The sequence below is a fragment of the Sapajus apella genome, unplaced genomic scaffold, assembly GCF_009761245.1.
Source record: "Sapajus apella isolate SASKATOON/1434 unplaced genomic scaffold, GSC_monkey_1.0 scaffold4, whole genome shotgun sequence".
Classification (NCBI taxonomy): Eukaryota; Metazoa; Chordata; class Mammalia; order Primates; family Cebidae; genus Sapajus; species Sapajus apella.
In genome coordinates, this window is record NW_022436944.1 from 53654075 (window position 1) to 53718583 (window position 64509).

A 64509-nucleotide genomic window follows, 5' to 3' on the forward strand; every position below is an offset into this window, starting at 1 on the left:
GTGAGTCACACAAAGTTTTTGGCTTTCCAGTGCATATAAAAGTTATGTTTATACTATACTGTAGTCTACTGAGTGTAATAGCATTGTGTCTAAAAAGCAATGTAAATATCTTAATTAAAAAATACTTTATTGCTAAAAATGCTAATGATCATCTGAGCCTTCAGTAAGTCATGATCATCCTGATGGTAGAGGGGTCTTGCCTCTATGTTGGTAGGTGCTGACTGATCAGGGTACTGCTTGCTGAAGGTTGGGGAGGCTGTGTTAGTTTCTTAAAATAGAATAGCAATGAAGTTTGCTCCATAGATTGACTCTTTCACAAAATATTTTTCTGTAGCAGGCAATGCTGTTTGATAGCATTTTATCCACAGTAGAACTTTCAAAATTGCAGTCAATCTTCTCAAAGCCCTTTGCTACATTAAATAAGTTTATGTAATATTCTAAATGCTTTGTCATAATTTCAATAATGTTCATAGCATCTTCACCAGGAGTAGATTCTATCTCAAGAAACTATTTTCTTTGTTCATCCATAAGAAGCAAAGCTCATCCATTCAAGTTTTATCATGAGATTGCAGCAATTCAGTCATATCCTTAGAGTCTAATTCTGATTCTAGCTCTCTTGCTAATTCAAACACAACTACAGTGACTTCTTCCGTGAAGTCTTGAACCCCTTAAAGTCATCCATGAAAGCTGAAATTAACTTCTTCCTGACCCCTGTTAATGTTATTTTGACCTCTTCTTATTAATCAAGAATGTTCTTAATGGCATCTAAATCCTTTCCAGAAGGTTTTCAATTTACTTTCATCAGGGGAATCACTATGGCAGTGATAGCCTCACGAGGTTTATTTCTTAAGTGATAAGACTTGAAATTTGAAATTACTCTTCGATTTGTGGACTGCAGAAGAGATGTTGTGTTAGCAGGCATGAAAGCAATATTAATCTTCCCATATATCTCCATCAGAGCTCTAGGGTGAGCAGGTTCATTGTCAATGAGCAGTAATATTTTGAAGGATGCCTTTTTTTTTCCTTTTCCTAAGCAGTAAGTCTCAACAGTGGGCTTAAAATCTTCAGTAAACCCTGCTATAAACAAATGTGTTGTCATCCAGGCTTTGCTGTTCCATTCGTAGAGCACAGAAAGAGTAGGTTTGGCATAGCTCTTAAGGGCCCTAGGATTTTCAGAATGGTAAGTGAACATTGGCTCCAATTTAAAGTCACCAGCTTCATTAACCCCTGACAAGAGGGTCAGCCTAAGCTTTGAAAGTTGGAAGCCAGGCATTGACATGTCCTCTCTAGCTATTAAAATACTAGATGGCATCTTCTTCCAACAGAAAACGGTTTCATCTACTTTGGAAATCTGTTGTTCAGCGTTGTACCTGTATGAATTATCTTGGCTAGATCTTCTGGTCCACTCGCTGCACACATCAGCACTTGCTGCTTCACCTTGAACTTTTATGTTGTGGAGATGGCTTCTTTCCTTAAGCCACATGAACCAACCTCTTCTAGCTTCAAACGTTTCTTCTGCAGTTTCCTCTCCTCTCATCTCTCAGCCTTCATGAACTGAAGAGAGTTAGAGTCATGCTGTGGATTAGGATTTGGCTTAAAGGAATGTTGTGGCTGATTTGACCTAGCCAGACTACTAAAACTTTCCATCAACAATAAATCTGTCTTACTTCTTATTATTCATGTATACACTGAAGTAACAATTTTAATTTTCTTCAAGAACTTTTTCTTTCCATTCACAACTTGGCTGTTTGGTATAGAAGCCCTTCAATGTCACGATAAGGTTATTAATTGGCCTAATTTCAGTATTGTTGCATCTCAGTGACCCAACTTCTTTATATGGCTTAGTCAAGCCGGTTTTGGCCAATTCCCAAATTAAATTTACTATTCGATACAGAATTATATGATTCATTTTCTATTTTAAGCCAAGCGTGCTTACTTCCTCAACCTCATACTTTTGTGCATCCCTTGGTGATGCATGCAATTTCTGCAAGGGGGAATCCCCTCACACAAGGCTGACATATGCTGTTATTTCTGCTACCCAAGATTATGTAATTCAAATAGATCTTAAGGGAATGCACCCTAGACATATTTAGACAAAGAGTAAAACAGGATGGAGTGAAGAGTGAGCTCAAATTCATGAAAAAACAAATCAAGAGATATGTCATCCTTGTTTAGAGGTTGCAGGCTCATGGAAGCGGTGACATTTTCCAGGGAGGGTAGAATTGTGTGAAAGGGAGAAGACAGGAAGGGATTAAGAATTTTCATGTATGTTCCAGGCACCGTACAGATGCCATTTTATTTAATCCTTATAACAAACTGTATGAGGCAGTAGATTTACACACAAGGATGGCAAGGCTTGGAGTGGGCAAGTGACTTGTCCAATGTCTCACGCAGTTTTTTTTAAATTGTACTTTAGGTTCTGGGGTACATGTGCAGATCATGCAGGATTGTTGCATAGGTACACACATGGCGATGTGGTTTGCTGCCTCTATCTCCTCATCACCTACATTTGGCATTTCTCCCCATGTTATCCCTCCTTCACTTCCCCACCCCCACTTCGCTGTCCCTCCCTTGGCCCCCCTCAACAGACCCCAGTGTGTGATGCTTCCCTCACTGTGTCCATGTGTTTTCATTGTTCAACATCTACCTATGAGTGAGAACATGCAGTGTTTGATTTTCTGTTCTTGTGTCAGTTTGCTGAGAATGATAGTTTCCAAATTCATCCATGTCCCTACAAAGGACACGAACTCATCATTTTTTTATGGCTGTATAGTATTCCATGGTGTATATGTGCCACATTTTCCTTGTCCAGTCTATCGTTGATGGGCATTTGGTTTGGTTCCAGGTCTTTGCTATTGTAAACAGTGCTGCTATGAACATACATGTTCGTGTGTCTTTATAATAGAATGATTTATAATCCTTTGGGTATATATTCAGTAATGGGATTGCTGGGTCAAATGGAATTCCTATTTCTAGGTCATTGAGAAAGTGTCACACTGTCTTCCACAATGGTTGAACTAGTTTACACTCCCACCAACACTGTAAAAGTGTTCCTATTTCTTCACATCCTCTCCAGCATCTGTTGTCTCCAGATTTTTTAATGATCGCCATTCTAACTGGCATGAGATGATATCTCAATGTGGTTTTGATTTGCATTTCTCTAATAACCAGTGATGACAAGCATTTTTTTCATATATTTGTTGGCCTCACATATGTCTTCTTTTGACAAATGTTCATATCCTTCACCCACTTTTGAATGGATTTGTTTGTGTTTTTCTTGTAAATCTGTTTTAGTTCTTTATAGATTCTAGATATTAGCCCTTTGTCAGATGGGTAGATTGCAAAATTTTTTTCCCATTCTGTTGGTTGCTTGTTCACTCTAATGATTATTTCTTTTGCTGTACAGAAGCTCTAGAGTTTACTTAGATCCCATTTGTCTATTTTGGCTTTTGTTGTCAATGCTTCTAGTGTTTTAGTCATGAAGTCCTTGCCTATGCCTATGTCCTGAATGGTTTTGCCTAGGTTTTCTTCTAGGGTTTTTATGGTGTTAGGTCTTATGTTTAAGTCTTTAATTAATCTGAAGTTAATTTTAGTGTAAGGTGTCAGGAAGGGGTCCAGTTTCTGCTTTCTGCACATGGCTAGCCAGTTTTCCCAATACCATTTATTAAACAGGGAATCCTTTCCCCATTGCTTGTTTTTGTCAGGTTTGTCAAAGATCAGATGGTTGTAGATGTGTGGCATTGCCTTCAAGGCCTCTGTTCTGTTCCATTGGTCTATATTTCTGTTTTGGTACCAGTACCATGCTGTTTTGATTACTGTAGCCTTGTAATATAGTTTTAAATCAGGTAGCATGATGCCTCCAGCTTTGTTCTTTTTGCTTAGGATTGTCTTGGCTATGCAGGCTCTCTTTTGGTTCCATATGAACTTTAAGGTGCTTTTTTCCAGTTCTGTGAAGAAGGTCATTGGTAGCTTGATGGGGATAGCATTGAATCTATAAATTACTTTGGGAAGTATGGCCATTTTCACAATATTGATTCTTCCTAACCAAGAACATGGAATGTTTTTCCATCTGTTTGTGTCCTTTCTTATTTTCTTGAGCAGTGGTTTGTAGTTCTCCTTGAAGAGGTCCTTTGCATCCTTTGTTAGTTGTATTCCTAGGTATTTTATTCTCTTTGTAGCAATTGTGAATGGGAGTTCACTCATGATTTGGCTCTCTGTTAGTCTGTTATTGGTGTATAGAAATGCTTGTGATTTCTGCACATTGATTTTGTATCCTGAGACTTTGCTGAAGTTGCTTATCAGTTGAAGATTTTGGGCTGAGATGATAGGGTCTTCTAAATATACAATCATGTCATCTGCAAATAGAGACAATTTGACTTCCTCTTTTCCTAATTGAATATCCATTATTTTTTTTTCTTGCCTAATTGCTCTGTCTAGAACTTCCAATACTATATTGAATAGGATTGGTAAGAGAGGGCATCCTTGTCTAGTGCCAGATTTCAAAGGGAATACTTCCAGTTTTTGCCCATTCAGTATGATATTTGCTGTAGCTTTGTCATAAATAGCTTTTACTGTTTTATGTTCCTTCGATACCTAGTTTATTGAGAGTTTTTAGCATAAAGGGCTGTTGAGTTTTGTCGAAGGCCTCCTCTGCATCAATTGAGATAATCATGTGGTTTTTGTCTTTGGTTCTGTTTATGTGGTGAATTACGTTTATAAACTTGCGTATGTTGAACCAGCCTTGCATCCCCAGATGAAGCCTACTTGATCGTGATGGATAAGCTTTTTGATGTGCTGTTGCAATCAGTTTGCCAGTATTTTATTGAAGATTTTTGCATCTATGTTCATTGTGGATATTGGCTTGGAGTTTTCTTTTTTTGTTGAGCCTCTGCCAGGTTTTGGTATCAGGATGATGTTGGTCTCATAAAATGATTTGGGAAGGATTTCCTCTTTTTGTATTGTTTGGAATAATTTTAGAAGGAATGGTACCAGCTCCTCTTTGTACATCTGGTAGAATTCAGCTATAAACCCATCTGAACCTCGACTTTTTTTGGTTGTTAGGCTATTAATTGTTGCCTCCACTTCAGCCCTTGTTATTGGTCTATTCAAGGTTTCAACTTCTTCCTGGTTTAGGCTTGTGAGGGTGCAAGTGTCCAGGAATTTATCCATTTCTTCCAGGTTTACTGGTTTATGTGCATAGAGTTATTTGTAGTAGTCTCTGATTGTAATTTGTATTTCTGTGGAATCAGTGGTGATATCCCCTTTTTCATTTTTTATTGCATTTATTTGATTCTTCTCCTATTTCTTTTTTATTAATCTGGCTAGCGGTCTACTTTGTTGATCTTTTCAAAAAACCAGCTTCTGGATTTATTTTTTGAAGGGTTTTTTTTTGTGTCTCTATCTCCTTCAGTTCTGCTCTGATCTTAGTTATTTCTTGTCTTCTGCTAACTTTTGAGTTTTTTTTTTTTTTTAATCTTGCTCTTCTAGCTTTTTCAATGTTGATGATAGGGTGTCGATTTTAGATCTTTCCTTGCTTCTCATGTGGGCATTTATCGCTATAAATTTCCCTCTAGACACTGCTTTAAATGTGTCCCAGAGATTCTGGTACATTGTGTCTTCATTTTCATTGGTTTCAAAGAACATCTTTATTTCTGCCTTCATTTCGTTGTTTATCCAGTCGACATTTGGTAGCAGGTTGTTCAGTTTCCATGAAGTTGTGCGGTTTTGAGTTTGTTTCTTAATTCTGAGCTCTAATTTGATTGCCCTGTGATCTGAGAGACTGTTTGTTATGATTTCCATTCTTTTGCATTTGCTGAGGAGTGATTTACTTGCGATTATGCGGTCAATTTTAGAGTAGGTGCAATGCGGTGTTGAGAAGAATGTATATTCTGTCTCACATGGTTATTAAGCAGCAGAGCCAAGATCTTAACCAAATCTGACTCCAAAGCCCACACTTTTCCTAGAATACCATCAGGAGAAGAATGAAGGATTTAGAAGAAATTTCCAGAGGATTCCTGTTCCTGGAGGGCATTAGGAGACATAGCTATATATCTAAATCAACAGCTCTACATGATTTTTTTTGTTGTTCTTATAAAGTGAGGAATGCCTCTTGATGTATTTCACAAAATTTATTTTTAAAAGCAAAATACTTAAAGAAATTGTAAATGTCAACAAACAATGAGTCGGTTTACACAGTAATTTTAAACCAAGAGTGAGAAAGATAGTGAAGAATGTCCCAAACCCACAGCAAGTCAAATTTATTCTTATAAATTACTAATAGGTAAAAAACAATATTGACTAACCGAATCCGTCAAATCTGAGTTTGAATTCTGATTGCTCCTGACAAGTTGAGTGGCCTCAGACAAGTCTTTGAACCTTTCTGAGGCTGTTTCCTCATCTGTAAAACAAGAATAATATCACCTGCTTTGCAGAGTTGACACTTGTTTAGGGACAACGGCTAAGCTGTCCACAGATGCTGATTCCTTCCTTTCTCAAAAGCAAGCCTTCTTCAAATGCTGGTGAAAATGTGAAGACTCATTTGGTTGATCATCAAAAGAGGGCAGAAGATAAACCAGCTGTGCTTCCTGGGAAGTTTCCTTTAGGGGATGATTTCTGCGCTCTTATCTGACACCTACTGTTTTCCCTGCTTTCCCCTTTCCTAACCCTCTTTTGATCATTACCACTTCCATAGAAAGTGGAGCAGAAAAATTGGAGAGACAAGTCAATACATTGATGTTGCTCTATTTTAGCCATAAGGGAAGGTTGGGTGGACAGTGTTTTATGTGGTGAACATTTTGGACTGTGTGGGTTTCCCTTTTGGATTTTCTTCCTCATCTTCATCAGAAGATGCTGACACCTGTGCCCCAGTAGGTTGGGGGATGGAATGGGCTCCACCAGACAGACGGTTGACTGAGAAGTGGGGAGGATTCAGCACCACAGCCCAGGTATGCACCTCCTCACATAAGGCTGGTGAAGTTTCTTGGGCCCCTTTGGAGGTCTGGCCTGTGGGTTCCTGGCACTCAGCCTGCAAGGCAGGGCCTGGTCCTATATAGAGTCTAGCTCAGGTTTGGACTCAGAAAGAGGAAGAACACCAGAAGTAAGGGAGGGGAATGTCTGGGTTATATGCTAAATGCCCTTTCTAGGGGCTTCCTGCCCCATTCTGTACCCCAGCCTCCTTGTCTATTCCTGGTTCCTTAACAGTCACACTTTCTTCTTCCTGAAATCCTTTTCCCGCTTTCTTGCCAGCCTAACTCTTACTCATTCTTCACAACTCATCCTGGGCATTATCAGCTCTAAGATGCCTTCGATACCTCCCCCTGGACACTCTGTCTAGGTTAGGCACCTTGTTCTGAGGCTCCGTGGTGCCAGACCTCATGATTTTCCTGGTTTTCATCACACTAAATTCTGAGGGTCTGTCGATACATTAAAGAAAGGATTGTAGCTTGTCGATCGTAATCCCCTCTCTTTCTCTGTGTTTCTGAACCTGACCCTTGCTCGTCACCTCTGCTATCGTCATCCCACTGAGCTCTCCCCCATCTGTATCCTAGACTGTGTAGTGGACTCTTAAATTGTCCTCTGTCCTGTGCCTCATATCTGTTCTCCCGAACCAAGCACCAGAGTGTCTTTCCGAAATATAGACTTTACTGTGTCACTCCTCTACTTAGGTTTTCACAGGCTCCCTCATGCCTGTAAGGGGCTGCAGTAGCCTGAGTCTCAGGTTGGGTTGTACCAAAAGCAGACCCTAAGACAAAGAACCAAGTGCAAGTAGCTTATTTGGGAGATGAAGGAAACTTGAGAGGGGGTGGGTACGTGAGATGGGGAAGGAAAGGCAGCCAACACAGGGTGTGCTGGGGACACACCACCACCGGGGGCAGCAGGAGCTCGTTTCTGAAGAGTGCCTCTGAGACACAGTTTAGAATGTGCCTCAGTGGTGTTACCCAAAGGGTAACCCAGGTTTCCCTCATAAAAACTCCCGTTGGTCATTGCGTGAGTGTGTTCTCAGGAGTGTTAATTACCTGTCACTCTGATCTTCCCTGCAGGGAGCCTGAGCAGCTCCAGTGGCCAGAGAATGCCTTCAGGCAGTGAGTGGCAGATGCATTTGGGAAGAATAGTGAGTGCTGAGAGAAAAATGGGAGGGGTGCTGGCAGCATCCCCTACATCCTGGCTCATAAGACCCGGCAGGACCCAAGTATTTGCCGGCCGTCCAGCCCCTTCCCCCTTCACTCTGACCAGCCTTCGTGCTCTAGTGCCCTCCACGGCCTGCGGGTCTCTGCATACCTCAAGCTCTTTTTTTTTGTTTTTCTTCCATGCTCTTGCTCACAATATGCCTTCCACCTCAGATGCCCCTCTCTCACTTCTCCAGCTAGTTAACATGTACCCATTCTTCAACATTGAGCACACCTTCTCCAAGAAGCCTTTCTTGACTGACTTATGCCCCCTTCCCCAGCCAGATTTGGATGTCCTCAGTGTAAACTCTTTCACAGGTCTGCTCCCCTCACCAGACCATGGGGCCTGTAGCACATATATTCCATCTGATTCTTCTTTGAGTCCCTAGTGATGAGCGTGTGGCCTGGCACCTTAGTAAACAAGCAATGAGCTGAACCACACATCTGTGGTTCATTGTTTTGCACATGATTTGGACTCAATATTTGCATCTTGAATTGACCTAATCTTCGCCCCAGCTCCCCCTTTGCATTGGCAGAGGCAGCGGAAAGAGGACAGAGTTGACTACTCTTCTTTTCCAGAGCACAGAAACACTTTGCTCTTCTTCTACCCAGAAAAATTGAAGTGGGAAGTGGTGACCAAGGAGAGGCATAGAGGTTGTAGGAGACGAAAGACATCAGGGATGCACACACACACACACACACACACACACACACACGCGCACACACACACGTAAACAGATTTACAAACACAAAGAGAAAAGAGAGACAAACAGAATGAGGGAGGATGGACCCAGGAGCAAGAAAAAGATGGATGGACAAAGGGATGAAGCAAAGAGTAAGGAAAAATGAAGAGATGCAAAAAGGGAATAATAGGAGGCAGAAACAGGGAAAAGAGAAAATAAGGCCAAATACATGTGTGAATTGGGAAAGATGTGAATAAAAACCCCTGGAACAAGGTTTTCCATCTGTCAGGGCAGCAGAGATAGAGATGGGAGTTGCCTGTGTGGACTCTTTGTCTCATCGCCCATTGCTGGACCAAAGGAAGGGGTGTTTATAGGGGCAGTGCAGGGTGAGGAGGATGAGGGGGCTGCTGCTGTCTGTCCTGAGCCAGAAAAATGGGGCGCACATTTGTTGCTGTTGTCTAGTGAAGCCTCCTCTGGTGGTGAGTGGTGTCTGGTATTTGCTGGGCCCTCCCTTTGTCCTCTTTTAGAGGGTCAAATCTGCAAGGAATGGGGCAGAGTGATATAACTGCTCCCAGGTACGTGCCTTTGGCCGTGTGCTGTTGGATTTGCATTAGCTCATGAAAGAATAATGAACTACATCAATTTTTTAAGCTGCCTAATGCTCCTCTCGGCTCAGCTGTCTAAAAGTCTGTAGAGCAGGCAGCATGGCTCCTCGGAAGAAGGCCAGGAGACATGACCGAGAGTCAGGGCTGCTGCTGCGACTGCTAGCACCCTAGATTGTTCCTTGGTGGGTGCCGCATGGTGGGAGGGGAGAGAAATGACCCGACTCTCATTTGGGTCAGAGGGCAGGAGCTGAGAGAACAGCATTTTAGCATGAATTGCCTTCTTTCTGAGCTCCTAGGTAGACTGAATTCAGTAACTTGGGAAGAATTTCTAAAAAGTCAAGTTATTTGATTAAATCCTTTCCCATAGATATTTTCTTCCCTATGTATGTTTGCTAACTGTGCCAGTTATAAAGTTATTATCTCTCAGCTCCAAACCCAGCATCCTGAACTCTGTTCCGTGATGCTGGGGCTGGCCTCTGCAAATCACATTTCTGCCTTGCCCACTGGTTCCTTGTTAAGCTTTGCCAGTAGGGGGCAGAAGAGGGTGAAGGAATTTGCTTCCTGTTTCCTTACTGTTCTGTGCCCTGGCAATGCATTCTCACCTCAGCAGAGCCAGCTCCTTCCCATAGCAGTGGCTGAATACACTTGGTAGTTTTAGCAGCACTCACAGAACCAGCCTCACGGGGGAAACTCCGTGGAGACCCTGGCACCAGCCACCTGCCACCTGCTCCTCAGAGGTCTGGGTCCCATCTTTGAGGGCCTCCTCCTCCACACTTCTAAAGTTTTAACAATCCAAATATCTTCCCAGTGTTCTCCCAACTCTAGGGATTGAATAGGGTGACCAACCCTTCTGGTTTTCCCCGGACTTTCTAGGTTTTAGAACTGAAAGTCCAGTAACCTGGCAACCTCTTTAGTCCCAGGTGAGTTAGGAGTGGTAGATGCTTCCTCCAGCTGCTGCCTCAGTTACTGTTAACACTGTTATATCAAGACAACAATTCTTTATAGTAATTTTTCTCTGTCTGTGTATCTGGTGTGATTTCTGTTGCTGATTGGATCTCGATGATTCCTCATATCTGATACTTAGGAAGCAGTGTTAAATCAGAGCGCATCCATTACTGCAGGCAAAATCTAAAGTGTCCACTAAGGAGCATTACCTTGTTTTATTGCTGCTATTTTGATCACTACTGCTATAGCAGCAGCTGTTGCTCTGGGTGATAACAATACCTCACGTATGTAAAGCATCCCACAGCTCACAGAACATGGCTGGCCACTATTTCTTGCTTGCTTTTCACAAGAGCTTTGTGAGGTAAGTACTATCATCTCCGCCTAACTGAATTCAGAGAGGGTGAGTGACTTGCCCAAAGTCACATAGCTAGTCACAGATGGCTGAGTTTCAAACTAACTTAAAAAAGAAATTCCAGTTCTTCCTCTTTTTACCTTGTAGCCTTTATTGAATTCAATTGCAGTCAAGCCATTGTTACCTTTCATTTTTAAATGCTTCCCACCCCGCTTCCCCTAACCTTCACCCAGAAGCCTTTGAAGTGTATCCAGCTCTACTGGACAGAATGCACCACAGTGATGCATGGACTAGGGGTACTGGGCTCTAGGTCCCACACATTCTGCTGGACGTCACTTCAGTACTCACTGCTGGCATGCTTCACATTTCCAGTGGATTTTCATTTAAACTAAAAGCTTTCTACAGCCTTGGACTTAGACTGGGTTCACTTAAAAGACATTTCTCAGAACACTCAATTTTATTAACATCATAAAATAATCTACGTTAAATAGCTGGATCATTTTATATTCAGAAAACACTCTCAGTTTGAACTGCTTTATTTGGAAAGTGATTGAAGAATTCCTGTAAATGATGTTGCTAGGTGGCCTTGGAGGATCTGGTCTGGAAGATGGAGATTGTGGGAATGATGTTGCTAGGTGGCCTTGGAGGAGCTGGTCTGGGAGACGGAGATTGTGGGAGTGCTAGGAAGGCAGTGCAGCCTCTGCTTTAGCACCATCCAGCACCAGCCCTCTGCTGCCACGGAGAACAAAAACGTCTCTGACGTGGGCCCTGCTCTCGGACTGCTTATGCTTTAGTTATTGAAATCAGAGCCTGTGCTTGATGATTCTGGAGCAATGGTGTGATTCTGGCAGCCATGTTAGAGTAGAAGGAGCACTGTACTTGGGCTTAGAACACTGGCAGAAGTGAGAAACTTGAGTAAATGAAAACCTCTCTGATCCTGTTTTCTCAGCTCTAAAATGTGGATAATATTTAACATAGATTAGGATGTAGTGTTGAAAATATTGGAATCTGCAGATGGTCAAATCTTTCCTTTTTCATCACCTCATATGTCCACTGGTTTCTCAAGAAAGTTATACAAACGGTAACATAATAGGATCCAAAGCAGTATTTTACTGATATCTAAGCAAGAGCCCCCCAAACTCCAATGTACTTACATTAATTATTTATTGCTTAGTGACAAAAGAGCACATATTTCTTATCTCATAGATTCTGTGGGTCATGAATTTGGGCCTGGTTTAACTGTGTCCTCTGTTTCATGGTCTCTTATGAGACTATAATCAAAGGACCAGCCAGGACAGGGTTCTCAGCTGAATGTTCAACAGGAAAAGTCTGCTTCCAAGGTCACCAGTGGGACTGATAGCAGGATTCAGTCTTGTGAGCTGTCACACTGAGAGCCTCAGTTTCTTTTTGGCAGTTGGCCGGAGGCTGCCCTCAATTTCTTGTCACACTGTCCTCTCTCATTTATCACCTCGCTTCATCAAAGCCAGCAAAGGAGAGAGTTTGTTAGCAAGATGGAAGCCACAATTTTATGTAGCATAATCATGGAAGTAACATCCCATCCCCTTTGCCATATACTATTGGTTAGAAGCAAGTCATTTGGTCAGCCCCCCCTCAAAAGGAGGAGGTTACCCAAAAGTGTGAATACTAAGAGGTGATGACCATTGGGGACCATCTGGCAAGCTGCTTACCATAATAAGACTCTTTGCTATAAGCTGGATAGAACATGTGGCTAGAACTCCGATCTGTGGTGGGAACTTCCACATACCCCTCCCTCCTTCCGCCCTATAACACATAAATCTTTGGACCCATTCAATGAGCTCTACCTGTATAAGGAGTACAAGCCTTTGAGTGGTTCACGTATCTGTCTCAGGCACATATAGTAGAAGAGAAAGTGGAATATGCTAGGTCTACTTCAGAGGGTAGGCCTAAGGCAGGAGGCAGAAAGCAAGGGTGAAGCCTGGGCTCCCACCCTGTAATACAGTAATGTGTCAAATGAATACGTAGGCTCTGACCAATTAGCTTAGCATCTCCTCCAGCATTGCAGGGTTGCCAGCAATGGGATGCAGTGTAAGAAGAGAAGCTGAGTCCTGTTGCATGGTGGCTGTGAAGGCTAAACAGGAGAGTTTATATAACATGACCAGATACGTTGAACATCATTTAATATTTAATTTTGAAATGGGTGTTATATATAAAATGAGCTATATAGTATAAGTTTATTGTGGTCAAGGAGACCAGGAAAGACCACATAGAGAAAATTAGATGTAAGATGCTGATATGTAGAGGGAGACCGAGGGAGGTTAAAGGTGCAAAGGTGTCATGCATTCATTTATCCATCCAACAAACATGAATTGAAAGCTGATTCTATTCCTGCCCCTAAACTGAACATGTGGAACTAAAAATAGTACTGTGGAAAAATGGAAGAGACTGATGGGTAAATCAATCGCTTAAGTACACAATGACCAAAGAAATAATTAGGGCAGCTACAGAGTTCAGAAGTAGCCTACAGAAGTGGAGTGGTTAATGTCACTGGGGAAGAATAGGAAAGAAAGGAGTTTAAAAAAACAAAACAAAATAAAAAGAGAAAACCACACAGGTGAGATCCAAGATGTGTCTCAAAGGTTTAAGAGCAGGCTGTAGAGGAAATGAATACAGTCTGGCCAAATGGGGAATTCTTGTGCAAGGAAGAAGAGGGGCTGTACATGTTCTTTCTAGTTCCAGTGCTGGGCAAGGATCTTGGGGCATCTTTCTTCCCCACTGCTACTATATCAGTTTGTTATTGCTACATAAAAACCCACCCCAAAATTAAGTGGTTTAAAATACCAACCATTTATTTTCTTATGATTTTTCTGGGTTTGCTGAACTCAGCTGGGTGATTCTGTTGCTCTACCTGGTGTTGGCTGGGGTCACTAATGTGTCGGCATTCAGCTGGGAGCTCAGCTGGGACCAGAATGTCCAAGATGCCTTTACTCACATGGCTGGTGCTTCAGCTCAGGTGTCTAGAATGGCTGGCAGCTGGTTAGGCCTTACTGTCTCCAGATGGTTCCTCTTTTTTTTTTTTTTCCTTTTGCACAGCTGCTGGATCCTAAAAGTGTGAAAATGGAAACTGTCAGGACTCTAAGGCTTAGATTACAGAATTTGTATAATATTACTTCTGCGAAAGCTTGGTGCAGTGGCTCATACCTGTAATTCCAGTACTTCGGGAGGCTGAGCCAAGAGGATTACTTGAGGCCAGAAGTTTGAGACAAGCTTGGGCAACATAGCAAGACCCTGTCTCTACATAGAAAAGATTAGCTTGGTGTGGTAGCACATGCCTGTAGTCCTTGTTACTTTTTGGGAAGCTGAGGCAGAAGAATCCCTTGAGACCAGAAGTTCAAGGCTGCAGTGAGCTATGATCACACCATTGCACTCTAGCCTGGGTGATGGAGCAACACCCTGTCTCCAAACAAACAAACAAACAAAAAATCTACATGACTTTAGCCCATATGCTATTGGTGGGAACAAGTTACAGGGTCAGCCTGAAATCAAGGTTGGGAAAATAGACTCCCTCTCTTGATGGAATGAGTGGCATGTGTGTACTGGGATGGGCAGATTGCTGGCTGCCATTTTTGCAGACAGTCTACTATAGCTGTGCAGTTAGGCTTGCGTTCTATGTAGAAAGCAAGACCAGCTTAAACATGTGGCAGTTGAAGTCATTCAAGCAAATGGAAGGTTCCCTGAGGGGTCTGAAGGATCTGCCAGCTCTCAGGAGCCTGCGTTTCCACTGAAAGCCATGAGTGTTTTGAAAGAGAATCTGCTAGTCCCAGCTCAAGGAAGGGGAAGTGAAAGCTGCTTGCTTGGTTCTAGAGAGCACGTTTTATTTATCCCTGAGAAGTAAGACAGAAATGGAATGCCATCAGGATTTGAAAACATTTCTTTAAATGTGATGCACTTAAATCCAAAGGCAGGCAATACATTTTACTTCATGAATAAAGCTTCAATCTCTTTGATGAGCATATGCAACAAAAGCTGAAAACAAAAGGCATAAAATTACCATGGTGATGGCTAATTGTGTTGAATCTGCATGTATTAGTTCCCAGTGACACAAATAACACTCTGGTAGGCTAAAGTGCTAAGATACAGAAAGTATTGTTCTGTTTTAAATGTTGTGAAAATCACAGTCTGCTCTGATTAAAAAATAACATTAGATATATTAATATTGGCAAATTAAATACTATCTAATGGTGACTAGAAAAGAAAATCATCATTTCTCCCCCAAACTATTTGAGAATCTAGTTTAGGATTATTGTGCTAGGCACAGGAATATAGTGATGAGCTCTGTACTAGAGAGAATTTTGAAACAGAATATTGGCCTTCGGGGTCTTCCTGTGTCCTTTCAGCAGCATTTTTTTGCCTAGGCATTCTTTTTTCCAGATACCCAAATGTCTCCTCTGTAAGTGGCACTGTGGTAGGAACTACAAGAAAGACAAAGAAGAACTATGAGGCTGAACTTTACAGTCATAACCAGTAGGCCTCAACACCTGCCAACTTTGGGCAAACAATTTACCTATGGGAAACTCAATTTCCTCGTATGTGAAATGGGGAGAGTGTGCACCTTGAATAAGATCATGAGTAGAAAGCATCCAGAACATATCATTTGTTTAATGTTAATGATATTAGTTGGAGAGATAAGGCCAGTGCACTTGAAATGATGGCAGAGTCAGGGAGGCACTACAGTGAAGTGCCAAACTGGTTTGGACTCCAGATTCTGGAGACGTTCAGAAAAGGAGGACAGGCTTCTTCAATGAAAGGAGGCTTGAGCTGGGCATATCAATTGAGCAGACAGAAGTGCTGAGAGTCAGCACATGGAAAGCATCTCATAACAGATGTTGTGAAGGCAGAAATAGGCATGTTGGTGGGCAAAGGGGAGACTTAAATGATTTGCATGAAAGCAGCAGCAGCTAGTGTTTGGATTGCATCACGGAGGGTCATGAAATCCTGGTACAGGAGTGCAGTATGTGAGGGGTCTGCCTAGCAAGCAGGCTGAAGTTCTGAATGCCCTTAAGAAATCATATATATTCCCAGTGAGTTTCAGTTTGTGTCATGTACCTTTTTCCCTGAACCATTTCAGTTTCCTTTTGTCTCTCTTTTTCCAAATTATATTCTAATCTTCACCTTATAGTGTGCTGTTTACTTTGAAGTGCAATTAAAGGACTGGGCCAAAAAGCAAATGGAGCACATCCTGCCAACTTCACCTGCAAAGTGCATTACATTTGCTTAACTGTGACTCAGATTTGGAACGACCCGAGAAGGAACAGGCAGTGGTGTTTGGGTGCTGACAGCACCATCTATGAACTCGCTGGCAGCCAGGAAAGAGAGCCAGTGGAACTGCTTGAGAAAGGATGAACTAGGAAGCAAATAGTGATACAAGATGAACAATAATTCCTCATACCTGTATTGTGATTTACAAGTGTTTAGAATGCTTTCACATTCAGTAACTCATGTAATACTTAGGACAACCCTAGGAGGTTGTTAAAGAAAATGTCCTTACTTTACACATGTGAGAGCTGAAATTGAAAGAAAAAAAGGCTTCCCCAAGTTTACAAAGCAAGTCAATGTGGAGATAATTGGAAACTCAAGTTGTTACTTTCACCCATCAAGTGTCTGTTCTGTGTTAATTGCTCCAGAATCCTCTGCCTCTGTCATGGTGGTAGGCTGGAGGACACTGGATTATGCATTAAATAGTTAGGGAACCAGCCAGGAGGCTATTTTTGGTGGACCAGACATGAGGAGAGGAGGGGTTGCATGATTCCAGAGCTTCACTCTCTCTTTTGATCCCTTTGGCTGATGTTTTCCAGTCTCCCAGCCGGCTCTCTTCCTCTCTGCTTAAGCATTGGCACCTCCCACTGTTTGGCTGTTGCCTCTCTTCTCTTCTCTCTCCCCATGCTCCCATGGGTGAAGCCACTCTCTGTTATGACTTTTATGATCCATTCTATATTCACAGTTCCAGCCCAGACAGAGATCCCAAGATCAAGATTGGTTTAAGGACAGTTTCTTGACTCACTGGGTTTCACTCTTTCCCTTTGTCTCAGGAATCATATACTGTCCTTTATTCCGTCCCTCTCCTGAATTCTAAAATTTTCCCTCTTGAGGAATCCTTCTTATTAGTATTTAAAGTGCTCAAATTTCTCCCATCTAAAAATTAAAATAGAAAACTCTTTCCCCATTTTTTTTGAACACATGTCCCTCTGCAAATAAAGCCCTGTTTCTCTTCTCTCCTCCACATACAAATTTCGCAGATCATTTTGTGTACTTGCTGTCTCTGTTTTTTACCTCCCAAATACACTTCTCAACCCACTCCAGTCTGGTCTGTGTCCTCATGATTTCTAGCTCTCGCTAGGCTCCTCGATGACCTTTATATCACTATGTCCAGTGACAATTTCTGTGCTCATCTTATAAGACTCAGCAGAAATCAACACAGTGTACCATTTCATTATCCTTGGAACATTTTTACCTTGGCTTCTGTAACACAAAGATGCTCCTGGGCCTCTTCTCCTCACTCTATACATAATTACCAAGTGATTTTTTAAATCTTCAGACCAGCTAGATGGAAGCAACTCTCACACAAATCTAGCCTACACATTTCTTCTGATCCTCAGATCTGCATAGTCCAACTCTTAAAGTTTTTCCTTGGACAGCTCCATGGCTTGGCCAGGACAGAATAAATTTACCCGATGTCAGTGTTTCTTATTTCTAGAAGGTGTTTGTTTTTTTCCCTTGTTTGGGAGGAGGAAGTCTCAGGAAAAAAATTTTTTTTTCTTGAGATGGAGTTTTGCTCTGTCACCCAGGCTAGAGTGCAGTGGTGTGATCTCGGTTCTCTGCAACCTCTACCTCCCACGTTCAAGGGATTCTCCTACTTCTGCCTCCTGAGTACTTGGGATTACAGGCATGTGCCACCATGCTCGGCTAATTTTTGTATTTTTAGTAGGGGTGGGGTTTCACCATGTTAGCCGAGCTGGTCTCAACCTCCTGACCTCAAGTAATCTGCCTGCATCAGCCTCCCAAAGTGCTGGGATTACAAGTGTGAACCACCGTGCCCAGCCAATCTCAAAAACTTTTAGCTCAAGGTTGTGCTGAGCACATTCGTGTTCTGGAGGCTGTTCATCTCATCTTGCTGGCTCTTAACCAGAGCTTTTAGGAGAGGTGGCCTAATGGGTTGGTCAGGACTGTTACTCTAACCCTCACGTCCCGTTCTGAGTAAAGTAGCCACTGTTTTGGAGGAAGATCATTCTTAGTGCCTCGAACATACCAGATTTGCCACAATGCAGTGCCCAGCAGGGTCACTGTAAACCATGGTGACTAAACCAATCCTTTCACCAAGAAGCTAACATAACTATTCATTTATCATTCCTTTAAATTTTGTTTCTTTTACGTCTAAATGTATTTTGCATGTTGTTTTTAAGTGTATCTTCTGTTATCCCTTGGAAATAAAAGCTGCTTTATATTTTCTTTTTGTCCTTTCACATTTCTTCCACGTTTTTCTTTCTTTTTTGCAGCTCTTTGTTTTTAGACACCATGCTCTTTTTTTTCCCCCCTTCATTTCTTTCCTTTTAATTCTACCCTCAGCCTCTTTGGTGGATGCTGTGGTTCCTTGCTCAGATTCTCTCTAGAAGGCTGGTAAAGCCAGTCCTCATCTGCTGTGAATGTTGTTTGCTAAAGGATTATAAATTCCAGAGTACTCTATGAGGGAGAGTACATAGCTAATGGTTGACTAACGTGGGAGAACAAAAGCCAGCACTTTGAGGGAAGGGAATTCTGTGGAGCAACTCATGTTCAAGCTCCTCATAGGAGATGGCAAAGCTGACTCCTGCTGAGACCACACTCTTTTTTATTTTCCTTTATTTTCTTCTTTATTTATTTTTAAATTTTTAATTTTGTGCGAGTACATAGTAGATGTGTATATTTATGGGGTATATGAGATATTTTGATAGATGCATACAATTCACAATAATCATATCAGGGTAAATGGGGCATCCATCACTTTCAGCGCTTATCCTTTCTTTGTGTTACAAACAAATGTAATTATACTCTTTTAGTTATTTTTAAATGTACAATAAACTGTTGTTGACTATAGTCACTCTGTTGTGCTATTAAGTACTAGATTTATTCTTTTTAACTATATTTTTGTACCCATTAGCCATCCACACTCCCCTACCCATTATCCTTCTTGGTTCTTTAAATGTTTGGTAAAATTCAGCAGTGAAACCATCAGGGCCTATGTTTTTCTTTGCTGGGAGATTTTTATTCTGTCTTCGATTTTGTTACTTGTTATTGGTCTGTTCAGATCTTGGATTTCTTCATGGTTCAGTCTTAGTAGGTTATATATGTCTAGGAATTTGTCCATTTCATCTATGTTTTCCAATTTAGTGGCTCATAAATTTAGTTACTTTTGGTAGCCTCTAATGATTCTTTGAATTTCTGGGGTATTGACTGTAATGCTTCCTTTTTCATCTCTAATTTTATTTATTTGGGTCTTTCTCTTTTTTCCTCTATTAGTTTGGCTGATAGTTTTCAGCTTCATCTTGTCAAAAACATAAATTTTCATTTTGTTGATCTTTTGTATTGTTTTTTTTTTCAATTTTGTTAATTTTTGCTCTAATCTTTATTATTTCTTTTCTTCTACTGATTTTGAGTTTGGTTTACTCTTGCTTTTCTAATTTTTTGAGATGTACATCTTTAGGTTGTTTATTTGAAATTTTTCTACTTTTTTAATAGAGGCATTTACAGCTATAAAATTCCTTTTTAATACTGCTTTTGCTGCAGCCCATAGGTTTTAGTATGTTGTATTTCCATTATCATTTGTTTCATGAAAATTTTCAATTTCTTTCTTAATTTTTTCACTAACCCACTGATCATTCAAGATCATATTGTTTATTTTCCATGTGTTTGTGTAGTTTCTAGAATTCCTTTTGTTATTGATTTCTAGTTTTATTCCATTATGGTCAGAGAAGATGCTTGGTATTATTTCAATTTTTTGAATGTTTTAAGAGTTGTTTTGTGGTCTAACATGTGATCCATCCTTGAGAATGATGCATGTGCTGAGAAGAAGAATGTGCATTCATTGGATGCAATGTTCTGTAAATATCTGTTAGGTCCATTTGGCTTATGGTGCAGATTAAGTCTGATGTTTCTTTGTTGATTTTCCATGGGGATGATCTGTCCAATGCTGAAAGTGAAATGTTGACATCTCCAGCTATTATTGTATTGGGGTCTCTCTCTCTCTCTTTAGCTTTAATAATATTTGCTTTACATATCTGGGTGCTCCAGTGTTGGGTACATATAACATTCACAATTGTTATATCCTCTTGCTGAATTGACCCCTTTATCATTACATGACAACCTTCTTTGTGTTTTTTCTATATATTTTTGTCTTGAAATCTATTTTGTCTGGTATAAGTATAGTATTATAATGTCTCCTTTTTCATCTCTGATTTCCCTGCTCTTCTTTGGCTTCCATTTGTATGGAATATCTCTTTCTATTCCTTAATTTTAGGTCTATGTCTGTCTTTATAGGTGAAGTGTGTTTCTTGCAGGCAACAGATCATTGGGTCTTGTTTTTTTAATCCATTCAGCCACTATATGTCTTTTGATAGGAGAGTTTATCAATTTATATTCAATATTATTTCTGATAAGTAGGGACTTACCCCTGCCATTTTGTCATTTGTGCTCTTGTTGTTTTGTGGTCTTCTCTTCCTTCTTTCCTTCCTTTCTCTTTTCTTTTTAGGTGAAGGCAATTTTCTCTGGTGGTATGTTTTAATTTCTTACTTAATTTTTTATTGTATCTATTGTATGTTTTTTGATTTAAGATTACCTTGAGACATGCAAAAAGTATCTTTTAACCCATTATTTTAGACTGATGACAAGTTAACACTAACTGTATAAACAAGCAAGCAAAGAGAAAACTAATAAAACCTCTAGCCTTTATTTCCTAGCTTTTTAACTTTTTGCTGTTTCTATTTATATCTTATGTACTGTCTGTGTCCTGGAAAGTTTTTGTTATTATTTCTGATTGGTTCATCTATTAATCTTTCTACTCAAGATATGAGTAGTTTACACAAACACATCACAATTACCATGCTATAATATTCTGCATTTTCCTGTGTACTTACTATTACTAGTGAGTTTTGTAACTTCAGATGATTTCTTATTGCACATTATCATCCTTTCCTTTCAGAGTGAGAAAACTCCATTTAGGATTTTTTGTGGGACATGTCTGGTTTTGATGAAATCCCTTAGATTTTGTTTGTTTGGTAAGTCTTTGTTTCTCCTTCATGTTTGAAGCATATTTTTGCTGAATAGATATACTCTTCTAGGTTATAAGTTTTTTCCCTTTATCACTTTAAATACGTCATGCCACTCTCTCCTGGCCTATAAGGTTTACACTGGAAAGTGTGCTGCCAGACATATTGGAGCTCCTTTGTATGTTGTTTCTTTTCGCTTGCTCCTTTTAGGGTCCTTTCTTTATCATTTACCTTTGGGACTTTAATAAATGTCTTGAAGTAATCTTCTCTGGGTTAAATCTGCTTGGTATTCTATAATCTTTCTCTACTTAGGAATTGATATCTTTCTCTAGATTTTGGAAGTTCTCTATCATTATCTCTTTGAACAAACTTTCTATCCCTATCTCTCTTTCTGCTTCCTCTTTAAGGCATTAACTTTTAGATTTGCCCTTTTGAGGCTATTTTCTAGATCATGTAGGTGTGCTTTATTATAGTTTGTTCTTTTTTAAAAATCACTTCTGATTGTATATTTTCAAATAGCCTGTCTTCAAGCTCACTAATTTTTTTTTTCAACTTGATCATTCTGCTGGCAAGAGACTCTAATGCATTCTTCAGTATGTCATTTCATTTTTCAACTCCAGAATTTCTTTTTGATTCTTTTTAGTTATTTCAGTCTCTTTGTTAGGTTTATCCAATAGGATTCTGAATTTCTTCTCTGTGTTATCTTGAATTTCTTGGTGTTTCCCTAACACAGATTATTTGAATTCTCTGTTTAAAAGGCCACATATCTCTGTTTCTCCAAGATTGGTCCCTGGTATCTTATTTAGTTTATTTGATAAGGTCATGTTTTCCTGGATGGTCTTGATGCTTGTGTTTGTTTGTTGGTATCTGGACATTACATAGTTAAGTATTTATTGTAGCCTTTGTAATCTGGGCTTGTTTGTGCCTGTCCTTCTTTTGAAGTATTTGAAGAGACTTGAGGGAGCTATTATCTAAGTTTTTGGTCTTGCAGCTGTATCTGGGGGCACAATAAGCCCAGTAATTCTGTGGTTCTTGAAGACTCATAGAGGTACCACCTTGGTGATCTTAGATGAGATGTGGAAGAGTTCTCTGTATTAGCAGGTGGAAACCCTTTTTTCTCTTCCCTTACTTTCTCCCAAACACAGTCTCTCTCTCTCTCTGTGCTGGGCTGCCTGCAGCTGGAGGGGAGTGACAGAAGCTCCCTGTGGTCAGCTCCATTGAGACTGCACTGGGGCAGACTTGAAGCCAACATGGTAGTGGGTCTTTCCCAAGGCTCCCAGTAACCACTGTCTGGCTACTGCTTATGTTCACTCAGGGATTTGGGCCCTACAATCAGCAGGTAGAAAAGGCAGTCAGACTTTTACCCTTTCTTAAGGGCAGGAAGATCCCTTGGCCCTGGGCATGTCCAGAGATGCTGACTGAAAGCCAGGGACTAGAGTAGGAAACCTTAGAGATTTACTTGGTGCTCTATTCTACCGTGGCTGAGCTGGCACTCAAGCTACAAGACAAAGTTCTCACTCTTACCTCCTCTTTCCATAAGCAGAAGAGTCTCTCCTCATGGCCACCACCACCCCAGACCCATAGCAAGTAGTGCCTAACTATTGCCAATATTCACTCAAGGCCCAAAGGCTCTTCAGTCAGCTTGTGGTGAATGCTGCCAGGCTTGGGACTCCTCTTTCTGGAGAGTGGATTTCTCCCTGGTCTAGGGCAGGTCCAGAAATGGCATCCAAGAACCGATGCCTGGAATCAGCAACCCGAAAAACTCACTTGGTTCTCGTTCCCACTGTGGCTTAGCTGGTATCCGAAGTATAAGACAAAATCCTCTTTACTCTTCCCTGTCCTTTTCTGAAGGAGGAGTCTCTCTCCGTTGCCTCCACAGCTGGGAATGTGCTAGGTCACAACTGAAGCCAGCACATCTCTTCAGTCTCCCCTAAGACCCATGGCTTACTCCCTGGGTATCACTGCTGATTGTTCAGGGCTCAAAGGCTCTATAGCCAGCAAGTGATGAATCCTTCCAGGACTGAGTCCTTCTCTTCAAAGCAGCAGGTTCCCTTCTCAGCCAGGGTGTGTCTAGAAATGTCATCCAAGAGCAAAGGCCTGGAATAGGGGACCCCAGGATTGTGCCTTGTACCTTATCCTACTGTGGTTGAGTTGGCATCCAAGTGGCAAGATAAAGTCCTCTTTACCCATTCCTCTCTTCTCCTCAAGTGTAGGAAAGGAATCTTTACTGGAGCCGTGAGCTGTGCTTCTAGGGGTTGGGGGAGAGGTGGCACGAGCACTCCCTTGGTCATTCCATTAGGTGTCTCATTGGGTTGCATGCTCCCCAAGTCCACTGTCTCCAAGCCCAGCACAGCATCAGAACTTGGTCAAGAATTGCAGTCCTTGTGGCCTAGACCGATTTTCAATTTTATTTGGGACCCCAGATCATTTAGCCCTAGGTGGCAAGACATGCCAGAAGTCAAGTTCTAATCGCTGGGATGGGTGCTTCCCCTCTGGCTAGGGCTGGTCTATATGTTCCTTTTGAGGACCTCTGAGTTTCTTTCTGTTTTCCCAGCATTTCCTTCTGCGACAGGGCAGCATTGAGTTCCAATGCAAAGTTCTGCAATCATTGTGTTCTCCTTTCCCCAAGTGCACAGATTCTCTGTCTGCACCATGAGGCTGCTATAGGGAATGGCAGAGGAGTGGTGTTGGCAATTTAAGACTGTCTTTCCTACCCCATTCAATGCCTCCTTCAATAATATGAAGTTAAAACCAACTACTGTGATTGCTTACCTGATTTTTGGTTCTTATGAAGGTGCTTTTAGTGTGTGGATGTTTGCTCAGTTTGGTGTTCCTATAGGGGGTTAATCAGCGAAGTCTTCTATTTGACCATCTTGCCATGCCTCTCTCTCTGGAGATCACACTCTTGTTTAGCTTCATCCCCTGCCCCTTCCTACTTTTCTCGTTCCCCTTTTCCTAAAAGGACTTTCTCAACAAATTGCGTGAACTTGAATTCCCATCTCAGGCTCTGCTTCAAGGGAACGTGACTCAAGGCAACCTACCTTGCTTTCTGACTTTTTGCTTTGTAGTTGATTGGAGTAACCAGAACATGTTTCTTTTTCTTAGCACTGAGGACCTGCAAAGATGCTGCATGTGACTAGAACCTCATTTAAAATGAATGTGGCTGTTTGCCTGCTAGAGGCGGGAAGCTTCAGGAGATGGAATGACCTTTCTCAAAGATTTGTTTTCAGTATAGTGTCTAGAGTTTCCTTTTCCCAGAGCTAATCTCTGGAAATAAATAAATACTATTTCTGGTAATAAAAATTGTTCAAGCTGTTCCAATGCCCCCAGAACACCAGAGGACCACCAAACAAACTAAAGGAGAAGTTATAGTTGATGATCTCCAAACTATAAGCCAAACTAAGTCATTTTTGTGCTATACTCATACTTACAAAGTTTTGTGGCCAAATAGGTAGGATAAACTCTTCCTAAACAAAAGCTAAATGGGTTTTAGTTTTACTTAAAAAAATTTACTGCAAGGCTTTTCAGAGATTTTAAAAAATATGCTAATAGACACTAAATCTGGAGGAGCATATAGCATGTACCACTTACTAAGCTTGTTTTTTGTTTCTTTTTTTTCTTATTTTTTATATACCTCCTGTCTCATCTTTTTGCTTTATTTTGGATTAAGTGTTTTTATTTTTCATTTTTCTTTTGTCAATTTGTTACATAACATTATATTTTATTTTATTTTATTGCATTTTAGGTTTTGGGGTACATGTGAAGAACATGCAAGATTGTGGCATAGGTACATACATGGCAATGTGATTTGCTGCCCTCCTCCCCATCACTTATATCTGGCATTTCTCCCCATGTTACCCCTCCCCAACTCCCCGCCACCCGCTGTCCCTCCCCTACTTCCCCCACTAAGCTTGTTTTATAAAACATCTCCTTTTCCTTTTTTTCTTCTTAGGAGAACATCATACAATATATAACCATGCAACAATTGTGATCAATAATTATTTGTTAAGTACTGTTTATGTACATAGCACATTGATATAAGTATTCAGGAGATGAGATAGCATTTGTGTACTAGTCAGGACTCCTTCAGTTGTAAGAGATTTAAGACCCAGTTTTAGCTAGCTTAAGTAGAAAAATGGAATTGACTCAAGAAACTTGGAAGGTCAAAGACTGAGCTTACTTTAAAATAGCAGCATCAAGGTGTTCAGATGACATTATTAGATCTCTCCATTTCTTGTCTCTTCTTTGCTTCATTATAAGACAGGCTCTATCTACATGCCCACTGTCTTAGACTGGGTTCCCAGGGAACGGATTCTAGAATGGGGAGTTGCATGAAGATTGATTGTGGAGAGCTCTGGGGAAATATACATTTGAGGAAATGAGAAAGATATAATTGGGCAGAAGAAGAAGCTGATCTGCCTTTGTTGACCCTACAGGGAAGTCTGGAACCCTTCAGATTTGTCCCCAAGTTGAAGCAAAGAGTCTATGCCTCAATGGCTATGGGCTGCTCCCTGAGAGGAGGCATAACTTTGATGAAGTGTTTTCTTGTGGTAGGGAGCAGTTCCTGGTCAGAGATATAGCTCTGAGCCATTAGCAGCCAGCACCACCAGCATTTGAGGGAACACATGCGTTGGACCCAAATAGGGTAGCTGGACAAAGCACCACAGAATCCACTATAGTCAACAAACATGACCCTGACAGCTTAAGCCTCAACATTTTTACTCATTATTTCAGGAGAAGAGAGACTCCCTCCCCTCCTGCCATGTGATATTTGTGAAAAAAGGAGACTTATGTTATCCAGCCTGGATTCCTACTCCCCTTGTAACAGGAGAGGTGGAGGTCATGAGGTTAATAGCTCCACCATATATGGGAGGGTCAGTCCTCAAAAGAAATACGTGTTGCACAGATGAAAAAGGGAATCCATGTCAACTATAACCTTCAAAATCTTATTGCATTGCAGAATGATGAAGCACATCAACAAATGATGAGCAATAGTACAAAAGAGTTTATTGTAAATACTTGTAAAAACTGTAATGTAGGGCCACTCAGTTGTTTTGTTTCATAGGTTAAAATGGGAAAGAGAAATTTGTTTCTAAATTACATAATTACTATTAAATATATATTCCATAATATTGTGAATCTGAAGATGACTGTATATATGGTACAGTGTGGATTGGTCCGTTTTAAGAATGGACAACAACATAAAAAATTACATAAGTTGGAATAATTTCCAACCTACTGTTGGAAATACTCTTCAGTGAACACTGTTCCCTAACTACATTCATTGTTCATCTAAAGATTTATACTGCTTAATTAATAATAATATACTTGTTCATATTTACTGAATGCTTGTTATTTACAGATATTCTATTAAGCAGTTGGTATGCCTCATTCAATCAATCTTTATGATGACTCTGACATAAGTGTCATTAGTATTCCCATTTTAAAGATAAGAGAACTGAGGTTAGGTGAAATAATTTTTCTAATGTCTCACTAGTAATAAATAGGATTCGACTCTTTGACGCTAAAACCTGGTGCTTAACTCCCTTGCTATGTTGCTTTATTACTAAAGTTAACTTTTCTTTTTGATCAGAACATTTCAGAAACAAATTCTTATTTTACTTGGAAGCTTAATTCCTTGAATCTTGTATGGTAAATTCAAGAATTTCAGGCAGAATTTAAAATGGGATGATGTCACAAAATTATATTCATTAATTTATTTCATGTGATATCATTTTTCTATACAGCAACCTTGTCCTTAATGTTTTAATATTACAATTGACTTTTCAAATAGTATTACAGCAGCACAAAAAATAACACAGGCTAAAAAGTTAATCCTGAATATGACCATCCCATCAGCTGTTATCTCTGTGTTTCATCATGGATTTGGTGCACAGGAAGATCTCATTTTTACCTTCCTGTATCCATGACAAAGCTATTAGATTGAACCACATGAAATGTTTGACATTTGACCATTTTACCTACAAAAATGATAATTGGGTATGGCTCAATCTGAAATTTTTCACACTTAGTATTAACATTTTCTATGTTGTTATGTAGCCTTCATACTTATCATTTTAGTGAATGTCTAAGGTTCCATCAAATAAAAGACCATGTAACCATTCTCTCTGTTGGTTTTAGTTTTTTTACTATTGTAAGTGGATATCTTTATACATAGACATTTTCCTCTCTTTTGGATTATTTCTTTAGGATAAATTTCCAGTGAAGAAATTACTGAATCTAAGAAAATTAATGTTTTTTGACATTTTATATGTATAGCTAAATCACTTTACAAATGTAATCTACTTAAATTGCAGTCAACAGTATATAAATGTACAAACTTAATCAGAACTTAAGATAGGTTTGAGTATTAATCAGAACTTAATCAGAACTGGGATAGACTTGAGTATTATCATTATTTTAGCTAATATAATAGGTGTAAAATGGTACTTTATAAATATTTTAATTTGTTTCTCTTTGATCACAGCAAGGTGGAACATTTTTGCACATATTTGTTTACTAAGCTCAGTTCTTCTTGCATAGATTACCAGATCCTAGTCTTTGCTCATTCATCTATTAAGCATCTTATTTTGTATGATAATTATATATTTCATACAATATGAATATTAACCCTTGATCTTTCTTTTAGAAGTACCTTAATGCCCTGTTTTTCTTTTAAATTTCATGATATTATTTTAAAAGTTAAAATGTAGGTTTCCTTATAGCGTTAAGTCTGAATTATTTTCATCAATTAAAGTTTAGAAAGTTTTAATTCCTGCACATATTTAAACATATTTTTAAAAATTTCACAAATTTGCCACATTTCATACAATTTAAATATTCTTTTTTGGTGATCTAAAATTTATTTATTATATAAGCTAAGGATATAAACTAATTTTGTTTTAAATTAGCTAATCAGATATCCCCAAACTATTTCTTAAATAAGTTTTTCCCCCCATTGTTCTGTGATTCTTTCTCTAAGACTACAATATAAAACCATGTAATAGAATCTATTTTTGGAGCATTCATTTTGTTCCACATTTAACAAAACAGTACCAGATGTATTTTAATACTGTAAACCGAAAATAGAATTCGAAGTCCCCCAACCAATTGAATGGAGCCACCCTTTCTCCCAACCCGCCCCACCAAGAGGATCCCAAAGCAACCTGAAACACTAAAGTTCAAGCCATGATGGGAAAGGAGGTCAGCTATGCCTCATCATACCTTCTCCCTTTGGAGTTTAGGCAAAACTGACCAATATTAACATTAAAAGAGAGATCATAAGACTGACGAGACAGACTCTCTGTAGCAATAATATACTAAGTTTTACCCCCACCTTGATATAGCATCATATGACAGATAGTAGGCACTGAAGAAAATCAAAGTATTTTACCTCAAAATGTATTTCTCAGATATATCTTGAAATGGCTCTGCAAAGCCATCTCTGGTGGGGAAAATTTGCATTCTATAGCAAATCCCCTTGCCTTTTCTGGTTCCAGGAGAGCTTTAACTAACAGTTTGACACCTTTAAGTGTCCTAAAAGAGATATTGACCATCTATTCTCTCTGAAGCCTGCTACTTAGATACTTCATCTATATAACAGAAACCTTGCTTTCCACAACCCACCCCCCTTATCTTAACTCAAGCATTTATTTCTGCTGACTTCAACTCTTCAGGCAAAACTTAACTCTTTTAACAGGCTGCCAGCCAGGAAATCTTTGAATCCACCTATGATCTGTGAACCCTCACTTTGAGATGTTCCACCTTTCTGGGCCGAACCAATGTACACCTTACATGTATTGATTTATGTTTTTGCCTGTAACTTCTGTCTTTCTAAAATGCATAAAACCAAATTGCCTCAGGCACACATGCTCAGGACTTCTTGAGATTATACCCTGAGCCATGATCACTCATATTTGGCTCAGAATAAACCTCTTCAACTATTTTAACAGAACTTGGCATTTTTTTTCATCAACAATACCTAATAAGATGATCTCTTTTAATGTTTTTCAAACTGAGAACATTTAAAATAAACTATAGTTTGAGTGAAATTCTTAATATTGAGTTCTAATCCTGTTGCACAGTGGTCAGAGAGACTGTTTCTTAGGATTTCAGTTCTTTTGCATTTGCTGAGAAGTGTTTTACTTCTAATTATGTGATCAATTTTAAAGTAAGTGTCATGTAGTGAAGAGAATGTATATTGTTGTTTTTGGTTGGAAACTACCTTAGATATCTATCAGGTCCATTTGAGCCAGAGCTGAATTTGGGTCCTGAATATCTTTGTTAAGTTTCTGTCTTGATGATCTGTCTAATATCGTCAGTGGAGTGTTAGTGTCTACCACTATTATTGTGTGGGAGCCTAAGTCTCTTTGAAGGTCTCTCGCATCTTGTTTATGAATCTGGGTGCTCTTGTATTTGGTGCATATATATTTAGGATAGTTAGCTCCTCTTGTTGAGTTGAATGCTTTACCATTACGTAATGCCTTTCTTTGTCTTTTTTGATCTTTGTTGGTTTTGTTGTTAAGAACAAACAGTTCCTCATCAAAAGGTTTCAGTTTCTAGTTCTTTGTTCTATTCTAAAAAGTAATCTTACCCATTCTCCTGTGAGCCCTCCCTATATCTGCTGTGCCCAAACATGCACAGGCATTTCCCGTCACCTATGTGACCACCTTTCCCATCAAAAGCCCACCCTGCCTCCTTGATGTCAACAGTAGCCAATCAGAATTAGCCTAGATTGTGCAGTCCACCCCAGCCCATGGGAGAAGACACAGGAACAAGGTCTGCATTAAGGATAAAAACTGCTGCTCTGCTTTGTTCTGTGTGCTCTCCCTTGCCTCTGCCTTACATACAGAAAGTGCTCTTCTATAGAAGTAAATTGTCTTGCTGAGAAAACTTTTGCCTGAGTGTTGGTTCCACCTTGTAGCACCAAGCATTTTACTTCTAACAGTTTAAAGTCTGTTTTTTCAGAAACTAGGATTGCAACCACTGCTTTTTCTGTTTTCCATTTGCTTGGTAAATTTTCCTCCAGCCCTTTATTTTAACCCTATATGTGTCTCTGCATGAGGTGAGTCTCTTGAAGACAGAATACTGATGGGTCTTGGTTCTATATCCAGCTTACTACTGCATGAACGAACATCCCTCAAAATAATAAGAACCATTTATGACAAAACCACAGCCAATATAATACTGAATGGGCAAACATAGTATTGGAAGTTCTGGCAGGACAATCAGGCAAGAGAAAAAAATAAAAGATATTCAAATGGGAAGAGAGGAAGTCAAACTATCTTTGTTTGCAGATGACATAATCCTGTATCTAGAAAACCCCATCATCTCAGCTCAAAACCTTCTTAAGCTGATAAGCAACTTCAGCAAAATCTCAGGAAACAAAATCAATGTGCAAAAGTTGCTAGCATTCCTATACACCAACAACAGATGAGCTGAGAGCCAAATCACAAATAAACTCCTATTCACAATTGCCACAAAAAGAATAGATTATCTAAGAATACAGCTAACAAGGGAAGTGAAAGACCCCTTCAAGGAGAACTACAAGCCACTGCTCAAAGAAATCAGAGATGACACAAAGAAATGTAAAACATTCCATGCTCATGGATAGGAAGAATCAATGCTGTAAAAATAGTAATACTGCCCAAAACAATTTATAGATTCAGTGCTATTCCTATTAAACTACCATTGACATTCTTCAAAGTAATTAGAAAAAAACTATTTTAAAATTCACATGGAACCAAAAAAGAGCTCAAATACCCAAGGAAATCTTGTACAAAAAGAACAAAGCTAGAGGCATCATGCTACCCTATACTACAGGGCTACAGTAACTCAAATAGCATGGTACCAGTACAAGAGCAGACACATAGACCAATGGAATAAAATAGAGAACTCAGAAATAAGAGTGCACACCTACAACCATCTGATCTTTGACAAACCTGACAAAAACCAGCAATGGTGAAAGGATTCTCTATTTAATAAATGGTGCTGGGAGAACTATCTAGTCATATGCAGAAAATTGAATCTGGACCCCTTCCTTACACCTCATACAAAGATTAACTCAAGATGGATTCAAGACTTATATGTAAGGCTCAAAACTATAAAGACCCTAACAGAAAACCTATGCAATATCATTCAGGACATAGGCATGGACAAAGATTTCATATCAAAGACACTAAAAGCAATGGCAACAAAAGCCAAAACTGACAAATGGAATCTTATTAAAGAGTTTCTGCACAGCAAAAGAAACTATCAGCAGAGTAAATAGACAACCTACAGAATGGGAGAAAATTTTTATAATTTATCCATCTGACAAAGGTCTAATATCCAGCATCTATAAGCAACTTAAACAAATTTACAAGAAAAAAACAAACAACCCCATTAAAAAGTGGGCAAAGGACATGAACACACACTTTCAAAAGAAGACATACATGTGGCCAACAAGCATGGAAAAAAGCTCAACATCACTGATCATTAGAGAAATGCAAATCAAAACTGCAATGAGATACCATCTCACACCAGTCAGAATGGCTATTATTAAAAAGTCAAAAAACAGTTGCTGGTGAGGTTGTGCAGAAAAAGGAGTTTTTACGCTGTTGGTGGGAGTGTAAAGTAGTTCAACCATTGTGGAATATAGTGTGGTGATTCCTCAAAGACATAGAGGCAGAATTACCATTTAACCCAGCAATCCCATTACTGGGCATATTCCCAAAGAAATATAAATTGTTCTGTTATAAATATACATGCACACATATGTTCACTGTAGCACTATTCACAATAACAAAGACATGGAATCAACCTAAATGCCCACCAATGATAGACTGAATAAAGGAAATGTGGTGCACATACACCATGGAATACTGTGCAGCCATACAAAGGAATGAGATTACGTCCCTTGCAGGAATATGGATGGAGCTGGAGCAAACTAATGCAGAAACACAAAACCAAATATCGCATGTTCTCACTTATAAGTGGGAGCTGAATGATGAGAATACATGGGCCCATTGAGGGGAACAACACACACTGGGGCCTGTCAAAGGGTCGTGGGGGGAGGAGGGAGAGGATCAGGAAGAACAGCTAATGAATGCTAGGCTTAATACCTGGGTAATGGGATGATCTGTGCAGCTAACCACTGCGGCCTGTGTTTACCTATGTAACAAACCTGAACGTCCTGTACATGTACCCCTGAACTTAAAAGTTGTATATTAAAAAAATTGTCCTTCTGTTATCTTCTTTGGCTAATATTTCATAACTTGGTCAGGTTAAAAAATAGTGTATCGATTTTCCTTTGCTGCTACAAAACAAAACCACAAGCTTAATGGCTTAAAACAACCCCCCGCCTTTTTTTTTTTTTTAACCCTACAATTCTATAGGTTAGATAGAACTAGTCTGACACTGGTCTCATTTAGCTAAAATCAGGATATCGGGGGGATGTGTCCTTTTCTGGAAGCTCTGGGAGATAATCTGTTTCCTTGCCTTTTTCTCCTTCTAGAGGCTGCCCACATTCTGTGGCTCATGGGCCCCTTCCTCCATCTTCCAAGGTAGCAATAGTGCATCTTTCTGACCAGTTTTTCTCCCTGAGCACATCCAATAAAGATTCTCCAATTTTAAGGAAGCAGGTAATTAGATTAGGTTCCTCTGGATATTCCAGGATATTCCCCCTATCGTAAGGTCTTCACCTGTCATCACATCTGCAAAGTTTCTTTTGCCTTTTAAGATAATATATTCACAGGTTCTAGAGATTATGATGTGGGCATGTTTGGAGAACCATAAATTTACCTGCCACAAATAGCATTAGAATGTTGTTTGGATAGCTGTTAAGTGTTATGTGAAAGAATCCTGGCAGAATGGGCATTTTGCAAAATTTCATCCATCAGTAAGATGCAGTTTAATCTTCATAGTGATCTCCTGGTGACATTTTGAGGTTTCCTTTACTAGCTGTATAGACCCTATCTTATTAATTGTACTCCTTAAACTTCCATATTGTGTGTTGTTATTGTGAACAGGATTTCTCTTTGCCCATATTCCTTCCTAGTATATTTTTCTAATAAGTTATCACTGAATGTCCTTAATTCTTTGTGAAAATTTATTCCCTAATGTGATATCAATCTGGCATCTACTCTACAAGGAGAAACATATGCTGGCAATACATAGTGCAGTGTGAATGCTGCTCCTAGGGAGTCAGTCCAGCTATGCCATATTGAGAAATCTCCATTTTCATTATTTATTTGAAAAGATGCAAAAATGCTGAGCACTGAGGTGACCTTCAAAGTTTAAAGAAGGGTTGCTGAATACTGTTTGACCTAGTTTTTTCAGTGTCCTGAGCAGAAGGACACCCAGCAGTTCAGGAGCTGCCCTGGCAAAGGCAAGTGGCATATGGGCCTGGGGTTGAGAGGCAAAGGCTTGCCTAGGGACCCTGCACGGACCCTCTCTCCAAATGATTGATTACTTTCTATTTCAGCAGGTTGCAGTTTGCAATCCACTTCCTTTTGAGTTTTGTACTCATGATGCAAAAAAAAAAAAAAAAAAAAAAAACACAAAACAAAACCAGGCTTGTTATGCAAAGAAAGAATCTCTGGGACTGGGAAACAGGAGACCTGGTTTCAGACTTAACCAAGAGTTTGATTGAGCCATATGGTAATGAGGAGGTCATTTAATTTTGCAGAGGATCAGTTCTCTTATTTGTAACATGGGAGGGGGTGGTGATGGTAAGATTGGATATAGGTCTTCAGTCTATAAACTGATAGTTTATAAAAGACAAAATGCATTTGAAGAAGAAACAAAGCATCAATCGTTTCAGTTCACATTTTATTTTCTTTACATTGATTCTCGGATCACCCATAGGAGGCAGAAGCTGTTTTGACCCTTTTACTTTTAGTTGAGAGCTAATTCTTATCTCAGCCTGTAGGCCCTTGAGAAGCCTCAGAATTTCAGCTTAAAGTAGTGATGGAGGGACGACATTCCTTCTAAATTACAGGCACACAGGATTAAAAACACATCACTCTTCTGACACTGGATCCTCCAGCCTGTGCTCCACGGGAAGCCTTTGCTGCAGAGGCCTGAAGGAGAACGCTTACAGGTTTATCTTCAGGACCCAGAAAAAATCTGGATGGATCTGGCATGCCAAGGTATTCCTTCCTTATGGATCTTGTTGAAATTCTCCTCTTTCACTGTTTGTGCATTGATCAGTCTTGATCTTTTGTCTCTTCACCAATGATTGTTCTTACCTGCAAACCAGGGACTCTTATGTCTGACTAGCAGGGAGTGGCTAATGGAATCTAGAGAATGGCTCAGAGTAGCAATGACCTCAGTCTCCAACTCATCAGATCATGGTACTTTTTGTGGCAATTTGACTCATGGCTCATCTCAGTGTCAGTGGTCCATGCACAGAGCTTGGTGGGTGAGGTCCAATCTCACAGGGAGAGGTAACAAAGTTCTGGAATTGGGTACAATTTCATCAAATTTGAGTTTTCCTTCCTTCCTCATATCTGGGATCCTTTTCATCTCCTGTCATAGCAAGTATCCAGACTGCTGCTGGAGAGAAAAGCTGGCTATTCAAAATCTGATTACTCGTTGTTAGAGGCATTGAGATAACTACTAAAACTTTCCTGGGTTCAGAGAATGAGCTACATGCCTACAAATCCCAGGGAGCAGGTCATAGCATTGGGCTTGCAGTTGTGACAACAACAGTAACGCATCTTTATTGAGCATCTTTGTAAACCGTCACTGTGTATATGGAGACTTACCTTGAAGAGTGCAGACTCTTGTTTGGAATTCAGAAACAGAGATAGTTAATGTCGTGTGGCATGGCATGAATGATAACAATACAGTACATATCTTGCTCTTGACTTACTAGGCTGAGAAACTTATTTCTGGAAGTTTACTGAGCCGAGTGATGAAGAGAGCCCCTGAGGATTTATACATTCCTTATATACTGAAATGTGTGGTATTCTATTTTGGAGGTTGAGTAGAGAGCAGGGGCAATTTTTTTCTTTTACATTTTCATTTTTATATTTTTTGTAGTATATATTATTTGTATTAAAAATTTTGGAATCAGACAGACTTGGTTTAGGATTCTAGTTTTCTCATTTATTAGCCTTGTGGTCCTGGAAAAGTTTCTTATGTCTCTGAACTTCATGTTCTCTGTGAAGATTCACTGAAATAATGCACATAATGTTCTTAGTTACTTGTCTGGCACTTACTAAATGTCAGCTCTTATTATTGCTCTTATTATTATTGCTTGAAAATTAGAGCAATGTGACAAAAGGAACTGATATTTTGGACCTCAGTCTGATCAATCAAGTTGGTCTATTCACTGGGGTGCAATCAATGGGAATCATAACAGAAAGCTATTCTAGTATTCCAGAAAGTCAGGAAATTGTAAGCTGGCACGGCCACAGAGGAACCATCAACTTCAGAGGAAGAACTCAGGGTCTCAGACCATAGGCTAGAAGGTTGCCCTGGCCTATAACCCTGACCTGCAAGAAATACTAGAGAGAGAGGGGGAAACTCAGAACTGCACTTCAGATGAGGAAATCTCCGGAGAGCCCCATGGAGAAGAAAAGGAAAAATCAATGCTGTTGCACATCCTTGATTTTTGACAAGAGACTACTTTATATAATAGCATGTCAGAGCAGGAAGAGACCTCGATTTGAGGGCCAAAGGGTTAGAGAGAGTGGCCCAGGTGGGACTGAGCCGAGGCCTCAGCTGCCAGACCAGATCAGAATTCGGAGGTACCAGATGTAGCAGATGGCTGCACCGGCAGGCTGTCTGACTTCCTCGTAAGCTGTGAACATGGGTGGGAGTCAAGCTCTGTGTTTCCTTACATAGTTGCATTGAATTGAATGTAGAAATATGGACCTAAGGGAATGACTCCCTTAAGAGCATTTTAAAAAAGAAACAAAGATTGAAAGATCTGCATGCAAAAACATAACTTTATTTAAGTATAGGTGAGAGGAAGAGAATTGACTCTGTGGAGGGAAGTTGGGAGGAGGCACCTTTCACCATGCATTCACTTTGGCATTTGTTTCATTTCCCTGACATTTATGCAGATGACTTTATCTTTTCTCAGGAATTTCCTTGTTTGTTCTTCTGTTTTGGAATAACCCTCCCAATATTCTTTCCAAAGAAAAAATTTATCTATCTTTGTCCTGGAGTTTGTTCACAATCTATCTCAAACCTTTCCTGTGGCCAGAAACACAGTTTGTATTCTGTTTCTGGATATATCTGGAATCTTCAGGCAGATTCTTAAATAGGCCTCTAAACCTTAGTTTTGGGGGCAAAGATATAGGCTCAGATCAATGATCACTGTATTAAAGGATTGGGCTCTATAGTCAATAGCAGGTATGCTCTGCCACCCACTGCCTGATTGTTAATTGGACATATTATTTTGCCTCCGAGGCGTAGTTTCCCTATTTGCACTTTCTGGGAAAAAATTCCATGTACTCTATTGAGTTATTGAGGGGAGTTGCTGGGATAAATTATATAAAGCTTTTAACCTATAGTAAGTGATAAATAAATTTTAATTATTCTTATTATCCATGTCCCAAATACAATCTCATTATTAACCCATATATTTATTCCTTTGCAAACAGAACAATAAACTTCAGGTCAGAGAAGGTCATTGGCTTTCTCAGAATTTACTTGAATCACCTTTACTTTGTTGGGTAAAGTTTTCTGCTCATATTTATTTGCAAGACCATTTTCCAAACTGCATGACTAGCTATCAGAGAGGCATCTTGAAATAAAAGTTTTTAAGGACCAGGCATGGTGGTTCATGCCTGTAATCCAGAACTTAGAGATGCTGAGGTGGGAGAATCTCAAGACCAGCCTGGAAAACATAGGAAGACTCCGTCTCTACAATAACAACCAAATTAGCCAGGCATGGCGGCTCATACCTGTTGTCCCAGCTACTCAGGAAGTTAAGATAGGAGGATTGCTTGAGCCAAAAAAGTCCTGCCTGTAGTGAGCCATGATCACAATAGTGCTCTCCAGACTGAATGGCAGAGTGAGACCTTGTCTCAAAACAAAACCAAACGAAAACGTTTTAAAGGGAAGATGGAGATAATGACACCTAATAGAAATAGGCTGATAAAAATCAGAATAGATAGAGGGGGAGAGATTTAGTGATGAGACATTCCCAAGAAGGAGCCATCTGGATTTTGTGCTCTTTCAAAGATGAGTTTATCTTAAAGTGGACTATAGACCAAATGGACCTGATAGACATTTACAGAATATTCTGTCCTGTAACCGCAGAATATTCATTCTTCTCATCTGTGCTGGGAACATCTCAAAATTGGCCATATTATAGGCCCAAGGCAAGTCTGAATAAATTTTAAAAAGTGAAAATTACATCAAACATCTTCTCAGACTATAGTAGCATAAAACTAGAAATCAATATGAAGAGGAGCTCTCAAAACTGTATAAATACATGGAAATTAAATAACCTGCTCCTTAAAGATCTTTGGATAAACAATAAAATTAAGGCGTAAATTAAAAAAATAGCTTTGAAACAAATGAAAATAGAGATACAATGTATCAAAAACCTCTATGGTATGGCAAAAGCGGTACGAAGAGGGAAGTTTGTACTGTTAAATGCCTAGATTGAAAAGACAGATCTCAAATAACAACCCGATGTCATAACCTCAGGAACCAGATAAACAATAAAAAACCAAAATTAAAGCTAGCAGAAGAAAAGAAATAACAAAGAAGAGAGCAGAACTAAATGACACTGAGACCAAAAATGCAATAGAAAAGATCAAGTAAACAAAAAGTGGGTTATTGGAAAAGATAAACCAAATTGCCCAGGGATTTGCTAGACCGCTAGTTAGATCAAGCAAGAAAAGAGAGAGAAGATTCAAATAAGCACAGTGAGAAACAGTAAAAGTGACATTACAACTGAAACCACAGAAATACAAAAGATTATCAGAGTCTACTATGAGCATCTCTATGCACAGACACTAAATAATCCAGGGAAAATGGATAAATTCCTGGAAATTTACAACCTCTTAAGATTGAATCAGGAAGTAGTAGAAATTCTGAACAGACCAGTAATGAGTAGTGAAATTAAATCAGTCATAATAAATCCTCTACCAACAACATCAAAAAGCCCAGGATCAGATTAATTCATAGCCAGATTCTATCAGACATGCAAAGAAGAATTGGTACCAATTTTACTGAAACTGTTCCAAAAAATTACAGAGGAGGAATCCTCCCTAACTAATTCTATGAAGCTAGTATCACCCTGATAACAGAGCTGGGTGAGGACACAACAAAAAAAAGAACACTACAGGCCAGTATCCCTAACGAACACAGATGCAAAAATCCACAACAAAACACCAGCAAACAAAATCCAACAGCTCATAAAAAAGATAATAAACCATCACCAAGTGGACTTTATTCCAGGCATGCAAGGGTGTTTCAACACATGCAAATCAAGTATGTATATTTTTTTATCTTTTCAACTACCAAGTTTACTATATCAATTAATTTGAAAATTTAGAATGTTAAAATTAGCAATAGACTCTGTTGGCTTTGCTGGAATCACTTTTGCTTTTTTTAATCTCTTCTGTTTCCCCCTTCTATACTCAGCTTTTGTCAGTTCCCTTTCTTTTATGAGATTTCTAGAGTTTACATTTATACCTTTAGATATAATTACCCTACTTCTCAGTTGATTTATCAGATTTAAATATGTTTAGACTGCAGCCTAGAAAAGCTGACAAAGTTAACTACCTTTCTCTTCTCCACCTCCTCCCAATTTTTGTTAGTAATTTTATTTCTGCATTTATCATTGTGAATAACCTGTATTCTATTCTCTAAATGTAATCCTCACAGTTTTTTATCTTAGCCCTTCGGTGAAGTGGATCAACGCCCATCGTTAGTCCTTTTACCATAGTTCTCTTGTCTCTCAGCTGGTTGAAGCTTGGTCTCTAGTAGTTTCTCTAAGAAAGGCTCACAGGAATTTATTACTTGAATTCTTGCACATTTGAAATATGTTTTTCTGTTGCTGCTATCTTTAAACAAAAGTATGATTGGATATAAAATTCTTCGGTCACACCTTCTTTGAGGATTTTATTAGCATTTTTTCGTGATCTTCTTTCATTTAACATAGCTGAGATCAAGTTTGAGGCATCATTTTTTTTTTTTTTTTTTTTTTTTTTTTTTTTGAGACGGAGTTTCGCTCTTGTTACCCAGGCTGGAGTGCAATGGCGCGATCTCGGCTCACCGCAACCTCCGCCTCCTGGGTTCAGGCAATTCTCCTGCCTCAGCCTCCTGAGTAGCTGGGATTACAGGCACACACCACCATGCCCAGCTGATTTTTTGTATTTTTAGTAGAGACGGGGTTTCACCATGTTGACCAGGATGGTCTCGATCTCTTGACCTTGTGATCCACCCGCCTCGGCCTCCCACAGTGCTGGGATTACAGGCTTGAGCCACCGCGCCTGGCCGAGGCATCATATTTTTTCTCGGCTTTAAGGTGATTGGATCTTTTGCTTAGCTGCTCAAAGTATCCTTTATTTTTGAAGTATAAAATCTCAAATAGACCTTGGTGTTAATCATCCTGTAAAATTTTCTCCATGGGCATTTCTTATCTATCGGTCCTTTTTTTTTGGTAAAAAATTTTCTAAAATAACTCTTTATGTTTTGGTTTCCAGTTACTTGGTTCTCTCCTTCAGAGTAAATATAGTAATTATGCATATGTTGTATCATCATTATCTGTCTTCTACATCATTTTTTCTTAAATCCTTTAAAAGTTTGTTTATTGTGATCATTTTTACCATCTTGTTCTATTTGTCTTTCTCTGTTTCACTAATATATTTTCCTTTTGTTCTCCCTTTTAATATGAGCTTCATATTTGTGATTTATGATATTTTCTATGAATTTCCTGAGCTCTGTCACTTGATGGCTTATCTCCTATTATCATTCATTACCCATTTTGGCTGAAACTTTATAGCTCTTCTTTGATCTCTTTTATAGGTCTATAATTCTTTTAATTTTAAAATTTATTTTTAATTGTGGTAAAATACACATAACACCAAATTTACCATATTATCTATTTTTTGTTATTAAAAATAGAGGTAGAAACTCTATTTTCAATAGTTATGTATGTGTACACTGTTGTTCACAACTAGGGAACTCTTTTCATTTTGCAAAACTAAAACTCTATACCCATTAAATAACAACTAATTCACTTTTACCCTAGTCCCTGGTTACCACCCCACTACTTTCTGTCTCTATGCATTTAATTACTCTAGGTACTGATATGGCTTGGCTGTGTTCCCACCCAAAATCTCATCTCTAAATATAATCCCCATGTGTCAACTGACAGACAAGGTAGAGATAATTAAATCACTGAGGTGGTTTCCCCCATGCCACGCTCGTGATAGTGAGTGAGTTCTCACGAGGTCTGAGGATTTTATAAGTGTCTGGGCAAGTTCCTCCTTCAGTGATTCTCTTTCCTGCTGTGTGAAGAAGTTACCTGCCTCCCCTTCACCTTGTACCATGATTGTAAGTTTCCTGAGGCCTCCCCACCCATATGGAACTGTGAGTCAATTAAATATTTTTCCTTTATAAATTACCCAGTCTTGGGTATTTTCTTATAGAAATAGGAGGATGGACTAATATAATACCTTATATAAATGGAATCATACAATATTAACTTTTGTGGTTATCTTATTTCACTTAAGATGATGTCTTCAAGGGCCATCCGTGTTGTAGCATATGTCACAATTCCCTTCTGTTTTAATGTTGACTAACATTCCATTGCATCTATGTATCACATTTCATTTATCCATTCATCTATTTACAGACACTTGGATTGCTTCCACTTTTTGGCTATTATGAATAATGTTGCTATGAACATTTGTGTACAAAGATCCCTTTGAGACCCTGCTTTCATTTTTGTGTGTGTTTATACTAACACATGGAATTACTGGATCATATGGTAATTCTATTTTTAATTTTTTGAGAAACCACCATATTGCTTTGCACAGCAGTCACACCATTTAACATCACCACCAGCAATGTACCAATTTTTCTACATCCTCGTCAACACTTGTTATTTTCTGTTAAAAAATTTTTTTTTTTATAATAGCTATCCTAAAGTGTGAGAAATGCTACCTCATTGTGGGTTTTATTTGCATTTCTCTAATGATTAGTGATGTTGGGCATCTTTCATGTGCTTATTGGCTATTTGTATATCTTCTTTGGAGGAATTTTGAGGTGGTTGTTGTTGTTGAGTGGTAGGAGTTCTTTATATATTCTGGATATTAACTAGTTATTAGATATATGGCTTGAAAATGTTCTCTATCATTCTTGGGAATGCCTTTTTACTCTTGATATCCTTTGATGCACAGAAGTTTTAAATTTTGATGTAGTTCAATTTGTCTATTTTTTTTCTTTTATTGCCTGTGTTTTTAGTGTCATATCCAAAAAAGTCTTGCCAAATCCAATGTCATAAAATTTTTCCCTTTTATTTTTTTTGCCTTGAGGTTTTTTTTTTTTTTTTTTTGTTGTTGTTGTTTTAAATAAACTTTTAAATGCTTGGTGATGTTAGTGATTGTTTTTCCTGCTCTTTGTCAACAATATTTAAATTTTTTTCTGCTCAATATTTTTATTTCTTACAGATTTTCCTCTGTCTGTCTTTCATTTTCATGTGGTCTCTTTATATAAATCTGTGTTGGTTCTTTTTGTATTAGGACATCTTGGAATGAAGCCAGTTTCTTATGAATTCACATTTTTCATTAGGTTTGGCCTTATAATGCGGAGTTATATGCACTTGAGACTGAATAGGTTATTTTGGCTTTTAGTTCTCCCCACACAAAAGAAATTGTCAGTGCAGCTTTGTTTGCAATTGAGAAACTCTCTGTCTTCCATTTATACCATAACAGCTTGCTTCCTGCAAATTCTGTGTGTTTCCTCGTTGAGCCCGTTTCCCCTGAAACACTCTCACTGACAGCTTGCTGAGCCCCTAATGTTGCTCCAAATGCAAGAGTGTTTTTCTCCCTAGAGTGTACCATCTTGTTTGGACAACTGTGCTCTGACAGCTTTGTCTGAGATCTGCACCTGCTGATGTCCTTGTGAACTTCTTCACTGGATTTCATAGCTCTTTCTCTTTCATTGTGGTTCAGAATTTCAAAAGTCTTCCAGTTTATTGTGTATGGAATTTGGTGTTCTGTCTCCTATTTTTAATTTTGGGGTGACTTCCTAGAGGAAAAGGAGACAAGACCTTATAATGGAAGGTCCAAGTGATTGTATTCACTTCAATTCTTTATTCCTTTCCTTTTGAGCAGTTTGAGAGTCTCCCAGGTTCTTAAGGCCCATAATAGAGCACTGATAGAACAAGAGCTACATGGCTGTTGTAGAGCATAGTAGATATAGGGTAGACTTCTGACTCTATCATTTAATAGCCACGTGCCCCTTGGTAAGAAACTTAACTCTTCTGTGCCTTAGTTTTCTTCAATTGTAAAATGGTAGTAATAGTAATAGCCAAAGTTTTACCGGGCAACCACTCTATGAGAGGCATCATTCTAAGAGTGTTACATGTATTAACTCATGTAGGTTTCACCTGTATCATCTCCATTTTACAGATGAGGAAACTGAGGGAAAACGTTGTGAAATAAATATCAGAGTTGGTATTCAATCCTCAGCCATCTGTTTTCAGAGGCTGTGCTTGTCCAAAATAATCCCTCTGGTGTTCAGTACCTACCTTATAGGGATGTTTAGAAGATTAAACAATAATGTACATCAAGAGCCAAGAACAATATTGCTATGGTTTGGATGTTTGTCCCCCCCAACCCTCATGTTGAAATATGATTCCCAGTGTTGGAAGTGGGGTCTAATGGGAGGTGTTTGGGTGATGATGGCAGGTCTCTCATGAATGGATTCATGCTTTCCCTCAAGGGTGAGTGAGTTTTTTCTCTATCAGTTCCTGTGAGAGCTGGTTGTTGAAAGAGCCTGGCACCTCTCTCCTCTGTCTTGCTTCCCTTCTCACCACGTGACCTCGGTACATGTGGGGCCCCTTTGCCTTCTGCCATAGGTGGAAGCAGCCTGAGCCTCTCACCAGATGTGGGTGCCCAGTCTTCCGGCCAGCAGAATCATGAGCCAAATAAACTTTTTTTTTTCTTACAAATTGCTCAGTCTCAGGAATTCTGTTACAGTAACAGAATATGAATTCAGGCAAGTGCACAGGGTAGGTAAGAAGTTGCTTTTTTTTCCTCCCTAACTTTCTGCTTCTGGCTTCTAGTCTTCTCCCTTTTGTTCTTCCTGTATTCATATTCTCTCATGCTGAGATAGGTGGGAGTTATGTTTTAACATTATTTTGTTTGACGAGTTAAAAATGTCCAAAGTAACTTCAAACAGTTGAAAACACTTCTTTCTTCTGACAAAAAGTTTAAAATGCTGACATTTGTACTGGAGATAAATTAGAAAATGAAAACAAAACTTTATCTTTCGATTTTTAGGCCAGTCTCCAAAAATGTCTCAGGGAGCTAAAGGTGGGGTGGAAGGAAAAGAATCTATCACTGATGACATTTAGAAGCAGCCATTAAAACTCTGAGGAACTGACTCTTTGATCCCTTGGAGACAATTCTTTGAGGGAAGGGAAGAAGATGAAGAGTAGTGTTGGGTATCAAGACTACGCTCTAGAACAGCCTAGTGAGTACTCTCTACTTACTTCCAAATGGCTCTGCTTCTGGGTTCCAGTACCAGAACTGACCATAACGTGGGAATTTGGTAGCTGACGGTTGTCAGTCCTTCTCCCTACCCTTCATGTTCTCTGTGCGGTTGCTTCTCTCTCACTCTGCAGACGTTTTCTTAGAGAACAAGGCATAAAAGAAATAAAGATATTTTACCTCAAAGTGTATTTCTTGGACATATGTTGAAATGGCTGCCACAGAGTCAGCAAACAGAAGTGGCCTTGCAAAGCTATCTTTTGTGGGGAAAAACTTGCATTTGTAGAGAATCTCCATGAATGGAGCCTGGCCTTTTTTATGCCTTTCCCAGATCTAGGAGAGATTGAGAGTCTGAAACCTTTACAAGTCTAAAGAGACACATTTACCATTTATTCTCTCTGAGGGAGGATTCATCTATAAAGCAGGTCCACCTTTGCCAGCCAAGCCCCTTATTTTCTCTCTCCTATAACCTGTCTTACCACTAAAAACCTGTTTTGGGCATGCTCTGTCTGTGTCCACATTCTTTCCATATTCTCAAGATGTGACACAAGCTTCTATATATTGTTGGATTGGGTCTTCATTCTGATGGCTACTGTGTATACATGTTAAATAAATTTGTATGCCTTTTTGCCTATTAATCAATCTGCCTCATGTCAGTGATTTTTTAGGAAAACTTGAATGAACGAAGAGCCTATGGCCCCCACAGACATTAGCTGAAAAATTGACTTGTTGGTTAGCTTTTATATAAACTTTCTTTTGAAGCAGCGAGGAAGATATTGGAAAGAGGGGAGAAGGGAAAGATAGACAGGTTGATAAATAGAGAAAGAGAATGAGATCAACTAGTCTTTGAACCAGAATTTTACATTTCCTGCTAGAAAATCTGATTGGTTTGACTTTGGTCAGTGTTTACATGGGTACAAACAAAGGTGTTCAGGTGGACAACAAACCTGCTGAGGGTATAGACACTCTGAGAAGACACTTGGACAGGGGAAAACATGATTTGTGGAGAGAATGACTGGCATCTGTTAGATTGCCATGCCAGGCCACAATTCTGGTAACTGGGACCATGCTATGGTAATGCACTCTTCACTCCAGACAATGACTGAGGAAACCAGCATCTCTAGTCCTGCCTCTAGTTCCCAAGCCAGCAGTCAAGTCTGCCCACCTGCTGGTTTGGATTCCCAGGGCTGAGGTCCATTTGCTGCCAGCCTGATGCAGACTGTTTGCCTTGGCAGTTAGTTTCTCTTGTTGGTTCCTGGGCCCTCTTCAAAACAGGGGCTTGCCTGACATGTTGACTTTCTCCTATCTCTGCCAGTCAGTTTCTCCCCTGAGTGCCTTTACCTAGCAGCAGGGCACTCTCTACCAGACTTCAGACAAAGTCACTCAAAAATCCCGTTCTGGAAGCAGAGGAAGGGCACTTTCCCTCCACCACTTTCCGAGGCATCCCAGTCTATTTTTAAAAAGGGAACCAAACAATCTTGGGGGACATTTCATCCCTAAAAAAAATGTTCTCCAAGGAAAGTTCAAAGATGGGCTGTTGTTTAGAGATCAATGAAAAAGAGATGGAATTTAAATATTAAGAAGAAAGCTCTTGCCTTCAGGTAAAGCTGACATTTGCATAATAATGAGAATGACTAGCCAGATGGAATTGAGAATCTGACTGGAATCTCAAATCCTGGTGAGGGAAGATTCATTTGCCTGAAATGGCAGTGGAAAATATGCTAATCAGGGGTTTGCTGCTGTCCATCACGTTCAACAGATTCTGAGACAAAGAAATAGAGTTCACAAATAGGAGGTGATACAACTTGACATTAAACTTAATTTGGTTTGTTTTCCCATCAGCCCCTGACAGATGTGCAATTGTGGAAGTCTTTAAAGGGGGTGGGGGAGGACGATTGCCTTCTGTCAGAACTGTCTGACATTGACATCCCCAGTGCTGTCATTGTCATTATTGTTATTGTGTTAGAAGCAACGGGTGGGAGGGAGAGGAAACCCGGAGTATGACCCAAATCATTATTGGGAAATAATGGGAACATCTTCAAAGAAAAGTAAAAGGAGAATAAAATAAGGACTCCAAATAAACAATTTTATGTCTTGATGATTAATAAAGGGAAAAATGAGTACCTGAGTGATAGAATCGATAATTTAGAAGACATCTTACCTTAGAAATTGAGTTCCCTGAGGGAGACAAGTTTATATTAGCCTGACCAAGGCTTGAGCCCAGATTCTCTTATTTTGAGGCAACAGAAGCTTTCTGGGGAAGATGGAGAAAGTTGTAGACCAAATTCTGCGATGGCCCCTATGATTTCCTCTGCCTGGTGTTAAGCCTTATATAATCTTTTTTTGGATGTAGGCAGAACATGTGGCTTGCTTCTAACAGAACTGTTTCCATGATTATTAACATTGCATGACAAAAATGACAGGGTTTTGCAGATGTAATTAAGGTCCTACATTGGTTGCCTTGAGGAGATAAGTGGACTTGACCAAATTTGGTAAGCCCTTCAAAAGAGGGCTTAGGCCTTCTTTGAAGTTGCAGACTCCAAGCAACAGAGTCTCTCTCTCTCTCTCTCTCTCTCTCTCTCTCTCTTTCTCTCCATTGCTTACTTTGAAGAAGCAAGCTGCCATGAGTTCTACAGCTGCAAGGAAATTACTTCTGTCAACAACCCAAGGGAGCTTGGCAGTAGACTCTTTCCGTGTTGAGTTCACCGATGACACAAAGCCCAGGTCAACATCATGATTTCAGCTCGGTGAGACGCCGTTGGAGAACTTGCTCCACTGTGCTCGAACTACTGATCCACAGAAACTATGGGATAATACATGGGTGTCTTTTAAAGCCACTGGGTGTGTGGTAATTTGTTACAAAGCAATAGAGCACTAACCCAGACTTCAGCCCAGATTTTCAATTTTATTTTTTAGAAAGTCAAATGGAGCAAGGCTATGTGCATTAGCTTTTCTGGTGGGAGGGGCAGGACAATGAGGATCAAGAATGCAGGTGTCACATACACGTTTCTGCAGCCAGATGCCAATCCAGACTCTTCTTATTTGTGAGTATGTCTCCATAGGATAGGATGTCTAGTGTGGCCTAGTCTCTGATTCCAATATTACCACAAGATTAGGAAGCCAATCTTCCTAATCTTTTCAGTAAAATAACTGAAAAATGTCATCCATCCAAGTCCATACTTCTAAAGCAATGACTAAACTCACATTAGGCATGCATCCATCTATTTTCTTTTGAGACAGAGTCTCGCTCTGTCGCCCAGGCTGGAGTGCAGTGGTGTGATCTTGGCTCACTGCAACCTTGCCTCCCAGGTTCAACTAATTCTCCTGCCTCAGCCTTCCAAGTAACTGGGACTACAGACACATGCTGCCACACCCGGCTAGTTTTTGTGTTTTAGCAGAGATGGGGTTTCACCGTGTTGTCCAGGCTGGTCTTGAATTCCTGAGCTCAGGCAATCCACCCGCCTCAGCCTCCCAAACTGCTGGGATTACAGCAGTAATCTGAGCCACCACGCCCAGCCCATCTTTTTATCCTTGAGGACTCCGTTTCTTGTTGCTCAATGTTAGTTTCATTCAGTGAAAAACAACACTTGTTGAAGATTTACTATATTAAAGGTTTTCTATTGGGGTGGGAGCAGGAGGTAGGGTCTTTATTACTAATTATAAAGCAGAGAATCAAAAGTCAAGCATTTCCTGCAGAAATTTCCAAGTTTGTGTGATACATGGCCACCTACTCTAGTAGCCATTACAGAAGGCAGATTGTCAAGTGTTATAACAGACAGCAAAGGGCTGTGACTCCACCATTTTCTCGATGCGTGACCTTAGCAAAATTACCTACTTGAGCTTCATCTGAAAGGTAGCATTAATGATAAAGATAACAATAACATTAATGACATGGTTTTGAGAATCAAATGAGCAAAAGATACATGACATACATGGCATATGGTAAGCTCTCCATATGTGTTACTATTATAATATTGTTTATGAGAGAATTAAATTAGGGAAGACTTCTTATAGGAAACGATCTTTAAATTAAGCCAAAAACTGCTGCTAGGTGTTTTATGGGAAAGACATGAGAAGTTTCCAAGCAAAAAGACCACCTATGATCAAAGACCCAGAGGTGGAAAGAAGATAATTCGTTGGGTGGACAGTGGCTACCTGCAGTCTCTATCACACCTTCCTTCACTTGCTCTGAAGAAGTCAAATATCTATTTCTTTCAGACCAGAGCTTGACAGGCACTTGCCTAAGATTTTAGAATAGCATAGATTGTGGCCTCCAAATCCACATGCATTTTCTCCTCTTTCATTATAACTGGGATTTGAATCCTGAAACTCAAAGGAATGAGGATATGTGTCTGGATATGTGTCTGAAAGTGGGGAAACTGTTCCACACTTTCAGAGTGGCATAGCCTTAGCTCTGACGGCCTATTTAGACAGCAAACTGAAGAGCGTGTAGGCTCTGGCTTCTCCAGCCCTTGGAGATGGTCACACTGAAGAGGCCCATTAGTGATTAATTTCAGTCAAAAAAATTCTTATGTAGCTCTGCAAGACCAAGTGCGGCAGGGTATGTTTCTTTCCCTGTCTTCGTCTTATTTTCTTTATTTCCTCATTCTTAGAAGAAAGCTAGGAGGTAGAGACTCATAGTAATGCATCCAAATCATATTAAACAATTAAACAAAGGATCAGCATCACCATGAGAAAGCGCTTGTGGATGCTCCATTCTGAGGACAGTGAAAACTTTACATCTCTCCTTAAAAATGGCAGGAGACACTTATGGGTGGCTTTTTTTTTTTTTTTTTGAGGAAGAAAGAGAGAAAGAAAGAAAAAGAATAAAAAAAAAAGAAAAAGAAAAAAAAAAGAATAAAGGAAAGGAAGAAAGAGGAAGAGGAAGAGGGAGAGAGAACAGGGGTGTTGCTTTATTGCCCGGGCTAGAATGCAGTCTAAAAATGGGTATACCTGTAACTGTGTTTAATAATAGAGATATAAAAAAAAAATGAGGGAAGAAAATAATTAACAAGCCCCCAACCAATATTTCATTTAAACCTGTAAATACATGTGATGTAGTACTGATAAGAGTATATATTTTATGTATTTAAAGTGGAGAGTTCTATGAATGTTAATTAAGTCTACTTGTTCTGGATCTGAGTTCAAGTCCTGAATATCGATGTTAACTTTCTGTCTCACTGATCTGTAAGTCTCCCGCTATTATTGTGTGGGAGTCCAAGTCTCTTTATAAGTCTTATATATCTGGGTATTTCTGTATTGGGTGCATATATATTTAGGATCTTTAGCGCTTCTTGTTACATTGATCCTTTTATCTTTATGTAATATCCTTCTTTGCTTCTTTTGATCTTTGTTGCTTTGAAATCTATTTTATCAGCAAAAATTACAACTCCTGCTTTCTATTTATTTATTTTTGCTCTCCATTTGGTTGGTAAATTTTTCTCCATCCCTTTGTTTTGAGTCTTTGTGTATCCTTGCATGTGAGATGGATCTGGATGTACCATACCAATGGGTCTTGGCTTTTTTTTGCCTGTCTGTGTCTTTGAATTGGGGGATTTAGTCGATTTAAATTTAGAATTAATAACAATATATGTGAGTTTGATGCTGTCATTTAATGTTAGCTGGCTGTTTTGCCCATTAGTTGATGCAATTTCTTAATTATGTTGATGTTCTTTATTTTTTGGCATTTTTTAGAAAGGCTGATACTGGTTGTTCCTTTCTATTTGTAGTGGTTCTTTCAGAAGCCCTTGTAAAGCAGGCCTGGTGGTGATGAAATCTCTGAGTGCTTGCTTGTTCACAAAAGATTTTATTTTTCCTTCGCTTATGAAGCTTAGTTGGTGGCATATCTAGTGGACCCAAGAACCCAGGCTGAGGACAAAGAGCTAGAGGGTAGGAATGAAATTGAGAAAGAGAAGGGATATAAGAGTTCTCGGATACTCATATAAGGTAGATCGTGTGTGGGATGAAGGGCAAATTGATGGCATAGTGGAGCAATGATTTTTCCCACCTCCTGAAGCCTGGGATTATTTATCTACGTCCCAGTGTGGACTCTACCAGGTGTTCCATCAGCATCGTCAACAAAACTCTGGGGTTAATTTGGGGAGTGGGTGCTGAAATTCTATGAGACTGCTGCTATGGCACAGTGTTCAACCTTTTCGTAGGCACAAAAACATTCTTGAGTGAAAGGGAGAAATGGCAGCTTCTTATTTCCAGGAACCAGTTCTGCCCTAAGAGTCAGTGCTGGTAAACCAGTTCACAACCAAATCTAAGGCACTGGGGTCAGCTTGGTGCTCCCTGTGGCTGATACTATTGTTGGTTTCATTTGTTGAACATCACCCGGTATTTATTTCAAAAATTATATTTAAAAGATTTGTTATTTGTAAACAGGACCCCCAGAACTCAGAGTATTGAGGTTTGATATCCATCACTAAGGCACAGTGGGTCTGTTCCAGTTAAACCCCCAATACTTAGGTTGCTTGTTTTTCTACAGGGTTGGGTTTCAGTCTCTTCTCTCCGAACACTTGTTACAATTTATAACGTGTTTATTTATTGCCAGTCTTCTCCAGGCTGTGAGTTTCTTGGGGGCTGATCTTGTGTGTCTGGCCTGTTGCTTTATGCGAATGGTCCAGTACTTGTTGAATGAATAAATGAATTTCGAAGGTACTTCTGTTTGTGCGCCTCCAGCATTTGTAAGGTTGATGGTTTGTGTTCAGGAACAACGTCTCACTGTGTGTTTGTGTTGATGCTTCTCGTCCCACTGGGCATGGCTGCCTTTTTCTTTCTCCCCACCGCCTGATTCTCCATCCTCTCATAGAGGGTTTTACTGTTCTTCTCTATAGCTTGCTACGTGGGTAGACATGTTGTTGGAGAGTTACAGGTTGGTAATGTTCACACCTGTTCTACCTCTTTAGTAGGATGTACAGAGTGACTTGTTTGTTTAGCAAAGAGGGAGAGAAGGGTTTCGAGCTGCTAAAGTGGGGCAGGAGTAGAGGGGATGGTCACTTTTGGTTCTTCAATAAGTCTTAAGTGCTGCAAAGTTCATCAGCTGTAGTTCCATGGCCTTAGTGTTGCTCAAATTGGACAATTTATGTAGCATTTGCCAGCAAAAGAAACACCACCCTGGTCTCTCCTGGATGACTTGTAAATTCCCTTTGTGGAATTCAGTTGTGACTCAGTGAATGTGCCCAAGACTTAACTAATATTTTTCCTGGCCCTATATATACGAGCATACATTAGCCATCTGTTGTTTGAAACCTAAAGTATCTCTCCTATATGACACCTGAGATACGCTGGGTCTTCTCACAAGTCTGAATAAAAGTAGAATGGCACCTAGGTGGTCCCAGTAACCAGACCAATGGGGGAGCAGGGATCTTAGGCCCAGGTCTTCCTACTGCAAAGCTTTTTTTTTTTTTAATGAATGGATACATTATGGTGCCTGCTTGGAGGTTGTACTTGTAGTTATGGCTATGTAAATATTTGTGTATCAATTGTGCCTGTAGGGGGCGGGGGGCGGGCACTGTCCCAGTGATGTGTTGGTGGCCTGACCGTGTTTTCTTCTCTGTGATGTGATGCCACTTGTCATTTACAATTAAAGCTATCACTTCACAACTGACAAAGTCATTCTGACCAGCAAGAGATGATTGGAAGGAGTGATCTTCCCTACAGAACACCAAGCTGGCACTGAGCTGTTTGCCATCACTGTTTTCATTGTCTTCCTGTGGTTATGTTCATTATTAATAATGATGATCATGATCATTAAGCCTAGGAAGAAAATAATGATAAAATGGCTCTAATTACGCATTATAAATGCAACATGTTCTTATCATTATGTTGTATAGTATAAATGATAATCATTATAATCACGATAACAATATGAACTTCTGCTTGAGTTTATCTTCTATATGATCAAAGCATTCGAAGACATGATGTTGTTAGCCTTCATGACATTCTGTCAGAAGGAGAGCAAGTTTCAAATGACAGCCCTGTGTGCTGGAGTAAATATGGGCTGGAGGGGGTGTTGTAAATAACTCCGGAAACCCAAAACAAAATGCGGCAAAATGAGCAGTGAGTAGACACACAGCAGGAAGATGTGTCTGACATAGCATAAAGTTTGAAATGAAAAGTGTTTCTGAAAGTTCAGTTCTCTTATTTTCACTGTGCATTTTGTCTCTGTCATTTCCCAGTTGTGTGACCTTGAGAAATTTACTTTGCCTCTCTGAGCACGGTGATTAATATTGCTTTATTTTCCTGTTGGAATTAGACGCGGTACCTATGTTCTGTTCCTCCCCCCACTTTCAGTTTAATGAAATGACTCAGTGCAGCCTGAAATAGGGTCCCAGCCTGGGAACTTTTGGGAGGAACTAAGTGAGTATTCACCCCAGCACCTGTCACAGAGCTTGGCACATGGTTGGTTTGTGCTTGATGAATGTCAACTGAATGACTGCAGATATAAAAACGTTGCTTTATTTAACTTATAGCCAGGGGGAATTTTAAGGAGATTAATTAATTTCTGGTACATAAATAAGCTGCTGAGATTCCTGAAGTCAGAGCTGATCTGCCCTTTACCCCAATCAACCGCCACCTCTGGGCTCTGACTCCTCTACTTCTCTCTGGGCAAGGACCAGGGAGCCCAACCCCACTGGGCAAGGACCCAGGGAGGCAGCCTGTGAGAGCAAAGGACGCCTCTGGGCTGTAGACACACCAGTGAAGTTGGTCCATTAATGCCTTCCCCACAACTGAGAGCCTGATGGGCTGTGCCTCTGCCCATGTCCCCTCCACTGTGACTGCAGCTCTTCCTTTAGGGACTTTCTGTTTCCTTCAAGGCCATCTTTGAACCTACGCTCACTCCCTAACTTGACTCGTCCCAGGGACAAATGTCATACAGTGTGACTTGGACCTGAGCTTTTAGGATCTCCTGTTTGAGGAATCCTGAAATTGGCTGAAAATGGGACGGTCTCTTCAGTATTCCAACATCCCCCTGTTCTGAATGTTTCACACTCTAATTTGCATCTAGGAGGCATTTGCTGACAAAAAGGAAGCTCAGTTTTGTCTCAATTATTAGAAAGTCCTCATTAATTAATGAATTCTTAGCTGTCTTTTAAAATACTAATCCTGAAGTCTCAGCACACTGCTATCTGGCTATTAGTGCCCTGCCTCAGTGACTCTTATCAAGGCGACTAGCCACTTCCTAGTATTGTCACATCCAAGGGACACTTCCAGACATGGCTATAAGTCCTATGCAGTTGTCCATGCTCTTGCTTTCCCTTTCAGCAGTGATCTCAGAGGCCACATATTTGAGGTAGAAGCAGCTGGGTCCTCTTGGAGGGGAGGCACCAAGGAGAGCTGACTACCACATAAGGTTTTACCTTGAGCGAGAAATAAATCTCCATTATGTTAGGCTACTGAGATTTGGGCTTGCTTGTTATAGCAGCTAGTGTGTTACCCTGACTATTATGGATACTAGTAGAAATTCCTGAAAGGTGGGATGTTAATGAAATGGCAATTCAAGGGAGGGAAACATGACACACATGGTGGGTCCATACTACTTGGCTCCTCCGTTATTCCCTTTGATAGTAACCCCAAACATCTGCCTAGAGGTTCACAGCTTGCGTTGACATCGTGTACAACCCCCACAGATGAAGATGGAGGAGAATGATGTCTCAGGAGGACCTGAGTCAGGCACAGCACACTCTCACCATTTTTTCTGCTTGCCTCTATCTCACCTATGCGCTCACACTTCAGCCTGTCTGTAAAGTATGCGACCATCAGTCATGTTCCTGACTTTGCCTATGGGACTGGGCAGAGGTATGGCGGCTGGGACCTGCAGAGTGGTTGTGTGAGATGACTGTAATTCCAGGCTAACGAACGCTCTGCAGGCGCCTTTGCTGGTTGCCAGCTCTCAGCTTTGTGTTCTGGAAACATCTTGAACAAAATGTCACGGAGAGCATCTCGGCAGTGTCCTGCTGACTGAAGACCTGGGACTGTCGAGGCTGCCATCTGCCTGCAGCCTCTCGGAAGTAATTATATCAGAGTCTCTCAAGGCCTGGAACAAGGGGGATGTCAAATGTACTTTCCTATCTCTAGGAAGGTAATTTTCATTTTCTCAGCGCATTTGGAGCTGCATATCCTTGTGGTCTCCAGGTGTGAGAGAGGTGCAGGGAGAGAAGGGAAGGTATCTGTGGAGAGACAAGAAAGGGGACACAGTGGGAGGGGAGGGCCAGGGTGGGATGGGAGGTGGGGGGAGAACGAGGGAGGGGTTCACTGCTACTGAACCCAGAGAGGGACAGATATGCTATTTTTGGCAACTTTTAATTAAATGACAGGCTGGAAAAATTCCATTCTTATTACTGCTCAGCTTTCTGACTGTAGTGGCTTAATGTCTTCTGTATTAGCGTAATAGTCTGAAAGCATTTTCCTTCTTGTTCTATTGCTAATTTGCATTAGGAAAGGAAATGTGTCTGATAGGTCTTTGAGAGAAAATATTTCCAAAATTTGCTGAAGACAGAGTTTTTACACTTTCTCCCTCTGCCTCTCCTCCTATTGTTTCTTGTTTGGGTGGGAGGAAAGGTGGGTGTCGTTCTGAAATGAAGGATGATTGAGATTCTCATCTGGCAAGAGAAACACAAAGCAAGTCCTCACAAGACACATTTTTTAAAAATGTGGGATTACTTTAAGTAATCTTTCCTAGGATCTGGGTTTTATGGGCTCCTCTGATTTGGGGCAGCATTCAGGGGTCCTCAGGGAGAAGGAGGGGGTAACAACATCCTTTTCTTACTTATGATTTTATCTTAAAAGTCTAGGGACCTCACCATGCAGTTACTAGAGGGCCGGGCAACTGTCTAGGTACCCTTGGGTCAGGTAACAAAAGGCTTGTAGACAGTGAAAAATGTGCTTTGAAACTTTATTTTCATTGTTTTCATAGCAAGTCTACAAATTAGATTTTATTTAAAAAAATCATTCTACATTTGAAGAAAGTGGATTGTATGAAGGACAAGCGGTTTTTCTGAAGTTATCTGTAAGTAGGCTGATGAACTGAAGACAATGCTGGGCGAAGTGGGATAATTTGGTCACTCTACTAGTAAGTTCAGCTCTGGATCTTCAAATCCAAGGACAGGGTTCTTTCTTGTTTTTCACAGCTTCCCTGGTATATGCACTGTTTTAGTTGCTGTATTAATTGACTTTGTTTAGACTTCTATTATTTTGCACATAGACACTAGCTGCCCTACCAGTGAAGTCATATGGTTGATTTAGAGATACGCAGGAGAATGAAGAAAGAAAATACTAACAATATTGGCTTGTGCCTTTTGAAAAATTGCCTTTGAGAAGTTGCTCAGTTTATTGTTCAAAACATGTTTGGAGATCCCAAATCTTGAGATTCATCACTAGACCCAGTTTCTAGGGCCATTTAGGAGACCAAGTCTCATTATTTTGCAGTTATATTTTGTGACAAAATTACCTTTTAGTAATTTGCCCTTGTTTCACCTCTCTTGCTCTTCTAGTTTGGGCCAGAAAAGAATTTCTTGCTTCTCTTTTTCTGTTCTATTAATATTATCATTTCTGTACACAAACTTGTTTTAGCGATTATATCTATAACAATAGAAAACTTGGTTGATTGTAAGTGTAGATGGTGCTTAATGACCACCACCATGGTTTAATAAGTAAAAGAAGTAACCCATTGAATACTGAGGACACTGCATACTAGTATCATGTAGCATTTGACAGAACATTATTCAAATATAATGTAAAATTGACAAGAATTCAGAATTTGGTTAATAACAAGTAAGCATTGTTACAGTGTCATAAATGACACTTCAAGAAGGTTTTAGAAAAGACATTTCGCAGGATGAGGGGAGTAGAATCATAATCACAGAACATACATCCTGGCAATAGACTAGACATTGGTTATTTAATATTAAAAAAGCCAGTGTCTCATTAAATTAGTAGATACATTACAAAGGCCTATAAAAGAAAGCTCAGAAAATAAGGAGCGTCAAATACTTTTGCCCCTCAAGAACCTTTTATCTTTTATCACTATTTAGATTCACTTTTTTTTCTTTTTTTGAGACAGAGTTTCACTCTGTTGCCAGGTTGGAGTGTAGTGACGTGATCTCGGTTGACTGTAACCTCTGCCTCCTGTGTTCAAGAGATTCTCCTGCCTCAGCCTCCCGAGTAGCTGGGAATGCAGGCATGTGCCACCATACTCAGCTAATTTTTGTATTTTTAGTAGAGACGGGCTTTCACCATGTTGGCCAGGATGTAGACTTACAGTTTTATGAAGCACGTAAGGCAAATATGATTAAACAAATTGCAAAATTTTAAGGTTAGAAAATGGTCAAGTATTAGCAATTTCATATGTTTCAACCTAACGTGACTATTTTTATCTTGCTGAGGGAGAAATGGGATTCATAACTGATACAGAGTTATTGGAGATTGGATTTATTGGAGAAATCAGGAAAGAAGGCTGCAAGCCCTTCTAATCCCCAATACTGTTTTTTCTTTTTGAAGCTACAGTTCCAGTGACTATCATGGAGCAGAACCTTGATAAATGTGTGTGGTAGTTTAGAAAAAAATGGACACAAGTTTGTTGACACTGTCCCATCAAGAGGTGGAGTTTACGTTCTCACTCTTTGACTCTAGGCAGACTTGTAACTACTTTGACAAATGGAGTATGATGGGAGTGACACTGTGTGAGTGCTGAGTCTAAGTCATGAAAGACCATGAAGCGTTTTCCCGGTTCTCCTGGAATGTTCAGGCTTGTGACACTTGTGAATTCCAGCGGCCATGCTGTGAGAAGTTAAAGCCACATGGAGAGACCACATGTGAGTGCTTCAATTGTCAGCTCTGGTGGAGCTCAGTCTTTGGGTCATCTCAGCCCAGGTGCCAGACATGGAACTGAAGAGGCCTCCAGATGTGTCAGCCCCCAGCTGTTTGAATCTTCCCAGCTGAGATTTCAGACACTGTGGAACAGAGAAAAGCCATTCCTGCTATGTTCTGCTTTAAGTCTGACCCACAGCAACTGTGAGCTAATAAAATGATTGTTGTGTTAGTCCACTAAGCTTGTGGTGCGTCCGTCATTCGCTGCCACAGATAAGTGGAACAATGTGGACAGGATGTATACTTCTTGTCTAGGAGGCTGAGCATCATTCTAAGTTACAAAACCTTTGTAGGTCCCTGAAAGTCATTTGAGTTCCAGCCTGCTGCTCTCCCTACCCACTGAAGCTCATGCTATTACCTGTGCAGGACCACTAACCCTGGGTATCAAGGTGACACTGGCCCGAATTGTGTGATGATCTGAGAGACCTGAGGAAGGTTTCTACCTAGTGTGGGAATCTCCTCCCACAGACACTCAGGTTTGTCAAAAACACCTCTTGAAGAATGTGCTCTCAATTCTGGATGCTGCTGGAATACTGAAGAATTCTTCTCATGTGCATCTATTTTCATTTAAAAATCACTTTAAAAATATTATTTATGTGTTTATTAATTATTTAAAAATTTTTGAGAGAAGGTCTCATTCTTTCACTCAGGTGGGAGTGCAATGGCATGATTATGGCTCACTGCAGCCTCAACCTCCTGGGCTCCATCAGTCCTCCCACCTCAGCCTCCTGGGTAGCTGGAATGACAGGTATATGCCACCATGCCTGACTAAATTATTTGTATTTTTTGTAGAGATGGAGTTTTGCCATGTTGGTCAGGCTGGAAAAATATCTTTTAAAGGACTAATGCATATTCATTATATCATGAACTCAAAATACAGACATACTCAAAGAAGAATGCAAAAAACATCTATAATGCCATCCAATGACAAGTGCTGTTAACATCTTTCAAACTTCCTTTATTGAGTGTAAGTCATATAACTCATTTGTATATGATATAATGTGATGCATAATTTTTATAATAAAATTCATAAATATATAACATAATGGGATTATACTACCTATATTATTCTATAACTTCTTTAATGAAAATATTGTTGAAATTGTTTCATGCCTCTATATGAAGCCCTAATTAACTTGTACTGATTGCATAAGATTCATTGTCTGATTGTCTGTAGTTTATTGCTTCCCTTGTTGATGGATATTTATAGTTTTCTTACTTCTGTTGTAAAAATCATGCAGCATCACTATCCAATGGTAGTACCTCAGTGGTTCAGGCTGGCTGTTGGTTGCTGCAACTCCTTGTCTTTTGCACATCTCAGCCACATTTTCAATAGGAAATGTTTTCCCTTCTCTCACGCTCTTTCAGCACACACACATGCACACATGCATGCATGTGTGCACACACATGCACACATAAAGGAATTCAGTGGGAGAACACACACAAACACACAGGGAAATCCCACAGAAGTTGACCATGGGATTTTGAGATTAGAGACTCTCAAAAGGGAGCAGGCTGTTGCCCTCTCAGATTTTCTACAGGGTTGCAACGTCTGCTCCTCTGATGAAAGAAATATTTCAGAATGCTGTGAAAAGTAGGTTAGGCCAAACTTGAAAAGTTTTTCTTTCCCTCACTGTTGAATTCGTAAATATGCCCCCTATGCTTTTTTGTAAATGCAAAATGTCAGCATAAATGTGGAATAAAAATGGGCTGGTTAGCCTCTTGCTTTAGATTCTGTAAAATGGAGGAAATAAAATAGAAACTTAAAATGGTATGTTCAGGGATAAAACTTTTCCTTTTTTTTTTTTTTTTGTGCCTTCAAGCAAAAGGTAAAAAATAACTGCCTTGCTTTTTGTTAACTGGTTTTTAAAAAATCAAGTTGCTTTTTGTTAACAATTGTTCGAATCAGTAGCTTATAGGCTTTTTTCTGGCATTCTTTGCTGGAGTATTCTGCGAACCTTTCACAGGACAGTATCAATGTTGCTCAGAAGGACTTGGAATTTGGGATTTCTCTATGACGAGAGAAAAGAAAGCTGAAAAGGGTTCTCTCCTTTGCTATAGTTTGGAGTTCATCTGTTACCTTTCCAGCTCCCCAGGACTGGAATTAATGCTCGAGGCATTAACTTAGAACTGGGTGAGTGGCTCCTTTTTGATGAGAGGGTAAGTGTGGAGGAAGTTAGAGGTTGGGGAGTTAAGCTTAGCTTTGCTGTCAATCTAGTTAGTGAGAACCTCAGTTCCATCATTTACTTGCTGTGATACCTGGAGTGTTGTTGAACCTTAGTTTCCTGTTTTGTATGATGCCGGTGGCACAGGGTCAGCTTTGTGAGGAATGTAGGTGGTAAATGTAAAGTGAGTAGCACATAATAAACACTCACAAATGTTAGTTTGCGTTGCTAAGACCAACATTTTCTTTTCTTTTTTTTTTTTTTTTGAGACAGAGTCTTGTTCTGTCACCCAGGCTAGAGTGCAGTGGCCAGATCTCAGCTCACTGCAACCTCCGCCTCCCGGGTTCAAGCGATTCTCCTGCCTCAGCATTCCAAGTAACTGGGATTACAGGTGGCTGTCACTGTGCCCGGCTAATTGTTGTATTTTTAGTAGAGATGGGGTTTCACCATCTTGGCCAGCCTGGTCTCGAACTCCTGACCTCGTGATCCACCTGCCTCGGCCTCCCAAAGTGCTGGGATTACAGGTGTGAGCCACTGTGCCCGGCCAAGACCACCATTTTGAATGTCACATGTAATGAGCCAGGGAAAATGGTGTTCACTGGAACTCTCCTGAGACAGCGAAAGGTGTCTTTGAAGGAAAGGATTTTTATGAGTTTAGAATGGTACTATACTCTCCCTTTTCCTTTGCCCCAAGGAATTAGGGTATATTCTAAATCGATTTTGTTTGGGTGATGCAAGAGATTCTGTTGGTTGTTCAGAGATGTTGACAGATCAACCAGGAGATTGAGGGAGGATGTGAGCTGTCTGAGGTAACCCCTCTGCATGTGTCACCCCTGGTCTTCAGGAAGCCTCTCCAATTCATGAAATGTGCTTTTTTAGTGGTGTCTTTCTTTTGGAAACTGGTGAGGGGACTGAGGGTATTGTGGAATTAAAGATAACAAGGACCAAGCATAGTGGCTCACACCTGTAATCTGAGCACTTTGTGAGGCAAAATGGGAGGATTGTTTGAGGCCTGGATTTCAAGACCAGCCTGGGAAACATAGCAAGACTATGTTTCTTAAAAAAAAAAATTAGCTGAATGTAGATGTATGCATCTGTGGGTCTGTGGTCCTAGCTACTCAGGAAGCTGAGGCAGGAGGATTGCTTGAGCCCAGGAATTCAAGTTTATGATGAGCTGTGATCATACCACTGCATCCCAGCCTGGGCAACAGAGTGAGACCCTGCCTCTCAATAAAAACAAATAAAGAAGACAGAGATTCAGTGGCAAAATAAGCAGGAGGAAATGAACCTTTTAGCTTTGAGATGTAGAAAGACTGTTAACAGCAGCGGAATTGGGAGTCAGGAGAAGTTTAACTGAATCTCTGAGTGGCAAGAGTCAGCAGAGATTTAACTGAATATGGGTTAGATTTTCTCTTTTAAGGTTGTGCATACTTGTGATTAATGTTTCTGTTTACATCTTTTTTGGTTACAGGTGCAAAAGTGGCTTAGCCAAATCACTCAAAATCTTGGAGTCTGACTCTTTTGGCTCCCAGATAGATTAAATAATCCTTTGGCCTGCCAGTATTTTTATTACCTGTAAAATGTTTACTGGCTTTCCCCACAAATCCTGATGCCTTACTCAGAAGTAACATAGTTGGTAGCAAGGATGGGACAGGGTTTGATGAAATCTACAGTTAATGCAAGAAATATTCTTGTTTGCCCAGAATGTAATTTCTTTCCATTCTGACCCACGTTTCCTCTGGAGCTTGTGATTAGCTACATGTCTGCATTATTATGCACTTGACACTATACAGTCTTTGCTGTTCAAAGAGGCAGGCTGTAAGTCAAAAGCTAGAATTGGAATCCAAAGCTTGGGCATAGACTATTCAGGATCATAGCTGGAGAACAGATTTCAGGTGGAGCCAACCAGTAAGGGAAATAGTGTGATAAATATACACAGGTGGCCAAATTCTTTGTTTCCGCTTCAGCTTAACTACATGCAGCCGGTATTGCTTGATGATGGGAGTATGTTCAGAGAAATGCATCGTCAGGCAATTTTATCATTGTCTGTCTGAACATCACAGAGTATACTTACACAAACCTAGATGGTGTGACCTACTACACACCCAGGCTATATAGTAGAGCCTATTATTGCTCCTATACAAACCTGTAAAGCACGTTACTGTCCTGAATACTGTTGGCAAGCAATTAAAACACAGTGGTAAGTATTTGTGTATCTAAATGTATCTAAACATAGAAAAGGTGCAGTAAAAATGTGGCATCATAATCTTATGTGACCACTGTCATATATGTGGTCCATCTTTGACCAAAATGCTGTCATGTGATATATAACTATATATTCAACAACCTGTAAATTTTGTTGATATTAACAACTTTATTATGGTAATTATTAGAAAGAAAGAGGATTAGCTTTGTGCTAAGCCATTCATTAGATGTCCAAACACAGACTATGCCTGTAATAAATCAAAGTGTCCCTTAAAAGATTATAGAAGAATAGTTTTATTATAAATAACAATATAACTCATGCATTTGTAGTTACAGCTGGTAATAAGGATATAACTAATATTGGACACATGATGATAAACTATGGCTTGGTAATTTCAGAAAAAAGTGCCTGGAATAGTAATTGGAATGATCCCTTTCACCAAGATATTATGGGTCCTGCAAATGCTACTGAATGCCAAAGCTATTAGCCAGAGAAGATTATATTGAGAAAAAGAAAATGAATACGTTTGAATACCCATTAAGTTTCAGATACTTAAATATATATAGACTCCTTAAATACTCCTAATCTTGTGATATAAGTATTATTATTTTCACAGATGAAGACTTTGAGGGTAAGAGAGGTTAAGGATTTGTCTAATCTCAAATGGCAAGCGAATGCAAATGATGGATCTAAAATTCAACCCACATCTATTTACCTCCTAAATGTATTCTCTTTCCATTAGTCGGACCTCTGTAGGGTGAATGAATTTGATTCAGAGATGTTTTGCTTCAACACCAATATAAGGGGTAAAACGAAGTTATCCACAAGTCAAGAAATGAGAAGTTTCTGCTTCACATATATTGACAGTTGGCAAAATGCCTATCTTCCATTGCTTCTCTGGCTCTTAGAGAGAAAAGAATACATTCACAAATGTAGTGAAAAGAATGGGACTTGTCAAGGTGTTTTCAGACATAGAATGTTGAGAATAAAGATAATGAGTTGGAGATATTGAAAAGAGACAGCCTGACTTCTTAGGGAAGGTTTACAATGTCAATGAGCAATCCAAGGCTCTTTTCTTTCTGAATCCATAAACTAAACCTGTCAGTGCCCCAGATCTGATGCGCCTCAGGGAACTGACTAATGTTTCGAATCGAGTATCCATTTATTAATTTACAAACAAAGGTTTTGTTTCCTGTGAACAAAGTGACGGTGCCTACTACCAAAGAACGTTTTTCTTGGTACTAAGGTGATATGCTACCGACTTTGTAATCTAAGGTTTATTAGTGAATGGACTCAGAAGAAATGGAATTAGTGACCAGGTGGGTACTCTCTCCAGTTCACGGAAGACAGTATGCCACTTTAGTGACCAGAACATTCTCATATGACAGATAACTGCTACAATGTTCTTGTTCTTAAGTGCCAATTTTCCCAAACTCCACAAAGTTCTTACTCCTTTTAGATTCATTAATTTAATTGCTAAGCTACTGTTATAATAGTATACCCTCTAGTCACTTTAATTGGATCCCCATAAGCCCTATTTAGTGTCCGGAATGTGGACAACTCAAGACGAGTAGACACTTATGTCCATTGCCCATCTTCTCCAATAGTATAAATCTCAGGTGTTATGCACATTCCAAAGTTTGATGCTGTCTTCTCTTTGTCATTGTGTATAGCAACTATAGGCACATCAAGCCTCTCTGAACAGTCTGACCTGACAGTCTGTTTTGAAATAAAATGAGGAAACTCATTGGCTAGAGATTATTTATAGGGAAAGAAAGTTAATATAAAACAAATTTTTGAAACTATTTCTATAAATAAGAATTAAAGAAGAATTGAAGTATAAAGGGAGAGACTGACGTGGCGTTTCATTTTGGTCAAGAGAAAACACTAGAAGAAATATTTCCTGGGAGAAAAGCTGTGTTTCTGACGTATCATTTTCATTAAGGATGGCAATAATTTGAAGGGCCCGTGTAAATTAAGCCTTTTTATTTTTGAACATAGTTTAACAATTTCTTTTAAATCATCCAAGGGTAGTATGGCATGGTTGGAATTCTGCTGATCCCAATTATGGTTGTTCTTTATGTAATTGACATATAGCTAATGAGCACTCACTCTGTACAAGGTGGGTGTTAGGCACTTTGAGTAAACAGAATAAGATGGTCTCTTTATGGGACATTTGCTCTAAACCCCATAATAAAATATTCACATGGCAAAGGGTGATTTACCACCAAAGGCTGTAAATAGGTAACACATCCCACTATTGAGAAGGGTTGTGAAAACATTTTGGAGGTCAGAAGCTATATAAAGCAATATTAAGTCGAGTTAGGGAAGGTAATCAGTGCTATTTACCTCCTAGAAGAGATGGGGTATTCCCGTCAGGCACTGGTCCTTGCTAGGGTCCTTAAGTTTCCCAATAGGTTCCTTTTTGAATTTGACTACCTGTGCAGGGCCACATGCTCTTCACTCCCATGGTCACATAGATGCCTGTGTTCGAGTACTTTCCAGGAGTGCACTCTGGAATTTATAGCTGCCCAAAAGTTATTAAAATCATAGCTGAGAAAAACAATATTCAGCCTGCATTTCATAAAGGATATGCAATTAATTTTTTCTTTTGAAATGTAAATATTTCCCTGTAGACCCAGGAGAGCTATGAATTTGGATTGAATAATAATGGCGTCCTCAAAGATTTGTACTATCAGGTGAATTGTGAGTCTCCGTTGGAGAATGTTATGAGAAACAGCATTAGAAATGCCTTGTTGGGGCTGTGGAGAGAATGAGCCTGAGAATGTCTTTTATTATACAGTGCAAAACATGGAGGAAAAATCTATTGCGCATGTCGTCTAGCTTTGCTCGTTGATGACTCTATGTCTTTAACTATTTCAGGGTTATTTGTCCCTCTATGATGGCATGAGTAGGAGAAGAGGGAGTAATGGAAACTGAGATCTGCTACTATTGTGAATTGGTCACTATCTGAAGGGACATAATCATTAATAACAAGAGACTTGTTTGAGATGAAGAAAATGAATCTAAATGAGATTATTTCTACTTACCAGATGATATGACTTAATTAGTCCAGATCTGCACTGTCCAAAATGATAGCCACTGGCCACATGTGGCTATTTATATTAACATTTCAACAAAGCAAAATTAAGTAAACTTTAAATTTCAGTGCGTTGGTTATACTAAAAATACCTCTGGTGCTCAATAACTACATGTGACTATTTGGCTACTATATTGGATAGCACAGATACAGAACATTTCCTTTGTTGCATAATGTTCTATTGGACAGCATTGGTTGAGATAATAACAAGGAGTGAATGACCCAAGCAATTAAATCAGTGGTTCATTTTGCAAAACAATTCATCAAGATGTTTTATGACCCTTCCTACTTTGCTCATCTTATTACGTTATTAGTGCTTTGACTGGAGCTGGTACAAATGGGTCATATTTACTCACTTATTTTGGAATAATTTTTCCTCATTAACCAAATACATGAGCTCACATTTATTCCTTCCTTCCTTCCTTCCTTCCTTCCTTCCTTCCTTCCTTCCTTCTTCCTTCCTTC

At 39.7% G+C, this 64509-nt stretch overlaps 1 long non-coding RNA gene across 1 annotated transcript; it reads left to right on the plus strand.

Moving 5' to 3' along the window:
• The first annotated feature begins 51584 nt into the window (after nucleotides 1-51584).
• Nucleotides 51585-56750, plus strand: LOC116543721. Its single transcript, XR_004265678.1, has 2 exons — nucleotides 51585-53716; nucleotides 56205-56750. It is a non-coding gene; the product is annotated as an uncharacterized LOC116543721 (long non-coding RNA).
• The last annotated feature ends 7759 nt before the right edge of the window (nucleotides 56751-64509 follow it).